Below are 72,089 nucleotides of genomic sequence, written 5' to 3' on the forward strand. Positions count from 1 at the left end.
TTGGAATGAATAGAGACATTCAACATAGCTTTGTGTTACAGAAGCAGTTCAAGATTTGCATATCTCACTTGTTGGCACAAGAACCAACATTTTGACAAATTTGAAAGTTGGCATTAAACTAGAAAGTGTGAAGACTAAGCATCCTCAGCTATTGTATGAGTCCAAAGTGTATAGAATGCTGCAAGGTGAAGCAGTAGAGGGTGAAGTACCAAATATAAGATGGTTTGGTGTTGAAGGTGATTAAAATTTTATGGTACTTGATCTACTTGGGCCAATCCTTGAAGACTTACTTAATTACTATAATAGAAAGCCCTCACTAAAAATTGTATTAATATTGCTTGTTGATCAGCTAATTAAAAGGATTGAATATGTCCATAGCAAGAATTTCCTTCATCGAGACATAAAGCCCGACAATTTTCTCATGGGTCTTGGATGGAAGGAAAATCAAGTTTACATGATTGATTTTGGACTTGCAAAAAAGTATCATGAATCTATAGCTCATAAGCACATCCCATACAGGGAAAGCAAAAATCTCACTGGGACTGCAAGGTATGCTAGTATCAATACAAATCTTGGGATTGAACAAGGTAGGAGAGATGATCTATAGTCCTTGGGATACGTGCTAATGTACTTCTTAAGAGGGAGCCTTCCATGGCAGGGATTGAAGGCTAGGACTAAAAAGAAAAAGTATGAGAAAATAAGTGAGAAAAAGATGTTGACTCCAATATAACTATTCAAATCTTAGATTAGACCAACTCCATAAAAGAACATCAAGTTTTCCACAATCTCAAAGTTTCTGCAAATAAAGGGATTAACAACAATATCCCACTCTCGGGTCACACAAATTGATTTTGTAGTAGATCTATTGATTGACATAGGGGAGACTGTTGACACAAAGAACTTGAGTTAGGCAGGGATTAGGGTCAGCAAAAGCTGTGCCTGAGACATTGTGCAAATCGTATCCCAAGGAATTTGCATCATATTTCCATTATTGTTGGTCACTGTGATTTGATGACAAGTTAGATTATGCCTATTGAAAAGTTTTTCTTTGTGAACTCTTCATTTGTCAAGGTTTTTAGTTTGATAATGTATTTGACTGGACTATTTTGAAGTATCAACAAACCCTCAATACCCAAATAACATAAGCAAAAGAAGCCTGGGAAAACATATTGTATATAAAGTAGTGAGAACTAATACAATAAATGTGAGGATAAAACTAACATGGAAACTAATAGATGGGGTTTGTTGAAAGAGCCTTGTATTTTAAACAGACACCATGATGGACCCAATTAAAAGTTTGTTATTTTATTAACAAAGAAATTAGTGAAACAAATGCTCATAGCTTATACAGGAGAAAACAAAAAAATTGAGCTTTATCTCTAACAGTAGCAAATAACACAATGGCGGTAGAAAAAAACCAACAAACCCTACCTCTAAAGTAGAGAAAACTACAAGTAATCGAAGACCAATATGTTGGTAGTGGCGACCATCATCGAAAACCAACAAACCCTATTTCTTCCTTTACTGTGGAATGTTCATGATGAAAATGCAAAATGAAAATTATTTTAGGGTTATCAAAATTTATCTTGCCCTCATTCCTTTTTCATATATTTTGAAATCGGCATGCCTTTTCGTGGGATTCATTTCCTTTTTGTAGTGTTCAACATTTGTATCGTTGTGGAGGGGGGGGGGGGGGGGGGGGTGGTTTCTTCTTTTGCCTAAGATTCTGTTTTCAATGTTTCCACTAAGTCTATTATATTTTGTATTTTTTAAGCCTTGTAAAATGATATATGCTAAAATGACATTTATATAAGTTGTTTTATGCAATATCATTATTATAAGAATACAAATATATATAGTCTTTTCCTCATAGTTCTATGCTTATTTATGAAAAGTGACATTTTTTATAAGATGGAGTTGTCATTATGAGCATTTAGATTAGTTTGGAAACATGTGGAGGGAATATAGGACTGATGAGTTGAATCTGACTCTATTATGGCAGTTGAGAGATCACTATTGACTGTTAGAGCATTTTATGGGTAGTTTTGACTAAGTTATAGGGTCTATAATGATTTAGTGGAGCTTGTGATGTAGTTAATGATCATTTTTGGTGGTTTTGACTCCTATCTTTAAGGCTATTTTTTGGCATCTGACCCAAGAGCTGGAAATTATATTTAGTGAGTTTTGAACTCATTAGTTGGGAGTTCTGATTATGTAGAGAGGTTTTTGTGACTTTTGAGTCCCTAGCTTTTTGTTTTGGAAAAAATTGTAATTCACTTTGGAAGTTAAATATAGGTGACAATAGTTGAGTTTATGGTATTTGAGTCCATTTTTGAACCTTCTTTTCTTTCTTCAATTATGTGTGTATTGTCAGAGTGATTTGATAAGAACAATTAGTGAATTGTTATTATTCCTTGTTATTTTGTCTCACTCAAACACCTAGTTGTAGAGGAGTAAGTTTATTTGCAAGTTGTAATCTATGTTCTAAAAGGTGAAACTAATAGCAGAGAGGCATTTGTATTCCTCCTTTTACAATTCATTCTTCAGACTTTATTACAAATTATTTATGCAAGTCTTTATAGGAAGGGAGTGTTTTGTATCTACTCAAGCAACTGAATAATCCTTCTTTGTCATTTATGTTAAAAATTTCATATCACTTTTGGTGTATCACCTGTCTCTTCAGTTTAGATTATAGGTTTTTAGGATTATTTTTAGTAATCTCTGTCCTTTTTCCCACAAGTTTAGATTAGATTAATGGAAAATTTACTAATTATTCAATAGGAGCCGACCTAGAAATTGGAGGTTTCACTTCAACCGCATGTCTCACCAAGAAGTGATTCCCATGTTATGCCAGAATTACTAAACTCTTTCAGTTCAGTATAGGGTGCAAATTCTAGTACTTAACAATTTTGGCATGCTCGGTGGGACATGAGTACAGTTTTCAAAAAATATCAGCTGTACTTATGTAGCAGATAGCCTTGTTTCAACCAGCCAAAAAATTTCAATAAATTTATGAGAAAGATTCAGACAAGAAGTTCTACTTCTTTCGAATATTTACAACTAGAAACTCCAAAAAGGCATGAAAGAACTCTTGGAAAAACTAAGCCAGTATCAAGAAGGCATCTTTTAGGCCCTAATATTCATGTGTATGGTAGAAGAAATCAATTACATCAAAGAAAAGTTAGGTGTTCAAAAAGTCTGACATTGAGAACTAAATCATTTGAAACTTATATTTCTTCTACTTCAACTGTAACTACAACAAGTACTAGCTTCATACTAGCAACTATAGAAAATACAAGTTTTTTGTTGAAACAGAGTGTATTAAATACAAAACTTGTTCCTATCCAAATTTTAACATCATAGTAACAAGTACCATTACCTCCTCCAATGGAAAGAGTATTTTCTTTTGTGCCATTTGATCAGGGGAGCCCTTTAAATTTTGCCCAACATCATGATATACCTCTAGTTGCCTTAAAAAGTTTACTAGATTTCACTAGAGAGACTCAAACTACAACACGTGAACATATCAGAGATGTTGCTACATTGTGTAGTGTTCATCATCACTACCAAGTTACTTGCAACATCTCTTAAAGGAAAGGTGCTTCAATGGTTTAGAAGTTTGGTTGTTGGTTCAATCAATTCATGGTATGCTTTGGGTGATGTTTTAACAAGGCATTTTGAAGATAAGCCAGATTATTTATCTCTAGTAGAGCAACTCACAACTATAAAGCGTGCTCCCTAAGAGAAAATGATGGATTTCAACAATTGATTTCAAAGGACTTAGACTAGAATACCTGTCTCGATAAGACCTTCAACAAACCATGCTTTTCTATATTTCTTGAAAAGCTTAAATAGTGATATTTCTATAATGATTCAATCAATGGGAGGTGTTTCATTGCCTCAAGCATAAGATATTGCTATTAGAGCAGAAAATAGCCTTATCCAAGCAAGAAAAATAGCCCTTAGGCATCCAATGCCTATTTTTCTCGATATTTATCCAAATATGCCATTAACAATCCCACCTTTTAATCCTTTACTTGCTATTCCTAGTCAAGAAATTACTGTAGTAGGCCCTTCAAAAGAGCTATAGGAGATAAAAAATAGTCAACTAAAAATTGAGAATATGATGCAAATGTTTAGCAATGAGCTGGTAAATTTGAAAAAAATAACAATTTCAGGCTAGACCACCTTATCAACATCAAATCAAGCTGTAAATCCATCTTACCAGTAGCAAAACCAAGGCGAAGCCCAAGAAAATAGACAACCATATTAGGGTAATGCAATGGGTTATAGGAAAAACATCAATCAAAGACCTTTTTGGCCTTATAACCCGACCCCTCTTAATGCTGTTAATTAATCCAGTGAAAAACATTGTGCCTATGCAAAATAACCTTGCAGCCAACTTCGAATGATGTTATCCCTACAATGAACCACACAATCAAGCTACTTGCACCAATGGGGTGATTAATTAGGCATTGATGGTACAAAATATAGTTGTAGGATAGTAGAATGCAATGAATGATGCACCTGAATAGCAGCATGATTCACATGCTCCTGAAACTACTTTCCTTAATTGGCAAAGAGATGAATTTTGTGTAGTAAATAATGATTCACCAATATCAACCAATGCTCGAGCTAAGAAAAGGGCTCTTGAAATAGAGCGGATGGAAAATAAAAGTAAATCAATTGATATAGTTGAACCATTATGTTCCACAAATACTATGGAAGATACTCATGTCCCTATCACCAAGGAGAATTTTCATAAGCAAGTAGAACATGTTGCTACTAAAGCACATCAAAAGTCACATGTTACTATACCTTTTAATATTCTGGAGAATATGAAGAAGATGAATGTGTCCACGTCAATGTGGGAGACATTGGCTATTCTAGGCCAAACTAATATTTTGAAGAAAGCTTTATCTGATGAGGTAGATCCTAAGGGAGTTGTGGATGAACCAACAAAGGCTGCATTGATGAATGCTGATGAGAAGCAAGAGGATGATAAAATTGCCAATGAATCAAGTAATATGGTTAAACTTCCTCCTTTCTATCTTTCATTAATTATTGGTGATAAATTAGTTCATAACTGTATGGTTGATAGTGGGGCTACATGCTCGGTCATGCCCAAAAAGGTAGCTGACTAGTTAGGATTAAAATATCATCCCATTGAAAGAGGTGTTGTTCAGCTTGATGGAACATCTATTGTTACTATAGGTATGATCAAGGAATCAAGTATTACTCTTCATGCATATCCTAATTTTTCTATTCAACAAGATATCTGTTGGTGCTCAAAATTGTAGCCCAAATTTTGAGCACTTTTGAGAAAATTAAGCCCTATGAGCGCTTTTAATGAGATTGTGCCTGGCTGTACCTTTGAGCCCCAAGAGGTGTTTAATGTTTCTAACACCTTCCATTTAGCTCATCCACATGTTCCATGAAGTTAAATCATCATTCTGAGTCATTTCGTGAAGTCCCATTTTGAGAAATTGCCAAATCTGCATTTTCACCTAAGTGTCAAACAACGACAGCAGGCTGTGTTTGCAAGTGAATATCTCACACCCAGAAACATGTCATGACCCGCTGCTTTGGGAGTGTTTAGTGTCCATATTGAAAAAACCTATGTTTCATATTTTGAGTCATTTCAAATCCGTTTGACTAGGTTTTGATTCCCTCAAAGTTGGTCAGTTACTATTTTCATGTTTTTGCAATTAATTCTGAATTCTGGGAAGCCCTGTTTGACGATTAATAATTTTGACCCAGTTGACCCAAATGTGAAAATCCTAGTTGCATTGCATTTTAGACATCAGAGACTTGTTATGTGTCAAGTTTTAGCTTATGACGAATTCGTTTGATCAGTTTTCAAATGTGATTCCAAACGCAATTTCTAAAGTTTTACTGGTGTTAGCAAGTGTAGATTGTTTGGTACCCCTATTCAGGACATCATAACTTGAGATCTATAATTGGTAAGATTGAATGGATTGTATCACCATATTATCCTCTAAAAATACTCCAATTGTGTCAATTTTTAAGTCTTGATGAATCCATATGCACACTTTTCTAGGTCCATTCCATTTGCAAAAATTGATTTCCTACCATTGTTTAAATCTGCAAAATCCAAGTAACCCACTTTAAATGCTCACCATTTGCGCCCTGTTATTTTTCATGAGTCTAAATTGCAGATCCATACTCTCCTCGTGACAAAGAACCAATGCCCAAAGTTTCGTTTCCCCAAGTGTTCATTTGCCCAATTTTCCAGGCCAAATCCGAACCCAGTTTATTGCTTTTTGACATGTTTACTTGCAGGTAATTCTAATAGGTCAACTTTGACAAAAAATATCTTTTGACCCTAAATTCATCATGAGATGAAATTCCACAGGATGCAAGAGTGTAGAATAGAGATTCAATGGGTCAGTTTTCAGAGCTTAGTTATCTGTTCAGGTCAATTTTTAAGGCCAGTCAACGGACCTCCTGGCGCAAAAGTGACAAGTTGCAAAAAAGGATAAAATGAGTTTTTAATGACAGATTATTGATCGAATTTGATTCTAGTCAGTTCAAAATGATCAATAGATCAATTCAAGAATCAATTTCCCAAAAATGAATTTTTTTTTTAGCCGAACCCACTTGGTGGCCCGACTAATTCCACCAAGTTGATTCTGCTTTGGTCTTAAAAGTAGTAGTGAAATGATTTTTACTCAGTTTGATTCTTTTATATGCACACTTGCATTTAATGATTGAATGGGAGAGTACAATGAGCCAATAATGCATGATAGGTGTTCCTACAAAGTCCATGACATGTGCTTGTGTTAGGTGCTTCTATTTTATGTTGAAGATGGCTAAATTTTCTTGCATGCCCAGTAGCCTTCTGCAATTCTACATAAGCTTACCTCATATAAAAAGGTGGATGTAAAATAGGAATTGAAATTATTTATCTTTGACATGGTTAAAGATAAATGTTCCCTTGATGAAGATATCCTAATATGCAAAGAAGCTCCCAAAAGCAATATGATTTTTTCTCTCTGAATACACAAGCTATGCTAACATATCAATTATCCCAGGTCATTATGTTTCCTATTGAGAATTAGTTACAAGGGAGATAAATTCTCAGGTTATTTTGACATCAATACTCTCCAAGAATATTAGAAGATTGGGGACATGTCTAGCCCGAGTCGTGTGTCTATCAAAGGAATTGAAGATGCTAAGAAGCCCTCCGTTGCTGCTATTCAAGGGCTTGCACTTGGTGGAGAGTTAGAATTAGAAATATCTTTTCATGCTCATATTTCAACACCAAAAGTGCAAATTGGGTTGCTTGAGCTTTCTCTTGAAATTATTTTGGATTTTGATGGCATCCAGTGTCTACCTCATTTTATATGGGTTCAAAAGGTAGTAAAAAGATGTTTCTAACAAAATCAATAACATTAGATGAGGGGGAGCAACTTGGAATCATTGTTGCATTTGCACATGAAGAACTAAAGTGGAAGTTTCTCGGCAATATATGAAATGCCAAAGCCATAGCTATAACAAGAGTAACTCAAGCATTAAACAAGAGAAGGACCAAGCTACATGATAGTAAGATGAAAGGAACTAGATCATGCCTTCTATAAGGAAGTCACGCCATAGCAAGAGCTTTAAGCAAGAAAAAAAAGTATGCAGAGTAGTTGCTAACAAAGGAGGAGTTCAAAGCATATAAAGGTAGAAGCCATAGGCAACAAAAAGAAATAGAGCTCACGTCATTAAAAAAGCCACTCACGTAGCCAAAGAGTATGGTAGCCATCACATAAAAAATGAAGCTGCAACATTGAAAAAAGGAGGAATCATGCAGAGTTAAAGGAGCCCCATGCCATAGAATAGGGAAGACATGTCTAAAAAGGGCCCATGCAATGAAAGGAGTTGGCTTAGAAACCGCAGTCCTCTTCAAAGCAACAGGAAGGCGTTAAAAGAGAAGGTTCTAACCAAATAAGGCACACACACATTTTAAAAGGTACCCACACATCAAGCAGGCAATGTTAGAAGAAAGCGTTCACAACTTTTAAATGGAGCAGAAAGGCATCATCAGAACAAAGAAAGCCCACCACAGCTTTCAAGTCCCACATGCATCAATGTAGAAGCCATTTGAAAGGAAGGTGCTAGATCTGGAAGAAACATGCATAAGACAGAGTGAAGCCATAGTGTTTTAAACAAAGGGAAGACATATTGCATTGTCCCACATTGTTTAACTAATGGGATTTTTAGTTCTTTAAATGCTAAAGCGTTCAGTAGAGATGTTGTTTGTAAGACTGAGGCTTTTTGAACGCCAAGCCCACATGTGGTGGATGCCAACACTTGGCCGGCCAGCTGGTGATAGATAATAAGTTTTGACGTAAAATGCAAGATAAGGTTGCCAGAGATAGAGCTGCCAGAAAAGTCAAAAATCTGGCTAGTTGCTACTTCGCTAGCCAGAAAATCCAAGGTTTCTAGCTAGCGACATAGCGAGTCATCAAAAAACTTCCAAAACCCAGCTAAGGTCAGATAGGAAGATGTGGGTCTTGCCTGAATGCGTTAGCATGAACCAAAGAATGACAAGTGGCAACTGGGAAGTGATGTGGCGATCAAGTTTCAATGATGCACCAGATCATGTCACATGGCAGATCTAATAGTGGTCGTTATGTCGCTAAGGAAAAGATGCTTGAACGTTAACATAGCGATCAGCCAGCTTGCAATGTGGTGGACAGATGGCATGGCAAAAAATTGGGCCAATCACGAAGTGACACATGGCACTTAGTCAAACTAAGTTTGACCCCGAATTTGAAGGATAAGGAAAAATTCAAGACTGATAAAAATAATTTTAAAAATATCTTCTCAAAGTAAAATGCATGTACATAAGTCTTTTAAATTCAAGAGGCACTTTTCTAAAGTCTATACTTTAGAATTTTTTAAATTTTTTGAAAATTTAGTTGTAGACCATATAGTATGAACAGAGACCTGATTTTCAAATGAGTATAACTAGAACAATTTTTATCCAAAATAGACATTCCAATATACCACCGAAACTAGAAAGAGCTTAATTTTTTAAATATGAAGTCAGTTTGTGCACAATTATTCACTAATTTGTGCTATAGGCCAGTTTGTGTTTCCCAGGGCATTGGCAATAGAACAAGCAAATTTGATCATTGAGCATCAAAGCTTGTTAGAGGGTAGATTTGAAGACCTTTTGAAACCTAAATGTGGAGAAAAAAATCTAGAAAAGGTTATATTGGCTTTTTGAGGTTATTTGTAACTAGTTTTTTACTTTTACCATGAATTCACTTTGGCACCAAAATCAATTATGATGATAAATAAAATATCTCAGATATTTATGCCTTGTAGAGACCAAATGATGAGATTTTGGTATTTAGTTATAGAGAGAAGGTAGAGAGAGGCTTTTCATTTTCTTGGGAAGGAATTTTGAGGGTACACTTGTCAATTGCAGATTCAATCCAAGAATTGCTTCTTTTCTATATCTTTCTTTCTTCTTCTCTTTTGCAAGGTTGTTGGTAGTTTGCTCTAGGTAATACCAACAGGGTTCCAATTCTACTATTGAAACTAGGGTTGTTGATGGTTTTGCTTCCTGTTTATTGAGCTGAGCTCTAGTAGTGAAGGCCACACACCTGTTTATGTGCAGATTTTCATTTCATGTCATGTATTGTCATTATGAGATACTGGAAATTGATGCTAGATTATGCGAAGTATCTTGAGTTTCATTTAGTTTTACTAGTCTAATATATTCAATCTTTCCATGGATGAATATAAAAGGGGATTTACATGAATTATCCGAGTTCTCTAATTCTATCTCCTAATTCTTAATGTGCTATTAACTCTAAGATTAAATGGATAAGGTTGATTTGATTTAAGGCAACTTGGATGAGTTGTATGTCAGATCTATTGTTGCTTTTGACTCAAGGAGTTAAGTAAATGCTTTAGTGTTCTAATAGGGTTTCTGGGTGTATGAAGGGGATATTGCATAAGAATGGGATTTGGGAATTTCAGTTGATAAACTTGATTGTAACGCAAATAAGTTAGGTCATCCTACTGGTAATGACTCTACGTTTCAATGGATAAGGCACTAATCACTAAATCAGATGCAAGTTGATATGAATGTCATTTGCACAAAATCATTATTAATCAAAATCATTTCAGTATTTCATGTTTTGAATTGGGCTGGAAAGGTTTAACCCTCACTCAACTTATGATATTCATAGATTTGCATTCAGCTACTGTAAATATGTGTCATTTCATGAGTTATTAGGAGATATACGGGTTTTCATCTATAGTAAATAGGTTTAGATTTATGTTTTAAATGCACTGGTACCATATCTCAGAACCTCAAGGTTAACCCACCTAGGTCTTGCAGAGCCTAAAGTGAAGAAGGGTCAAGCCTTATAGTTGGCCCAAGACTGCAGTCAGGTGCATTCATCATAGGAATTTGCTAGCCTTAGATGCATTTGTCTAGTTTCTTGGTTGTTTGTAAAACTGTTAAATCAAGAGCCAACAATATCTATGTAATAAACTTACCTCCATATTTTTCCATCTATTTGTCTAGAGATTTTACTACGAAAATTGGGGGCTATTTATCATCTGACTAGTCTCACATGCTTTTTAGGACTAGATATGGTACTAAGGTAACAATTAAGTCTGAATTACTTGCAAGAAATCAGATAGAGCCATACGTACCTAGTGCCTTGAATGCAAATTTGCTTTCATTTGATGAAGAAGATCATGATATAATTGTTGAAGCTAGAACCCAACTAGGTGATGTTCTAGATATCATCCTTGATGAATGGGCATTAAGTAAAACTTCTAAAAATCATTTTTATGATTTGAAACATGCTGATTTGGGGACTTACATCATACATGAGCAAGATGCAGTTATTCCCAATTTATTAAAACCAGAAAATCAGTTGGAAGAATCACAAAATCAGTTATGGAGTATGTTTATTGATGGTTCAAGGGGTAAACAAGGTGTTGGTAGGGGTTTTCTATTAGTTTCACCTAAAAATGAAAAGTATTATGCCACTTTCAGATTCAATTTTTCATGTGCAAATAATACAACTGAGTATGAGGGTTTGATTCATAGATTGGAATGGGCACGAAAGTGTGGCATCAAATGTTTAAAGGTACATGGTGATAGTGAATTAATAGTAAACCAAGTAAGAGGCCTAAATGCTATTAAAAATGATGCTCTCAAATCTTATAGGTATAGAGTGTGGGATCTTCTTGAGAATTTTGATGTTTTTAACATACTTGCTAGTTATAGAAGTAAAAATCAACATGCTCATATGTTAGAAGCTGTAGGCACTTGGTATGATATTATAAATAAAATTAAAGCACAATCCAATTAGCAACATATAAAATTTATTACCAGGCCTTCAATAACTGATAATAATGTTAATTGACAAGTTTTTGAAAGTGATGAACATATTTTGCAATTCTTGTTTGAAGAGGATAATTTTGCTAATTCAAACCAACAGAGGTATAAAGATCAATATGGAGATCAAGTGTTTTAGCTAAAGAATAATAAGTTTCCTAAAGGATTAGTAAGACCAGAAAGCATTTTTAATTCTAATGACCAAGTAAAAGCTGGCAAGGCAAACTTGTTGGTAAAACAAAATCAGTATGAAGACTTGGAAGTTGCACCTCAAAAATGTCTTAAATTTGGCAAAGTGAATTCTATTGAAGAAAAATAGTGCTTTATTCATTTATTTTAGGAATTTAGTGATGTTTTTGCATGGGAATACAATGATTTGAAAGGTTTTTATCCACAGTTTGCACAACACACTATAGAGCTGGAATCAACAGCTAAACCTGTCTGACAGAAACAAAGGCCAATTAATCCTAGATTGGAGCCTTTAATGCAAAAGGAAGTTTTCAGACTGATTGAAAGAAAAATAATTTTTTCCATTAAGCATACAAGCTAGGTTACTAGTTTTGTCCTTGTAAGTAAAAAGAATGAAGAAACTAAGATTGTGTGTGGATTTCAGAGACTTTAATAGAGTTTCGTTAAAATATAGACATCCACTTCCATCAATGGAGAAAATATTATAATATGTGTCAGGAGCTAAATGGTTTTCCTCGTTGGATGGATATTTAGGCTATAATTAGATTTTGGTGAAGAAAGAAGACCAATTCAAAATAATATTTACTATGAAGTGGGGAACAATGGCATATAAAAGAATGCCATTTGGACTATCCAACACTGGAGCAAGCTTTTAGAAAGCAATGAAGATGGCTTTCAACAATCTGACGTATAAGTTTGTTTTAGTATATCTTGATGACATTACTATTTATTCTCAAAAAGTGGCAGATCACATTAATCATTTAAAGTAGAACTTTGAGCATTGTAGGGAATTTGGTATTTCATTGAATCCAAAAAAGTGTATTTTTTCTGTCCATCAAGGTACATTGCTTGGATATGTTGTATCAAAAGAAGGTATTACAGTAGATCCTAAGTGAGTTGTAGAAATTTTGGATCTACCTTCACCTCAACATAAAAAGGGTCTTCAAAGTTTCATTGGCCGTATAAATTTTGTGAGAAGGTTTTTGCCTGATATTGTAGCATTTCTTAAGCCACTAACAACTATGCTAAAGAAAAACACTATTTTTGCATGGACTAAAGAGGCAAAAGAAATTTTTAAGGAAATTAAAGATTCTTTAACAACAACCCTAGTGCTGATAAATCCTAATTTAGTAAAGATTTTATTCTTTATGCATATGGTGGCTTTGACATTATTTCAGCTATGCTAGTACAAAATAATTTGGAAGAATTGGAACAACCAATCACTTTTTTTAGCAAAGGACTTGAAGACTATGAGAAAATGTATATTTTTGTTGAGAAACATGTACTTTATATTTTTAAGAGCCTTAAAAAATTCAGGCACTTGTTGACACGTAATAAAGTAATTTTGCCCTTGGCTCATCCATGTGTTAAGAAATCTCTTTTGAGTAAAGATTTGAATGAAAAGTGAGCTAGTTGGATAACACGGGTCATGGAGTATGAAGTGAATATTCAGATAACCAAGTTGGTTAGAGGAAAAGGCTTGTGTGAACAGATTGCTGATAAAGAGGTTTCAAAACTTCAAGGGCAAGCAAACACCATTTTGCTGATTGGTATCACAAAACAATGATAGACCAGCAAGTTGGTTATAGGATATGGTTCATTTCTTGAAGACTAGTGAGTGTCCAACCAATTTGGATAAGGAAAAATGGAGGTATTATTGGTTACAATCTATTCCCTTTGTCCTAGTTAATGATGTTTTGTATAGAAAAGACCACAATGGTGTCCTTTTTAGATGTATTGATTCAGATCAAGTTACAAATATCTTGTATGAGTTCCATGATGGTCATTTAGGAGGAAATTTTCCCCCTATAAAAAAAACATATAAGATTATTTGAGGTGGATATTATTGGCCTAGTATTTTTAAAGACATCCATGCATATGTTAGAAAATGTATCAAGTGTGCCATGTTTGCAGGAAAAGAAAGGCTGCCAACTTTGACTTTACAACCAATTAAAATAAAACAACCTTTTCAAAAATTGGGTGTTGAATTTATAGGGCCTATCAACCCTCCATCAAGTGCAAGACACAAATGGATAATGAGACAACAATCCTTAATTTTTATGATGATATTGTGAATAGATTTGGGGTACTTGATTCTATCATTTTTGATAATGCTCTTGCTTTCATTGGATTAAAAGTGACTGATTGGGCATTCAAGCATGGAAGTTATCTCAGTACTAGTTCCAATTATTATCCACAAGGTAATGGGTTAGCATAATCCTCCAATAAGAATCTGATAAGGACTATTAAAAGAAATCTATAGGAGAATCAATGAGATTGGCACTCTAAATTGAAGGTTGCCTTATGGGTAGATAGGATCACTCAAAAATAGATTATTGGAAATTCACCCTATTAGTTAGTCTATGGAAAAGAAGCTTGGTTATCTATTGCAACATAGTTGCCAATGCTTGATCTTACCACTCAATTGGTTCTTTTTGAAGAAGGTGATCCTATTCTAGTGCGATGTGCATAGTTAATGGAGTTGGAATAAAGTAGAAGAAAAGCTATGCAAACTATGGATTTTCAACAGATGCAAGTCAAGTGAATCTTTGACAAGAAGGAAAGAGCTAGAGAATTCAGCGTGGGTGATATTGTGCTGAAATGGGATGTTCTTAAAAGTAGGCCAGGCCATCATACTAAGTTTGATCACATGTGGGTTGGCCTATTTCTGATTACTAAATGCAAGGAGCATAATGCTTTCTAGCTGGCCACAGTGGAAGGAGATGTTTTACCAATCCCTATAAATGGGATTCACCTCAAACCCTATTTCAAGGTATGAGTTTTAGTCCTATCTTGTATATACTAGGTTAGTTTCCTTGTTTTCAATAAGTGTGTCTGCATTTTAGTTAAGTTTTCAAGTGCTATCCAAGCACTTGTCTTTTTTTGTTTTCTATCCTCAGTTAGTTTCTTGTTTCTTGTTTTAGGTTAGTCAAGTTGCTGGTTTATGTTGTTAAGCTATCATATTCCACCCATCTCATTTATGCATGCATCAATGTATGTGTTTGAATGTCTACTTGTACCTAGTACATACATACATATGCATATACATACCATTGTAGCTGTATAGGTCCAGTTGCTAACCATACATATATGCATATCCATATATCTACCATCTACATGCATCCATTCAAATTCATGCATTCATCCACACATAACCAAAATGGTTGACTATGAAGGTTTTGACTTCTAAAGTTGATACTTGAGTTTGATCATGCATATCTGCCAACCTAATAAGAGTTTTGAGTCCAATTAAGCTCATGTGCATGCATTCAAAACTAAACCATCCACTTTAGAAGTTGCTTTGTGTCAGGTCTAGGTGCTAGGGATGCATAATTTTAGAATCTATGCCCAATGAATAAAGCAAACTAGTCAAATGTCTAGCAAGCAAACATACAATAGAGATCACCAAAAATGTTACTAAAATTCTAAACATGTTGGAATTTTACCTTAATAGTAACATTGTAGAAGAAAACATTCAAATCATTTATTTTCTATTCATCTACATTTCATAATTTTTCAATCATATAGAAATCATGAGCAAAACAAAGTACAATGTTTATTGTATAAATCATCAATTGATATGTACAATTTTTAGTTTTACAAAGTATGAAATGAATAGAAAATGTTGGAAGTGAAAAATCTTACACAAGCCATGAGTCTAACTACTGCCTTTCATACATATGGAGAATGGAGAAAAATATAACACAGGAAGGTAGAGTTAGAAGTAACCAGTCATTACCTTTTTAGCTTTTGATTGGTTATATGATCTTCAAAGTTGCTCCTGGTCCAACTCTTGATCTGACAGTTCTCGGTCTTCATTTTCCTGCATAGGAAAAAGTGGGGTTAGATCTTGAAAGATCTAAGAAATGACTGAATACCTACAACTATGTACCCAAACGTGCAATATTTTTCCTATTTTGAATACATGTCAAAAATAGTAAAGTGTATTCTAAGTGTTTAAGTGAGAAAAAAAACAAAAAATATAATGTTAAAGGGACATATTAATTTTGATATGAAACCTTTCATTATAATTAAGAACAAGCATGTTGATTTCACAAGGAATAGTTGCAAATCATAGAAGAATAGTTTATGAGTATCACAAGCCCATGCTCGAACCTCATAAATTACTCTTTCAAATATCATGAAGATGGAGGGTAATACAACAATAACAGTAAAAATAATAAAGAGCTTTTAGTTCTATAACAAAAGAGCAAGATGTCTTCCCTGTGGACATTTATTCGATTGATCATGTATAAGGAAATGTTTTCAATAGGGTGGTAAGAGTATTAGGAAGTTCCCACATTGTAATAAGAAGCATAAGGTTTCTGAGATAAGAATACTCTATGTACCACAAATGGCTGTAGCTGATGGGAAAATGCAATAGGAATTGATTTTGCTTCAAGCAGATAATGAAAAGCTAAAATTGGAGAACAAGAATCTGATTGAAGAAAATCATCAAATAAAGATATAATCTAGGAGGAACATGCACAACATATGGACATCAAATCTCTTAGGTTAGAGAAGAAAAATTTGTTTGCTACTACTGTGTCAGAATCATATGGATCTTTAAGTGGGTATTACATGATGTGATTTGATGTTTGTGATGAATGGAAGGGATATGAGTTGTATGAGCTATCACTTAAGAAAAGATATACACTTTTAAATGATGTAATTAATTTACCAAAATAGGTGTCTATGTCATCTTTTTTTGGAATGAATAGAGACATTCAACATAGCTTTGTGTTATAGGAGCAATTTGAGATTTGCATATCTCACCTATTGGCATAAGAACCAACATTTTGATGAATGAGGAAGTTGGAATTAAATTAGCAAGTGTGAAGACTAAGCATCCTCAACTATTGAATGAGTCCAAAGTGTACAAAATGCTACAAGGTGGAGGAGTAGAGGGTGGAGTACCAAATATAAGATGGTTTGGTGTTGAAGGTGACAACAATTTTATGGTACTTGATTTTATATTAGACAACTATTCAAATCTTATATTAGACCAACTCTATAAAAGCACATCATTTTTTCCACAATCTCATAGTTTCTTCAAATAAAGGGATTAACAACAATATCCCACTCTCGAGCCACACAAGTTGATTGCACAATAGATCTATTGATCGATATATGGGAGACTATCAATGAAGAAAACTTGAGTTAGGCATGGATTAGGGTTAGCTATAGCTGTGCCTGAGACATTGTGCAAATTGTACCCCAAGGAATTTGCATCATATTTCCATTATTGCCGGTCACTATGATTTGATGACAAGCCAAATTATGCTTATCTGAAAATTTTGTTTTGTGAACTCTTCATTCGTGAAGGTTTTTAGTTTGAAAATGTATTTGACTAGAATTTTGAAGTATCAATAAACCCTCAATACCCAGATAACATAAGCAAAAGAAGCTTGCCAAAACATATTATATATAAAGCAGTGAGAACTAATACAATAAATGTGAGGATAAATCCAACATGGAAACTGATAGATGGGGTTTGTCGAAAGATCCTTGCATTTTAAACAACTGCCATAATGGACCCAGTTAAACATTTTTTATTTCATTAAGAAGGAAATTAGTGAAACAAATGCTCACAACTTATATAGGAGAAAATAAAAAATTTGAGCTTTATCTCTAACAGTAGCAATTAACACAATGGGGGCAGAAAAAAACCAATAAAACCTACCTTCGAAGCAAAGAAAATTGAAAGTAATTGAAGGCCAATGTGTTGACAGTGGCGACCATCATTGAAAACCAGAAAACCCTATTTCTTCCTTCACTGTAGAATGTTCACAATGAAAATGCAAAATGAAAATTGTTTTAGGGTTATCAAACTTTATCTTGCCCTCATTCCTTTTTCATATATTTTGAAATCCCCATGCCTTTTCAAGGGATTCATTTCCTTTTTGTAGTGTTTAGCATTTGTATTGTGGTGGTGGTGGGGGGGTGTGGGGTTCTCTTCTTTTGCCTAAGATTGTGTTTTCAATGTTTCCACTTAGTCTATTATATTTTGTATTTTTTAAGCCTTGTAAAATGATATATGCTAAAATGACATTTATATAAGTTGTTTTATGCAATATTATTATTATAAGAATATAAATATTTATAGTCTTTTCCTCATAATTCCATGCTTATTTGTGAAAATTGACATTTTTCATAAGATGGAGTTGTCATTATGAGCATTTAGATTAGTTTGGAAACATGTGGAGGGAATATAGGACTAATGAGTCAAATCTAACTTTGTTATGGCAGTTGAGCGATCACTATTGACTGCTAGAGCATTTCATGGGTAGTTTTGATTGAGTCATAGGGTCTATAACAATTTAGTGGAGTTTGTGATGCCATTAATCATCATTTTTGGTGGTTTGACTCCTATCTTTGAGGCTATTTTTTGGCATTCGACCCAAGAGCTGGATATTGTATTTAGTGAGTTTTGAATTCATTATTTGTGAGTTCTGATTATGCAGAGAGAGGTTTTTGTGACTTTTGAGTCCCTAGCTTTTTGTTTTGAAATTTTTAAAAATTCACTTTGGAAGTTAAATACAGGTGACAACAGCTGAGTTTATGCTATTTGAGTCCATTTTTGAACCTTCTTTTCTTTCTGCAATTTTGTGTGTATTGTTAAAGTGATTTGATAAGAATAATTAGTGAACTGTTATTATTCCTTGTTGTTTTGTCTCACTCAAACACCTGGTTGTAGAGGAGTAAGTTTATTTGTAGGTTGTAATCTATGTTCTGAAAGGTGAAGCTGATAGGAGAGAGGCATTTGTATTCCTCCTTTTGCAAGTCCATTCTTCAGACTTTATTGAAAATTATTTATGCTCGTCTTTACAGGAAGGGAGTGTTTTGTATCTACTCAAGCAATTGAATAATCCTTCTTTTTCATTTATGTTCAAACTTTCATATCACTTTTGGTGTAGCACCCATCTCTTTAGGTTAGAATATAGGTATTTAGGATTCTTTTTAGTAATCTCTATCCTTTTTCCCACAAGTTTAGATTAGATTCATGGAAATTTCACTGATTATTCAATAGGATCTGGCCTAGAAACTAGAGGTTTCACTTCAATTGCATGTCTCACCATTAAGTGATTCCCATGTTATGCCAAAATTACTAAACTCTTTCAATTCAGTACAGGGTGCAAATTCTGGTACTTAAAAATTATCCAAATTTGACCTTATCAATTCTAAACTCTTTTTTTCAATCTTCAACTTGGCCGCAAGAACAATCATATGATTAATAATTGAAATAGTCATGGTGGCTAGGAAAGATTTTGCATCTTTGATATATGTTTGCATAACCTCCATATGAGGTAGTGGAAAAGCTTGAAACTCATTAATTTCCACTCGTAGAGTGCTCTCCTCTTGTAGAAATTCATGTTTAAGTCCTATGAGGAATCTTACTTGAGTATAGTGTAATGAAGATGTACTCAAGTCTTTGATCAATTCATCTAGACTAGACCTTATATCTTCATCAATTTTCCTTAGCTTATCTTTGACCAATCTTGTGATAAATGAAATATCACAAATTTTTGAATAATGATTTTATTTTTATATAATAGTATCCAATGTTGTAGCAATAGTGGATAAACCCACTTTCTCAATAGAAATATCAATAGAGACTTTCTCTAACACCCTATTTTTTAAATTTATTTTTACTCCTCTACATCAATAGTTAATGTGTATCGAAATTTCAATCATTAATTTTATCAACAATTTGAACAAGTAGACTCAAAATTGGGATTTTCTCATTTAAATATATTCTAGGTGCTACCTCAAGCAATATATCCTTTACATCATGAAGGACTTGCTTCTTCTTTCTCTCTTCTTAGCCTTTCTTTCTCTTTATTTCTTTCACATAGCTCTAAATAAATAGTTGTTGTGATGTGGAGCCTAGTTAGAATTTATTTGGTGTGGTTTCCCCCCATATTATTTCTATGAGAGTTTTGAGGCAGCATCCCTTGTGAGGTCTTGGAGCAGTGCCTCAAGTGTGCTTCCTATTGCAGTACAGGGTGGGGTCGAGGGGAAATGCCCTTTCGGGGTTTTTTGGGGGTAGTGCCCCCAAGCCAAAAATGACTCACTATTATAAAAGGAGTCAATTTTTTTGTTTTGTTGGATGACTTATTCTAGCCCTATTTTTTTAAAGCGAAAAAAGCTTGTATGAAATGGCTTAGGGTTAGGGATTTCATGATGTATGATGATATTGTAGCTTCTTGCTATAGTATTGAGCTATAAGGGATTGCAGATTGTAATCACTGGATAATAATAATATTGGACTTGTTGTTGGTGGAAGTAGCCTAGGGATTATGTGAATCACATTAAATCCTTGTGTCATGTGTTCTCTTTTGTGTGATTTATTAGTTTTAGATATTGGTTATATTTGCATGTAATTGTTATTTCTATCCATGGTTGATCCCAACATCCATTTGGTCATCATCCAAGGTATTTTGATCCCAACTTGGTATAATGATCTTTTCATCTAAAGTTATCAGGTTTGAGTGAAATTAATGTGATTACTTACTCTCCCTCTTTAACTTCTTCCCTTTGTTGGTGCTTGGTGAGACTGTTTGGGGGCAATATAGCTTGGATTTCCAAATTTGGCAATGTGATTCCTTCTTCTTCCTCTTTAACTTCTTCCCTTTGCTGGTGCATGGTGAGACTATTTGGGGGCAATTTAACTTGGATTTCCAAATTTGGCAATGTACTGATTCTTATTTATGAAACTTCATCTTGTTTGACTTGTTCATTAATAGATAGATGTGGCACAAAATATACAAGTTCCATGGTTAGTGTGGTGTCTTTTCCTCCATTTTTCTTGTCCTCTGCACTCGATATCTCCTCTACTTTGACTTTAGGAAGTTTCAAACATGATATCTATAAGCATATAGGATCAATATAAAAATTTGACAAATTACTTAGGAATGTGGATCCTCTAGTGTTTGGTTGATTTGCAATAATTAGTTGGGGATGCCCAATTATCCCCTCAATCCAAGGTTTGTGTGTTGGTGCTAGATCACATGTAACAAAAATGTCTCCATTGTTCTCCATGGAGTCTCCTCCAATTTGAGAATGTTTAGTTCCAATGTTCTCATTTCAAGTATTACTTGTATTTCCTTGTGCCCATTTCTTGATATTCTCATGTAGTTGTCATCCCTCAGTTTTCATTGTGGTATCTACAAGCTTATGTAAGGAATTGAATGGTATATTATTAACAACATATTCTTCCTTTATCTTGGGAAAATCTTTGATTTGGTGAATGATTGGCTGAAATCTTGGTATTTATATGTCCATGGGCTTAGTTATTACTATTACAATTATATCTTCATCTTTCTTTTATGGCTTAGTTGACTCTATATCTGCTAGATCTTTAATTGTTACACTACCTTTATTTCCAGTAACGTCTACCACCATTTGATCTACAAAATTAGAAAAATCTTCTGTGGTGATTGTGTCAAACTCATTCTCTTTACTTTCATGTTCAAAAACTTTCTCAATTTATGTGTCATCCACATCAATTATTTTGTTGGGGTCCTTAATATTGTAAATATATCTCCATATAATTTCAAACTCTTCACAACAAGGTTAAAATTATTAGATAAAACATGAATAACTCTACATTTCTATACAAATCTATTCTTGTGTTTCTCTAAAGCTTCAATAATCTCCTCCAAACTAAATTTAGGCATAAGATTTGCTAAAGTTCTACACCTTATCTCTTTCTTGGTTCTCAAAGCATATTGCTGGACCGACTGTGAATCCACTGATAGAGTTCATCAAAAATTTGGTCACCAATTTCAAGTGGTACATATTAAAAAAAATTCATCATGACAATCATTGCATCTTCTATTCTCTTCTTATCTACCTTACTCATTGTTTCATATTTGTAATACTTAAATGTCCCTAGCCCACTATTGTCATGAAGTGCTTGAACAATCTCATCTATAGTTTTAGGCCTTTTATAAGCAACAACTTGAGTAAGAATTACCTCATTAGACTATGTTCTCTCACCGTCATCTACATAATTATCATATTTAACTATGAGCCTCCTTCTCTAATTTGTGTATGTCTTGACTCAATAGCTTTCTTTCCTTTTTTATATGTTTTTACTTGAGGTGCTGCAGGTTTTGATATTTTAACAACATCCTTCCTCACTAGTGTAGGTTCTTGTGCTACTTGAGTTTGTGACCTTGTAGCCTTGGGGCTTGCAGGGGTAGCATCTATCCTGTTATTTCCTTTCTATGATTGTGGCTCAATAGTAATTATTACTTTTTCTTTCCCTTCTTCTTTTCCCTCAATGATCATTAAGGGTTTTTCAATTTCATCACCACTGAATGTACTCTCTAGTGTGCTCAACATTTTCTTAGATTTCTTCTCAATTTTAGTAACAAAAATATCACTTTTTATCTTCTCCTTAGCTTCCTCATATGTACCAAATCTTGGAGCATCTTTAGTCATAGGTTCTTTTAATAATGATTCAATGGTATTTATTTCCTTATCTATATTTACTTCATAGTCTAATGGTTCTAACCATGTAACTCTTGGTAAGACAACTTTAACAAGGATATTATCTATGTAAAAAATAATCATACATCATCATGGTACTTCTCAACTAGAGTTGGTGGAATCCTAAACCTTTGGTTCATTCTCATTTTGAAAATATCAAAATACTTATCCACAACACTTTCAAAGTTATCTCCTAATACCTAAATACATTTATTGATTTAATAAATGACTGGAGTATCTAATTTCTAGTTGACTTGACTGACTAGTGGGGAATAGTTTTTCATGTAAAATAAAATAAATACCAAGAGTGATCCAAACTTGCAACTATTTGTTCTTGCAACTTGGATGATATTCAAATTATCTTCTAGTTGCTCGAGATGAAGCTCAATAATACCATATTTGTGACCTTTCTTAACATTTTTGTAACTAATATCAATAGCCATACACCAAATACTATTCAACCTATTAGATTGAAATATCTTGTATGCTACTACATACACATAAAATTTAATTTCCAAGTTTATAATAGTATCCACTCTTAAACCTCTTCTATCTCATTGAGCCTTTATATTTTCCTCAATTTCGCTCTTGGGATCCATCTGGATGGTTTTGAATTTTTCTATGATAGGATATCTAGTTACCATATGTATAACATCCTTTGTGATTTTCACTAGTGCATCTAACCACATGTGCATATCATGCACTCAGCTTAGAACTACGTTAATCTAGTTTTCTTAAAACTCCTTCAGGAAATGTAGGGAGTGTATGAGATCTATTACCTCCAAATGTATGAGCTCATCTTTTAACTTACCATCAACACATATTTGACCATATACCTCATGAAGTTCATGATCTCTAGTTTCTCCAACTTTATAGTGGTAAATGAATGAATATCATTGACTAGCAAAACCTTATGTGGAATTGCAGAATGGGCACCCACCTTGTTCATAGGCATCATTTTGAATCAATTTCATTGGGTTCACCTTATCCTTGGTCTATCTCTTTATGCTAATAGAGCTTGAAGCCATTTTCCTTGCTAAGGTTTTAGAAAATATTTGATTGATAGCTCGGTTGGCTTGTAACTCACTTCGTTCTCAAATTTTCTCATAAAAGCTCACTTCAAAATCTTTGATAAATATTCTTCACTTAAATTTCTCAACTTCACTCTTAGCTCTTTGAAATACATGGTGAACAAATATACATTGAAAATCCAATATGTATGTATATATAAGTGATAAAGTTATCTTTTCAACCATTAAGGTGTATTAAATGAACTATACTCCATGTTCTCTCTTCTTCAATCAAATTAGTTACCATTAGTTACTTGAGATCATCACACTTCCATTATTGCATAAGTAACATGGTAAAAAAGTAAACTTGACTCATGCTCAAGTAAAACATGATCATGCCTTAGCTCGATTGTCTCTGATGGAAAGTAGTTACTAGCATACTTGGTAAGGATAACTAATTTCAATATTTCTAGACTGCATATGTTTTCCTTGAGCATCCAATATTATGCAGATATGGTCTATCTTCCATTTCACTCTAGGAACTAGTGTAAGATTAAAGTTCAGTCATGCAATTCCTTGCCTTATCATCAGGCTTAGTTAGAGTCAGTGGTTACACCTAATCCATTAGATTATATGTTCCCATTAGTAGCACTTGATGTATCATTTTCTGTCGATTTCCTTCTCCATGTGTTGTTCATCTTCTCATGAATATAATTTATACTTACCTTTTCCTTTTGGATCTCCTTTGTTTGGTACTAAAACTTAGCTTCTATAGTTCTTTCTTAGATGACTAACATTTTGATAATTATAACATACCATGCGAGTGTTTCTCCAGTTACCAGATCTTCCTCCAAAGTGTAATCTCATGAAATTTTTAGTAATATGACCATATTTCACAAATTTAGTACTTGAATACCATGTGTTATAATCCCAATTGGTTTTATTGCCTTTATTTCTTGGTTTCTAGTTGCATTTTATTAATGATATACATGCTTGTGAGTTGTGTCCAAACTTATTGCAAGCATAGTAATAACCATTAAATGCATAGTTTTAGGTGATTGGTTAAACTTGGATCTACACTTAAATTCTTGATGTCTATACTTGTTGTAATGATAACAATAACCATAAAATTTTGAAGTAACATTGCTCTTATCATTTTTTTCTCCTACATACATTTGTTGTGTGTCCAATCTTTCCATAATGATAACATGTTGGTTTCCTGGGCTTTGGAATGGTGTACACATTTATTTATTTTTATTTCTTTGATGATTTACCTTATTTTGTTGTAGAGTAGTTGGTATACCCTAAGCCAAATGTGTGCCTTGGTTGGATTTGTCTTCTGAGTTGTTCATCAAGTAATTTGATACATTCTTGTAATCTATTCATTCTCTTAATCAGTTGTTTCTTAGACTTTAGTTCAATTTTCATTCTTTTATTTCTAGTCCTTAACTCAACAATATCTTCCATCTTCCTACCAATTTCATGGTTCACACTGAGTAAATGGTTTATCCTATCAAAGTGATTTTGTGTCAATCTTGAGATCTCTTTATCTTTTGCATCTAGTCTTGTAGCAATTTGTCTCTTGTCTTCTTCCACCATTTGTTTGTCATCCTCAAATTTTTTTTTTCGTTTCATCACTTCACACATCCTTATAGATTTCACTTGTTGTTCACTTTTCAACAAATTGACCTTCTGAATTAGACTATTGTTTGTCTCTAGTAGATCCATTATAGCAGCATCAGATTCATAAGATATGTTTCCATCAGATAATTCCTTAATTAATTTCTCTTGGTAGGTTATCTAATTGGTTTTATAGGAAATTTATTTTCTCCTATTCAAGGATTGATTCAAATTATTCTTTAGTTCATTGATTTTATTCACAACCATCCTTAACTCCAGTATATGATTCTCAATAGTCCTATCCAGCCTATAGTTCTCCATGATTCTTATCTTTTACTCTCAAATGGTGAAACCTTAAATCAAGAGAATTTAGATCTCATACCGATTATTAAAATAGTAAAGATAGATAGGACACTAAGAGGGGGGAGGGGTGAATCATTATTTTCTAAAACTTTTCACACTTACACAAATCTGGTCCTTTCCCTTATCACCTAATGTAACTCAATAATCACTGATCTTTCATCACATTATTTTTAAAATGAAAATAACATAACTAATTTAAAATTAAAAATTAAAAAACATATAAGCTCATGAAGAACAATACATAATACAAATATTTGGTATCACAAAAACCCTCGGTTAGAGGGAAAATTGTGGTGGGGATGCGTTGAGCATTCATTTGGCACGATGCTAACGATAAAAATTCTCTCAAATATCTCTCTTGAAAAGATGATTAATGAGAAAATCTAAGGTTCTAGATGGCTATTTTTCAACCTACTAGGTAGCTCAATCGAAGATAAATGTGAATGTTCACAAGAAGGCCTTTGCTCGTATCTACCAATTCTGCACAACTTTGCTAATATGTAACCAAAAAAACCAATATGTATTTGTATTTTCTATTCTTTGATGAATGAAATTTATTATCAATGCAAATAGATGAATTCCTATTTTAACCACACATTTGAAAAAAAATAATGAAGATAGAGTAACAAGATATTTAAGAAAATTATTGAAGGGAAATTCCTTACGGACATAAGCCAAAGAAACAAAATTTCTATGAATTAAATTATCAAAAGGACCTATTAGAAAATGGATGAAATTAGGATCAGTGCTTCCTCAACTCCACTGATACAATCATCAATAGAAACTTTAATGATGTAATGCCCCGCCAAAGGATCCAAAGAATTTAACCTAGAATTTCACTAGTTTGGTAACATTTTTTTTTTATATGAAAGTAATTACCACATATAACTTATGCACAATAACGGAAGCAATAGCAATGTCCATCCAAAGAGTAAACATAACATACATAACAGATTACATTCTTTAAGATCCCCTTAACGTGAATTACTTACATGAATCCATCTAGTACAACATCCACATGAAATAATAATGATAAGTCCAATGTTCAAATATTACATATCCAAATGCTCATTCATCCTCTGTACATGTCACAGGGTATGAAGGCTTAAATGAATATACATATGTAGAATAAGGTACATCATCCTATCCTAATCCATGATACATCAAAGTAAAGATAATCACATGATACACATGGTACATCATCATAGAATTCATATACATCCATCATAAAGATCAACAAAATAAACTAAGTGCACAATTCCTCCCAACCGTTAATAGCATCATTAGACCATCGTGGGCCCTAGCCATCCCTCCGTGCGTAACATTCCAATTCACCGAGAAGATCATCGGTATTAACATAGTAGGAATGTCACTCCTAATAAATACAACATCATATGTAGAAGTAATCTAACATGCAAACATAAGCATAAGCTAACATCATCTAACATATGCTAATCATCAATGAAAGGATACATATCCACCGTCACGAAGGACGCATCAACCACGATGTCTCAATGAATCTCAAATGATAAGAGTGAAAAATACACTACCACCCGACCGCGTGGTACCTAAGTGGTCCACTCCCACCGTGCTGAGGAGATAATCTCAAGTCCCAAATAGGCTATCAAAACTACATAGCACAAATCTCTAAAGTCTAGGAATCCTAAAAGTATACTAACTCAAGGGTTCCAATCGCAGAACAGACATCTACTTCCCAAAGGCACACAATGACATGTAGGAACCTACTATGCAAGTGGGAAAGTGTCATCGCATTTATCTCGTACAAGTTACCCTGGCAGTTAGCTAAACTCCACGGGTCCATACAGATCTCATGCGGCCACTAGTATCCTTTCATACAGACAAGGCATACTATGGAATGCAAGGTCGCAACCATGCGTTCTCTCTACTCCCATCCTAGCCTATACAAGCACTCAAGGCATGGGCAAGAACCAAAAACTCTTATCTTTTTAGGTTCATTCAGTTAGTATTAAGTGTGTGAATGTTATCACTTATTAATCCAACTCACAATGAGTTACCCTGGCAGCCTCTTAGGGCCCCGGTCCCCATTGTAAGCCACTTCTCGACACTACATGCAGATATCCTACCCTAATGCTCATGGTATCCTAATCATAAAGAGAGTCCATAAAATCATCAAATGAGAATCATCAATTATCCATGATAAAATCATCAAATATGCATAAAAGCATCAAATCACCATGAGCAAACATCCATAGAAAATCATGAACACAACAACTCTCTATTGGCAACTGAAGTATCACTGATAATCAAAATATCCATTGGTTCTCAATAACCAAAATATATCTCAAAATCATACTGATCGAAGACTCCAAAATGGTTGAGTCAAACATGTCACAACATGACATCATCAATAATAAATCCACATTTCAGTCCCATCATGGCGACTGGAATATAACCAAGGATAACTGATCGATGACCAAAAATAATGGTTAAGTCAAGGGTCTCAAACATAAGAATCTCAACTTTAACAATCAGTAATCACAACCAATACATAGAGCATTCCATCACATAATCATGGTTGGGTTTATAAAGATCGAGAATAGAACATCATCATGACATCACATTCACATAACCCCCAAGCCTCTGGTAGACGTCCTATATCGGTCAACACTAGTCAACCCAAAACCCAAAACATAAGCATAATAAATACACAATGTAAACACATGTTTTGGTTTTGCCAAGTTTTCAAATTTGAATTCATATGCAAAATCTCAGTTTTTGGTTTCCAAGTTTTAGAAAGAGAATTTGAAGGAACATTTGTACGTTTTTCCAAATATTGGTTTTGGATGGATAAAAGTTTTCCTTTAAAAATCTAAAATCCAATTTCCAATTAATAATAATATTTTATTAAAATTGTTCCCCACCAACTTTCAATTAGATTCATATACTTTATTTATTAATTTAAAACCATTAATTTAAATCTTAATAGTTAAATTTCAATATTATTAACTAATTCATCCTTATAAAAGATGAAACTTTAATACAAATCATTTATCAAATAATAATATTAATTTAGTATTAACATTTTACATACTTACATATATACATATATACATACATATATATATATATATATATATATATATATACATATATATATATATACATACATATATACATATATATATATACATACATATATACATATATATATATACATACATATATACATATATATATATATATACATACATATATACATATATATATACATACATATATACATATATATATACATACATATATATATATATATATATATATAGACATACATATATAACTATTGTATTTAATAAAATGAAATATATATATAATCGAATTATACAAATTCGATTGATAACATAAAATATGCGTGTCACATATTACAACCGCGGTGACCATATTCAATGTTTAAAACGCTATTGCCACACATAAGCCGTGCGGTGATCTTAATTACATTGCCGTGCGTGGGTTTTAAATACCGCGCGACCTCATACCTGACGTCACAGGCCTGCGACTGCAGGTGTATCGTCATACGGCGTACAGAGGGTGTGGGGTGGGTATAACCCGCCCCTCCCTTAATTAACATTTTTAAAAATTATTTATTATTATTATTATTTTTTTTCCCAAATACGATTTCAATAACATTTTTTAATTAAAACGTATGCAGTTTGCGGTTCGAAATCTTTATTAAGGTTCTCGACATTGTGACTATTCAATACGATATTTCAATATATAAAAGAACCCAATATAATATATATATATATATATGCACACACACACATATACATATATATATATGTGTGTGTGTGTGTGTGTGTGTGTGTGTGTGTGTGTGTGTGTGTGTGTGTGTGTGTGTGTGTGTGTGTGTGTGTGTGTGTGTGTGTGTGTGTGTGTGTGTGTGTGTGTGTGTGTGTGTATGTATGCGAAAATTATAAACATGTATAATTTACAATGAGCAAATACACAATTTATTTAAGAATTTCAATTTTCAAAATTTTTCTATAAACTATTTGGTCTCAAAATTTATCCATTAAATCATCTAATGTTTTTTTTTGGCTATGAATTTAAAACCCTAGCGCCGTATTCTTTTCAGATCCATGCATACAAAATTCTCAAATAAATTTAATTGCCCCAATAAAAATGCATAATAAAATATGAGATTCCTCAGAAGACATATGGAAGACACGAAGAAGACAGGGAAAGCAAGATGCGGAAATAGCATAAGTAAAATCACAAGAATCTACCCGGATTCTGCTGCTAATTCGCTCTTCCTCAAAAAAACCCGCAGAACAAGCTCCCTTCTTCAGAATTCTCGAATCCTCCAATGCTCTAATTGCTCTCCACGCTATCCACACTATCCATGCTATGTCCAAGCTATGTCCAAGCTATTAAGGAATGCCTGTATATAAAGAGCTCCCAAGAAAATCCTAGAATGCTTTTGGAACCAGCTGGAAGATGTCACCAACTAAGCATGGTCTGTTTTCCAACCTTTTTGATAAAGCCCTAGGGTTGTAGACACCATGTGCTTAATTGATGCACTAACCCCCGTGTTGTTGACACATGAGAAATAGAGAACTGCATTATTTCCCATGCAAACTTATAACTCCAATAACTTTTTAAATTAATTTTCATTTAAATATTTATAACTCCCACTTTAATCTTCATAAATTTTATTTTTAATTTTTTATAACTTTTATTATTAATATTTTTTTATTAATTTATTAATATTTTATAATTATTATTTATTTTAATTTCTAATTTTCTTTTAATTTAATTCCTTTATTTCTCAATTAATTCACCTTTAAATTAATTATAATCAAAATATCAAAAATCATGATATTTAATTTTCTCAAATAATTAATTTATTAATTAAATCTATTTGTTAAGACTTAATTAATAGAAAATTCACCATAGACCTTCATGATAAAATATGAACACCCATCATAGGACAATTCATACAAAATCAGTCTAAAGGATTAAAAAATCACAAAATATGTCATCCGACACATTCAGTGAGTACTCAACTCAGATACTTGTCCTAACTCACTAGGACAAATGGTTTTAGGGTTTGGGATTTGGACTTGAGAATTTATCTCCCCTCTCTTATCATTGAGATAGTGTAATAGGGTACGCTCATCCTAGCAATTCAGGGAAGTCGATACCCGGTACCTGCAACCTGCAAAAAAACCATGCATGTACATACAATATATATAGTGCTAAGCTAAATAGGCAATGGCAGGAAGTGGTGCATCGTGTAGATCCCGACTAAGCAGGTGACTATGACTCCCTTCCTTAACCACATCATAAACGCCATACAATAAGAAAACACACACACCATACACATGCAAGTATGGGGTAAGTATCCATAATAAAACTCATGAAATAATAACCATCTAGCTAATCATCAACAATAACTAAAAGCAATATAATGATCATCATACATACATGAAATGTAAAGTCTAGATGATCTCATCATATAATAACTGAATCCATAACATAATGTCTGATAGTGTCAAAACAATACCACTAATCCATCTACATAGTACTAGTCCATCAAAGTCTGATAATAATAGCAATAATATGTCCAGAGAAGATGTGAACGAGGGTAGGCACTACAAATGAAAACCAAAATATTTTTCATAAGTCATCAAATTGTGTAGCCACAAAAAGTGTGCGCACATGAGACAAAATGTTATGCAAGAACAATAATGATCCTTTCTCCAATTCATCAAAAAAAAAAAAAAATTGTTAGCATAAGGAAAACATCAAAACTAAAATATTGCACAATTATAAAAATGTAATAATACCATTAGCTCCATTACCATTTATGAACATAAATTCACAAAAACAACGCACTGGCAATATCTACTACACTCAGAATGAGAGTACTAATAGCATCTTTTATTGCATCAAAAAATTGGTCTAGAGCAAATATTACATCCATGTATTTATAAGAAATCATCTCATTAATTTTTGTTAAGAGCGAGAGAAAGAGATATTCTAATGCAAGAACTATGTTAAAAACTAATAAAATAAAACTAATTATATACAAACTAACTCTCTAAATGGTGCTAAGTAGGTCTCCACCCTTGTTTATATCAATTATTGGGTGCATGAGCCTTTACATGACTTAAAAAAATAAAATAAGAAGATAAGAAGATAGAAGCCATGAGATGATTTAGGAGTCAAAGATACTTTTAAAAATGCAATCTTGGCCTTCTCTAGGTGTTTCTAGGAGTTGAACTACCATGAAAATGTGTTTCTAGTGCATGGAATGATTAAAAATAGAAATTGATAGTTAATTGTTAGAGGACTACTTCATCTTCAAAATTGTTGGCATACCTCTTTTTTTTTTGTACCTTGTGAAAAGTGTACCTTATAAAAAGTAGACCTCTGGGTGAAATAACCAAATTGTTAGATTTTTTTTGAAGTGTCAAAACTCAATTTCTAGCATCTGGGTTTTCATGCTTCTGGACCAAAATGATGTTTAGATGTGCTATTATAAGCTTTTGGATTATGACCATGATTTCTTTAGTTCCCTGCAAATCTAGTGACTCATATTTACTATGCACCACTTGGTGGTAATTACTAATCTCTAACCTAATATCTGCAAAATCTTCCAACCTAGAATCTAACTCAAGTAGTGCTTCTTTAGTTTTGAAGATCTATCTAATATCATATTCGAAGGAAGTTACCTCAAATAGTGCTCTAAGCTGTTGTACTAGTCTTTATAATGAAAAAAGATAAGATCTTGACTCATCCCCAAAAATCTCTAGACCGGTGGCATTATAGTACTTATCTACCCCCAAAAATTGCCTTTGAGCTTTATTCTTCATTTTTTGAATATTCTAATATAACCCTACCATAACTCTAATGCTAATTGATACATTCTCTATCCAATCATCTATTTTATCTAATTCTTCTACTATATATACCTCTATTAACATTTGATACTTTTGACCTTTGATAGTCTTAAATGCTTCCAAATCATTAGCCTAGGTATGTACTTCATCCATTAGCCCAAAATATTGGTTTATTACTATGAACAATTTATCGACATTATTTTGGATGTTGTGTAGAATGTCCAAATTACCCTTAATTATCTATACCCCTCTATCTTCAAAATTGTAACACCAAATTTTGCAAGTGTCCAAAAATGAATCACTTTCTTCTATAACTCATCCCCACTATTTCTTCTCTAGACCAGCCCCTAGAGGAACCTTTGGATGGTCAGGGTAAATCAGGCCTACTATTTCATTAACATATCCTCTTAGTAGTTCATTTTGTTTTCTTAATACCAAAATCGTTGACTCACCTCGATCCAAATGTATAAACACTTGCTTGATGCCTGTAGTGATCAAAACCTTTCCCACATCAATTGTAGGCCTTCCTAGCACTATCTCGTTCATCTAATAGTCTTTTGGAGACACATCTTCAGTATTAGCATGGGGTAGTGGGATGGAATGTGTGCCAATAGATCTTCATTCTGGTTTGTCATGATAAAGGCCAATGTCTTAGCATCACCTTTAATAGGTTCTAGTACATTGAATTTCTTTATCAATTCTATCATACCCTCCTCTGCATATTCCATATATCTCCTTTGATGAGCTAAAACATCTTTTTAAAACCATGATAGAGTAGTTCCCATGGGGGACATGTACTAAGTGGATGCTGTAGGTTCTAAAGCTAGCCCTTTCCCTTTATCACCTCATTCTAAAATCTTTTCTTATCTTGGAAGGACTACTGGTTGAGCCTATATTTCTACCTAATGTGATGATCTAGTATCTACTCTGGGAGGAATCTATTCCCCTTCCTTATAAATTCATTCTTCTTTTGACACTTCATTAGTGTATAACTAGACATACTCATCTTCCTCCACGGTTTGGATCTCTAGCTTTGTTACTAGAGGAGATATTGCAACTACTTTTGGTTCTTGCTAAAGAGTAGGTAAAAATGCAAGGTTCTTTGATGGTGGATGAGTTATAGAAAGTGGCTCTTTAAATAAGGGAGGTAACTACTCCCAATCCTCTCTAATTAATTCATTTCAAGGGGTATCCTGTATAATTTCCCCTACCATCTGTGTGCCCACAAGAATGAAGTCAAAGTCTAAGATGTTGATGAAATCAATCCTATTTCCTTCCATCTCTTTAGTCCATCCTTATTTTTCTTGATCTGAGACTTCTATTTGAATTGGGTGTTCGGGGAGGAAAGTCGATGTTTGGGTTTAATGCTTCCTCCTTTCTTCTTTTGTGGTTCTTCCTAATTGAGTTCTCCTATTGAGTGAGATATAATCATTTTCCTTCCCTACTTCCTTATTTTGAGCCTTAAGTATGGTCTCCAAAATCTAAGGGTATGAAATACTTTTGTTCTTCAACTTTCTCCTTTTCTCTACCACCACCATTAACTTATTTTGAGCTTTCTTTGGTACTAATGGGTTTCCCTCTACTTGGGCTATTAGGGCTTCTATTGCTAGAACCTTTTCTTGCTCAAGTTGAACCTCTTCTTTTTGGTCCAATTAAATCTATTCTTATTAGTCTTCTTCCTACTAGGTTCTTTCTTAAGTAACCCTTTTAATATTTTTACTCTTTACCCTCTCAGTCTAGAAATACTCAACTTCTTGTTCATGTTGATGTATTATCTTGGGCCTTACTAGTGACTTCAAATGATATCTAGGATCTGTGACCTTTGTTCCTTTACCCTTCTTTGGTCAGTTGGTTTCTTGAAAAGTTGGAGCTTAGAGAACTACATCTAATCAATTCCTTAACTCGATCTATGGTTATTTGTATAACAAGTCAGGCCCTGTGATGGATTTCATCATTTTTCTCTCAATTGATCTATGCATTCATAATGGGTTGCTCATAGATCATGTCCCTATTGTCTAATGGGTCCATCACATTAGGAGTATCCTTTTTCCACACATTTAGGGGTACCTCCAAATTAAGTACCTTTTTTGCTAGCTATAGAATCATGCTACAATAGTCCCTTATCTAGACATCATAGTCATCTAGACAGTTCATCTAGTGATCTTCAATTTCCATAGCTAGTATGAAATTTTTTCCTACAAGATATTGTACCATCCAAATACTATCTAAGTAGGGTTGAGGTGCTAGATAATCTTCTAAGGAGTATGGATCCCATTTAGAATCAAAAGTTTCTATATCCTATTTCTATTTGACCTTGAAGGATCCAATGGTGATCAACCAAACCCAAGTCTTCTTTTTCTATTTCTACACTCTGTCATAAGCTAAGGCCAGTTGCCTTGCAATCTACAATAATGATGATCTATATAATGGATAACAGGGGAGATTTTTTGGGTAGAGAAAGGTACCAACTACTTGGATATGAGTGAATGTGTTGAACTTTATGAAATAAGCTCCTAATTGTGATATTTGGGCTCCCCCTTCTACTAACTTTCTCAAAGCATAGTGCCCTTTGACAAATTAAATAATAGAAAAGACGAATCCATAATTCACCAATCTATATTTGGGGATTTAAAAAGGAATCTTCCTTTTGATGAGTTGATGGTAGACTATGTATAACCATGCATTTGCATCTTACATACTCCTTGTCTTAACCAAACTAGGATAATCTATTGATCTTGTGGCTAAGAGGCACACAACATAGGAGATCATGTAGAATTGTGGGCCATTTTTCACCAAGATGAGCTTCTCATCTAAGTTTTTACTAAGGATAATATCTTAATCAATTGGCATCCTTTATGTCTTGATGGTTTCTATGAAATTTAGCATATAGGTCTCTAGGTGACTTGTTGATAGGAGGCCCATGGCTCTACTAAAGAAGACTATATAGTCTAACCAATATCATTGATCATGTATCCTTAGGTCATGTTGATCTTTCCACCTCTTCTATTCAATGGTGACCTAGTGAAGAGGTACTTCCTCTATCCCAACTCCCTTGCCTTTGACACATTCTCCCTATACCATTGATCTATCATGTCATAAGTGATCTATAAATATTGATCTAAACTTAGTAGATGGAAGACATTCTCAATGTTTTGCAGTCTTTTGTCCAACACAATTTGTCTCATCACACTTAACTACCTTATTTTTTGGCATGTAGTGGTGTGATTGAGTCATTATTAGTTCAGATGAATGGATGGATACCAAATGCGAAGTCACATTCACTAGCATGGTTCTAATAAATGGTGACACCATTGCTGATTGTTCCTTGGGTTTGTTGCACAGTAGTAGAAATGCATTCCAATCCATATGCCCTAACTCAATATCTAAGATCTCTAACTATTTATCTAAGAATCTGGACTTCTTTGGTGCTCCTTGATGTTTGAAAGCCACCAATTTAGGTGTGATCTTTGTAGACATAGAAGATGAAGATGATGCCATTTTATTTAGAAAAAAGAAAAATGTTAGTATATAATGAGAAACCAAAATGCACTCTAATAGACTTGATTGAACTAGCAAAAACTGACCAAATTTTGAAGAATTTGACAAAAAACCTATAGTATCTAAAATGTAGACATGCACACCTTGTGCACAGGTGTACCTGTGCATGTGCACATTGTACACATCTTGTTTTCATGCCTTGGAACTTGAAAAGTGCACATTTAATCACATTGTGCATGTTGTGTACATAGTGCATGTGTACAACATGCATAGTTTGATATATGTGCACATTTATTTTATGTATTTTTTAGTTTTATTTTGCATAATGTGCACCATATAGGGGTGCACACATGCACAAATACACTTGTGCACATCAATGATTCACCTTAGAAAGTTTTAAAGTTTGGAAAGCTTCAAGGTATGATGATGCAAATGTGTGGATGTGAGAAAGTGTGTAGGCGCAACTTCTAAAGTTGATCAAAATGCAAAGTGATTTTTGAAGAGGAGGTTTCTTTCTATAATAAGCATAGGGAGATAGTGGGTGTGCATAGTGCACCTCTGAAGGTGCACATATGTGCATTTTGGGGATTCAAGCATTGTGAGCATACATTACACACCTTTGATGGGTGCACATGTGTGTAAGGTGCACATATACCACTTTTTGATTTACTTAAGGAAATTTAGCCTCCTAACCAAGTGGACTTGCTTGAGACCAACTGACCAGACATCCTAGACTAACTTAGACATGAAGGGAGACCTTATTCACCAAGGTACCCAAATAGGTTCCTTGTTATGTAGAATAGGATCCCTCACCCTAAAAGAAAAGAGGGGTCCCCATTTTGGACTCAAAATGGATCATGTGTTGTGAAGGCATAACAAATAGAGTTGACAAAAAAGGAAGCAATGAAAAAGGCATTTCTTGATCAACAATCACTCTTCAAACTTTTGTTGAGTTTGTATCTTGATTTTAGGTGTCACAAGTGGTTTCTATGTACTTGGAAACTAGAAAATTAGAATTTCCAAAAATTTCATGCTCAATGCATGTTTAGTTTCTTAATTCCTTTGGTGCTCCCAAGTGCTAACCATCGTGAGTGTCTAGCAATATAGAAATAGTCTTTTTCTAAGTGGACCAGGCATAAAAAATCAGCCTAAACCTACTATCACTCATTTTTTTAGAGGGATCTTAATGATTCATCAATTTCTTATCTTTGAGTGCTTGGTAATCCATTAGCTTGTTTCACAGAGCTCACATATTTCTACTTGATTCTTCCTTGAAGTATTTTGTTTGTGTAAATTGGGCTATCAATTATAACATGCTAGCTTGATTAGATTAACCTAGCCATTTATACTAAGCTCTAGAATCTATTTGTGTGAAACCCTTCTAATTTTATTTCTTTTCTCTTTTATCTTGACCATGTTTATATTGTGTGGCCAAGGCATTGGTGTCTTCCTTTCTGGATCTATTCCAGTATGATAACTCTTGTTTTCATCTTTTAATGAACTTTGGAAACTCACATACCAAACAATAATCTTCATAGGTCTCTAAGGAGATCCTCTGTTTGAACCAATAACTTTTGAATTTTCCTTTGCAACCATCTACTTAGATTTAAAGACAACTTGGATGGTCAATTCTTTAAATTTGTAAACTATTGAGAGAGATCAATCTAGAATTTTATTTTAAGGCTAGAAGTCCTCTTTTGCCAATGAATAACACTTTTATTTAGTTTGTACAAGAAACTAAGTTATCCAAATGCTTTGACAAAGAAATACCTCTTCCAAAAATTGAGACTAGATGGGATAGTTTACTTTTTGAGAGAAATCCCAATTACACACTAACCAATGACTCAAAATTTAAAAAACTAAACCAAACACACAACTTGAAGAAAATAGACAAGTTAAACCCAAATGCTTTTATTCATGCTTCAAAATAATGTTTCAAAAATTGGCCATTAATTGGTAATAGAACCAATTCTCCTTCTAAAGTAATTATCCTAAAAGTATTTTTCTCCAATAATCCACAAGCATTGAAATTTGGTATGGATGCATGTCTTTTCTTTTTCTTTGTCCCATATGAGAACATAGTTTGAGATTATGAAAGATTTGATCGTGGCCCTCTTGTTGAACCAACATTTTGATTATAGCTTGATGTTTTGACATATGTTCTAGTCCCACTATCCTTTTATTGTCCAATTCCAAAAGATTCATTAATATGATTTGGACCCTATCCATATCTTCAATGTATCCCCTCATAAATTTTAGCACTGTGATCTTGAGGTTGAGGGGAAATACGAGTTCCTAGCTATAGACTAGTAAATATAGGGATGTCCCAAAGGAATTCTCTATTCTCATCCTATCTATCCATAACAAAAATTTTAATTGGGTGTGCCAATCCCTTGGATTCTTTGTGAGCAAGAATTTTATGACCATTATCAAGTTCTTGTTGGTAGATTCAACTACTCCATTCCCTTGTGGATAATAATTGGATGATAATTTGACTATGAAATAATTCTCTAATGCCCATTGGGTTACGAAAATTGATACAAAATATGACCCATTATCTAAAATAAAAAAGAATGACATTCCAAACCTAGTTGCAATATGTTCATCTAAGAAACTGCTGACCACTTTTGTTGTAAAACTCCTTAATGTACATGATTTATTGAAGCTAAAAAATTAAGGAATTGTACAAAAAAAATGGTCAACAATTTCTTATAGATGATGGTAGATTTGTGTGTCTGATGAAGTATATCCACCATTTGGTGAAAAGGTGAGCCTAAATAACTAGTTGCAATGGCATAGTCGGGTTCCTTTCCTTATTGGCACTTGTTTGGAAAAAGTGAAAAGAATATATGTATTCACATGTGTCATTGAAATTGATAGGGAAAATTTATCTTGAGCTTAGAATTAGATGGTTGTGGCCTCTACTGATCTATGTCTAGTACTGTACTTATCATGGTATTGCTTTAGTACTTCTCTTTCTTCTTCATGACTTAAACATTTCAAGTAAATTCCCTCATAGTTTTTTTTGTAGAGTTTTTTAATTTTTTTGAAGCATATAGGATTCAAAATTCATCTTTAGTCATCTACATTGGGAATTGTTCATCCATTGAGGGTATTGATTTTGCAAGAGATAAAATACAATGTCTTGATACTAGATGTTTGTGATTATCCCTTCATTGGTGTCCACCTCAAAAACCATACTTTGTTCTTCATTATCTATTATCATCTTGATTATCCCATGTCCTCTTACTAGATTCATTGGTTTCATTTATAAATCAATTTTTTGTAGAACGATCATCCATTTCCCTCTTCTTTCCCCTAGCTCATTCTGCATTAGCAATGATTTGACTACAGGGTCTAGTATAATAGCATATACCTTATTCTAGAATATGTAATGGTGAAACTTCTTGATCAATTTTACTATGGAAAACAATTTTTTATCTAGATTTGGATAATTTAACTTGACATTTTTAGTGGGAAACTCATAAACGAGATGGATCTTTTGTCTTCTTTTTCTTTCTTTTGTGTGAGGATACTTGCATATGAATATTCTAAAGTGAAAGAATAGACTTTGCAAGTCAATTTATTATTAGGACTCACAAGTACTAGGGTAGTAGAAATACCCATTTTGATGTCTTCAAAATATTTCTTAATTTTAGGAACCTAGTCAATGTTTGCTCCTTTCTTTAGTAAATTCTTGAGGGGTTGAACTATTTTGGTGAACCCTTTGATGAATTCTTTTACAAAGTTAATCTTCCCTAAGAAAGACTTAAGCTATTTGTGACTATAATGGGGCAACAATTTCAAGATTTCTTTTATCATTTCAAGATCAATTGAAATACCTACTTTAGAAATGATTTGGCCTAGGAGATTCCCTTTTGTAACTGTGAATGAACATTTTTTTGGGTTAAGAGATATGCCATATTTTCTACATTAGTTGAAAACTTTCTTTAGGTCAGAAACATGGGTTCTCATCTCTTTTGAAAATACTATGAGGTTGTCCATGTAAAATTGTATGTATTTTTTAACCAACCCCTTAAATATTTTATCCATTACTCTTTAAAATGTAGCCCCTGCATTAATTAAACCAAAGGGAATCCTTCTATTTGAAAATGTTCCCCATTTGGTGGTGAATGTTGTTTTAAATATTTCCTCCTCATCTACTATTACTTGGTTATATCCTAAGTATCCATCTAGAAAATAAATAATCTTAGATGCATTTACAATCATGAATACTTCATCAAGTGAAAGCAATGGGTAGTTATCTTTCTGAGATACTTGGTTTAAATTTGAGAAGTTGATGTAGAGGAAAATACCTTTAGTCTTTTTTCATAGAGGTACTAGATTGGTGACCTAGATAGAGTTCCAAATTCAGAAAATAATCTTGGCATCTAGCAACTTTTGGACTTCCCTCATTATTAAGGGTTTGATAATGGGATTTACTAGCTAGAAAAAAGGCTTGGTGTTAGGATTTGGAGGAATATCATGGGTAATAATGATGGGATCATATGCCTCGAGATCCTTATAACTCCATGCAATGATATCTCTATATTTTGTAAGTAGATGTAGCATATCTACCTTCTCATGGCAGTAACAAGATTTTCCAATTTTTACCATCTTAGGGTCATCCTCAGTGCCTAGGTTATACAAGTCACATTCTTTAATTACCTTCTATTTAGAGGCTCTCTTATGGAGTGGTAATTCATATTGATCAAAGATGTATTCCAACTCTACCATCCCCTTAGGAATGGTATTAATTTTTAGATTTATGATCACATCTTCATCTTCTAGTTCACCATTTTGGTTCTCTTGTCAGGTGTGTCATTAATTTATTTTCCTTTGAACACATAATTACACATGATTAATTCTATAATGTGTTGGTAATCTTGGAAAACTTTGAATAGTAATATTATTAGGAATAGATGGGATAACCATGAGTTCTACTGATAACCTATTGAGTTTTGCTCTTTCATGAACTGTAGTGTGCTAGTAGAGATTGCAAGTACATCAACTACTACATTTCTTATTCTTAGGATAGTTTTGACATTTAGTGCTTCAAAATATTACATTAAGTCCCAAACTATTTTACAATAAGCCATCAACCTTTTATCATTGCAGGATAAATTGATTTGACTTGTCAAATCACCATCTAGGAGTCTTCTTCAACTATGAGAGCTCTTGCCATTATTTCTTAGTATGAAGAGGAGTTTGTGTATTAAGGATTTGTATTTTGTGACATTTTTAGTACACATGAATTCTAAATGCTATGCAACATAGAAAGACTTACCTTTGGGATTAACCAACTTGATACTTGCTTCAGCTCCTAGTTTGCATTTGGAACCGTCAAATGTAAGTGTCCAGAGTGGTTCTTCTTTCATTTTCTTTGACTTTGCCTATTTTTTATAACCTTTATTTCATTTGGTATTTGAAAGACTATTTCTTGGGGATCCATTGCATCATTGTTATGTCGAGCTTTATGAGCCACTAGTAGTTGTATTTGATTCAAGGATTTTTTTTCCTTTTGTTTATTCTCAATCTCTTCAACCAAGTCCATGATTTTAGTAGTTTGGGGTTTATTACGGATGAAAACCAAGGTCCAACCCCAATCTTTCACAAAGAATCTCCTTATAATAACTTTTACCATTTATGCAAGAGGAGATGATAAAGCATCCACATCCAAGGAAGTGTCACCAAATGAGGCATTTAGATCTTCTTCAATTTCCTCCCCAAGGACATTGTTCATGGTTTCAAGCATGCCTACATGAGATAAAAAATCTTAGGGTATGTCACTTGTAGTTTTTTAGGTTGTGGAGTGCATTATTTGAGTCAAAACTTGAGCAATCACCTCTTGGAATCTTGAGCATTTAGATAATTAGTGACTCATAAAGTGAAACCTACAAAATCCTAGGAATAAGATTTTTGGATCTGCATATTCTCTTAAATACTATGCAACCATGCCTTCTATGAATTGAGTAATGATTTCTTCTAGTAAAAAGGGTTCTTGTAATCCTATAGTAGCTTTGTCATTGGATTTTTTAGTCTGAGATATACCAAAAGAAATGACTCTATAGGAACCCAAGTCTAGTTAAGCAAATGACACTTCATTTGGAGCATTATATTCAATAATCATTCTCTTTAATTTCAGCTCATAATTTATTTTAATCTATTTTTTCAATCCCTTCCAAGGTAGCCATACTAAGTAAAATCAATTGAGAGCCAAACTCTCAAACACCTAGTCAATTCTTTGCTAATAGTAGACTGTATGTCTCTTGAATTTCTACATGTATGTCAATGATATCTTGGATCTTGGGATATGTATAAGTTAGTTGTATGTGAACATCCAAGTCAACAATCCTATGAATTTTACCTCCATTTTTGCAAGTTGGATTACAATTTGATTTGTAGGTTGTGGAGCAATCCCTAACCTTTGAGATATCGAAAGTGGCATGATGTCACATGAAGTGCTTGAATCAATGAGGCAATTGTGAATTTTTTTCTAAAATATATGAGACTCAACAAAAAGGGGGGTAATTTTGTTTTGTCTTTAGACATGGTGAGCATAGCCTCAGATGTATTAATCTGTGGCAAAAATTTCTTCTAAGTGTTAGCATCAGGTGTTGCTTTTGTGTGACCAAGGGTTTTTAACAATGCTTCCCTTTGGCTAATACAACTCAGTAGTATATCGTACATTGAGATATTGGCCTTATTTCTTTTCAATTCTTCAATTACATTGTACTTCTTAGTTGACCAAGTAATATTCTTTAGTATAGTTAGTACATCCTAGTATAGTCAATATATTTAGTATGGACGAGTGGTGTTTATTGTAATTCTAGGGGAATTCCATAATTCATGGTTTCCCTTTGATTGTAGAGGTTGTAAGTATTTTGATTATCATTTGGAAAGCAAACATTTGAACTATTTTAGGATCTAATTCTTGATTAAATGGGAATACAAATTATTCATAGACTGGGTTTCCCAATTCAATTTTATGTAGAGAATCATAAGATTCTAATAACATGGTGTTGAACTAAATAGAGCACTTATTATTATCATTTTACAAGTTTTGGTTCATCTCTTGATTTCTACCAAAGAACATGCTGCCATCATTTGGTACATTCTAGTTTGCATCAAGTTGATTGATATCGACAAACTAACCATTATTATTAGTGTCTTCAAGGATACTTCCATCATTTGGATGGGTGTTCCATTGTCCATTCTGCCTTTAAAAACCATTTTTTCAATTTGGTATATTAAAAAAATTTCCCAGAGCATTATTTCCACTAAAACTCTTGTTGTAATTTTGACTATAACTATTATTGCTTGGGGATGCATTAGCTCTTTGGAAATAATTATTTATCCCTTGTGAAAATCGAAGATGGGTTAACTCATTGGTTATCTAAGACATGGTCTTTTTCATTTTGTATAGCACAATCATAACATTGTTCTCTACCTTAGAGATAGTGTAAACTTTTGCTCAAAAAAGGTAGCCTTTAGAGGTTCATATCCCAAGTAGGTTATAGCTAGAGATGAGGTAGCTAATGCTTATTGTAATGGGACCAAATTTAATGGAATGAATTTATTAGGCATCACTTGTGCTCTTGTAGGGTACAATGGTACTATCATATCAGGATTAGCTGGAACCATCATGCCTCCTCCATTGGGATTTTCCTGTTTGGTGAAGGGCACCACTTCTTTGAAAACCTTCTCTAGATGATCAATGCCTATAATAGAAAATCTCCTTAAGAAGATAGCAGTGAGTTGATCCAAATTTTTTAGATAAATTTGAATTATAGCCCTCAGTAGTATGGTATAAGGGGTTTCCAACTTGTGATATTCTATGTGAAAATGATGATTGAAGCATGAGATAAAGTCTTTTGGATCTTTCTTGATAGATATGAACTGGTGGTGTATTGTGGGTAGATTGATAAATATTTTGAACTAATCCAAGAATAACTTCTCAAAAGTTGTCCAGTTTGGAATAGATCCTAATGACATATTTACATACTAGTTAAATACAACCTCTCCCAATGTGTATGAGAATAGATGGAGGACCACATTTTCTTCTTGAATATGTTATCGATTGCATATTTCTTTAAAAACCTTGATGTGATCTTCAACTATTTATATCTCTCTATAGATGAACCTTGGGAAAAAATTCTTAGGGTTATTGGCAAGGTCATGAGTGGACCTTGTAGGTTGATTGGTGAATCTACCATATTTGCAAAGAAAGCTATAGGTGGAGGATTCAGTGTAATGGTAGGTGGGGATAAGTCAACATGTGAAATAGATGAAGATGATGGAATTTGAAATATGAGTGGCTAGAGCCTAGGTATCCCTTTTTCACTGTGAGGCTTGAGAAGGTGACTGAGTTCTAAGAACTCATGTCTATCAAGAGAAGACCTTATTGCTCACTAAAATAGAGATGGTGGATCAAGATCTTCCAGTTTTCAAACCTACTGAAAAGAAAACCATCTAAAAAATGCACCTTCTGACTATGAATAGACTTAGAAAAATTGGAACCTTGAAAATTATAAAACTATCAATCAACAACATCTTTTCTATTGAGTGGTCATTTGGCATGATGCTAATGAAAAAAATATCTCTCAAACCTCTCTCTTGAAAAGATGATTAATGAAAAGCTCCAAGGTTTTAGATGGCTATTTTTCAACCTACTGGGTAGCTCAATTGAAGATAAATGTGAATGTTCACAAGGAGGCCTTTTCTGGTATCTACCAACTCTACACAATTTTTTCTAAAAGGTAACCAAAAAATGAATATATTTTGTAAATTATATTTTATGATGAATACAATTTATTATCAATACAAATATATGAATTCCTATTCTAACCACACATTTGAAAATAAAATAATGAAGATAGAGTAATGAGAGATTTAAGAAAATTATACAAGGGAATTCCTTACATAAGCTAAAGAAACAACACAATCTAAAAATAAATTATCAAAAGGATATGTAAGAAAAAAATGAAATTAGGAGTAGAGCTTCCTTAACTCCACTAATGCAATCATCGATAGAAACTTTAATGAGAAGAGAAAGATGTTTCATGATTCATCAAATCATGTAACCACAAAAAGTGTGCACACATGAGACAAAATATTATAAAAGAACAATAATGATCCCTTCTCCAATTCATGACAATTGAAAAATTTGTTAACACAAGGAAAATACTAGAACTAAAATATCACACAATTATAACAAAAAATAAAAGATTAGTTGCATTATCATTTATGAACATAAATTCACAAAAATAACACACTTTGACAAGATTTACTACATTCAGAATGAGAGAACCAATAGAATTTATTATTTCATCAAAATATTGGCTTGGAGTACATATTACATCCATGTATTTATAAGAAACCCTCTCCTTATTTTGTGTTAGGAATGATATGTCTTCTAATGCAAACACAAAAACTAATAAAACAAAGCTAATTATATACAAACTGGCTCTATAAATGGTGCTAAGTAGGTATCCACCCTTGTTTATATCAATTAATGGGTGCATGAGCCTTTAAATGACTTAAAATAATAAAATAAGAAGAAGAAACAAATATTGAAACCATGTGATGATCTGGGAGTCACTTAAACTTCTAAAGATGCAAGCTTGACCTTCTCTAGGTGTTTCTAGGAGTTGAACTACCACCAGAATATGTTGTTGGAGCATGGAATAATTAAAAATAAAATTGGTAGTTAACTGTCAATGCACTAGATCTTTAAAAATTTTGGTGCACCTTGTGAAAAGTGCACCTATGGGTGAAAGAACCAAAATTGTCAGAATTTTTCTAAGTGTCAAAACTCAATTTCTAGCATGCGGGTTTTCTTCCTTCTAGACCAAAATGATGTCTAGATGTGCTATTCTAGACTTTTGGATTATGGCCATGATTTCTTGAGTTCTCAAAAAATCTAGGGACTCATACTTACTATGCTCTACTTGCAGTAATTAGTAATTTCCAACCTAGTATCTACAAAATCTTCCAACTTGTAATCTAACTCCAATAGTTGTTCTTTAGTTTAGAAGGTCTATCTAATATCATCTTCAAAGGAAGATGCCTCAAACAATGCTTTGAACTATTGTACTTCTATTTCTATCAAATAAATTTGAGTTCTTGACTCATCCTAAAAAATCTCTAGGCTAGTGGCATTATAGTAGTTATCTTCCTCCAGAAATTGCTTCTTCATTTCTTGAATATCCTTATATAACCCTACCATAACCCTATTTCTGACTAATACCTTCTATATCCAATCATCTATTTTATCTAATTATTTAGCCTTATATACCTCCATCAATATCCAATACCTTTGATGTTTGATGGTCTTCAATACTTCCAAATAGTTAGCCTAGGTATGTACTTCATCCATCAACCCAAAATCTTGGTTTATTACTATGACCAATTTGTTGGCATTATTTTGGATACTGTGTAGAAGCTTCAAATTAATCTCAATTATCTATACTCCTCTATCTTCAAAACTATGACACCATCTTTTGCAAGCACCAAAAAGTGAATCACTTTCTTCCTTAACTTGTCCTCACTCTTTCATCTCCAGAGTAGCCCCTAGAGAAACCTTTGGATGGTCAGGGTCAATCAGGCCTACTATTTCTTTAACATGTCCCTTTAGTAACTCATTTTTCTTTCTTAATACCAAAATATTTGACTCACCTTGATCCAAATGTGTAAACACTTTCTTGAGGCCCATGGTGATCATAACCTTTGCCACATCAATTATCCCAACACTATCTCCTTCATCTAATAGTATTTTGGAGACATATCTTTAGTATCAATGTGGAGAGGTAAGATCATTCTGGTTGTTCATGATAAAGGCCAGTGTCATAGCATCACCTCTAATAGGTTTTGGTACTTTGACTTGCTTTATCAACTTCATCATACCCTGCTCATCCATGTATTCCATATATCTCCTTTGATGAGTTAAAACTTCCTTTTCTAACAATACTAGAGTAGTTCCCATGGGGGACATGTACTGAACTGATGATGTAGGTTTTGAAGATGGCCCTTTCCCTTTATCACCTCATTCTAGAGTCTTCTCTTGTCATGGACTACTCATTGAGCCTCTATTCTACATACTATAAGGATCTAGTCTCTAGTCTAGGAGGAATATGTTCCCCTTCCTCGACAATTTTTCCTTCTTCTAATACTTTATCGATATGTAACTAGACATACTTATCTCCCTCCATGGTTTGGCTCTTTGGCTCTTTTATTGGAGGAAGTATTACAACTGCTTCTTATTCTTGCTGAGTAGGAGGTACATATGGAAGGTTCTTTGATGGTGGAGGAGGTATGCCAAGTGGTCATTTAGGTAAGGAGGCAACTACTCCCAAACCTCTCCTAGAAATTCATTCTAAGGGATATCATGTATCATTTTTCCTACCCTATATATGCCATTGGCATGAAGTCAAAGTTTTAAATTTTGAAGACATTAGTCCCATCTCCTTCCATCTCTTTAGGCCATCCTTCTTTTCCTTGATCTAAGACTTCTATTTGAATTGGGTGTTCTGGGATGGAAGGTGGTGTTTGGGTTAAAATATTCCTCCTTTCTACTTCTATGGATCTCCTGATTGGGTTCTCTTATAGAGTGGGATATACTTAATTTCCTCCTGTTCACCATTTTGAGCCTCAAATATGGTCTTTGGAACCTCAGGGGCTAGAGTAATTTTCTTCTTCATCTTTCTTCTTTTCTCTCCCACCACTACTATCTTAGTTCAAGCTCTCTTTGGTACTAAAAGGGTGGCCTTCACTTGGGCTATTGGGGCTTCTTCTTCTAGAATCTCTTCTTTCTCAAATTAAGCCTCTTCTTTTTGGGCTGGTTGAGCCTAGTCTTGTTGGGATTCTTCCTATTGGGTTCTTTCTCTAGTAACTCTTTTCCTCTTTTTCCCCTTTACCCTCTCAGTCTAGAAATACTCAAATTTCCATTCATGTTGATGTACTATATCAACCCTTACTAGTGACTTCATGAGATATGTAGGAATTGTGACCTTTATTTCTTTACCCTTATTTGGTTGGGTAGTTTCTTACAAAGTTGGAAATTGGGGAATTGCATCCAAGATGAAAGGTTTCCTCATGAACTCCTTGACTAATTATATAACATATTAGGCCCTATGATGTATATTATCATTCTCCTCTCAACCAATCTTTGAATTCATAATGTGTTTCTTATAGATCATGTCCCTATTGTATAATGGGCCCATCACGTCAAGAGTATCCTTGTTCCAAAACTTTAGGGGTACCTAAAAATTAAGTATCTCTTCTACTAGCAATAGAATCATCCTACAATAGTCCCTTATCTAGAAATTATAGTCATCTACATAGTTCATCTTGTTATAATTATTTAGAATAACTGGGGGGGGGGCGCAGGGGTGAATCAGTTATTCAAGGTCCAATGCAACTTTTTCTACAAATCCTTAATGGCACATAACTGAAATTATCATGCATGCAATTGAACATTTAAACAACTATGAAAAGTAAATATGCATCACGTCATAATACTGAGAATTTGATAACCCAAAAACCCTCGAGGAATAAGAAGGTAAAACTAGAGTGGGGATGATACCTACAAAATAACTGTGCAATTTGGTTTCAACCACTTTTGATGGTCTTCCCTGTTAAAGGCTACAACACATTGTTAAATGTGACCTTGTTAGAGGATTTCACCATACTGTTAGGAATGGGCCTGGTTAAAGGACTTTGGAACATTCAATTGGAATGTCACCCTGTTAAAGGATTTACAACATGGCTATTAAACCAACCTAAGTCCATAGGATTTATTTTAACTATTACAATTGCTAGAGAGTAAAAATAATGGCTTTTGATCTGATACAAATTATAACATATCTTGTAGATTACAGATCACACTTTAGTTCAATCCTTTGCTTGGATTTAATCACTACAACTTTGTAAGCTTGTCATCTCAAGCTTCATCACCTTGAGTCTTCTTACTCATCATACCAATGCAATCATATCTATAGTCACCTATCGAAGTAGAGTATCTTTTCTCTCTTCCACCTTAACATCTTCTTCAGCAGTCCATGCTTTCATGCTTTTCCCTTTTTTTTTTGCTTCGTGACCTTATGACTCCTTAAATAGAAATTTGGAATACCTTTCCTACTCGATTCTCCCTCTCCAACTTTAGGGTTTCAATAGATTAGGTAATATACAATGTATCTATCCTATATCTTGCTCTTATCTATAAACTTCATCTAGAATCCAATTATATTTGTCAAAAACATTTTACATGGTGTTCTATGTCACCAGCTCATCATACTTATCTTCTATCTAATTCATAGAATTCTAAATAACTACCATGTCGGCTCAGATCTGGCGAGTCTTTGATTTTCAAAATAATGCAGCAACTTAGCATTATTGATTTAATGATGCTCAACATCTGAAGAAATTCTGTAAAACTCGGCTCTTGTAATTCACTCAGCACTTTAATATCACTTAGCACTTATATCCTACTCAGCACTTGAAAACTTACTCGGCACCTATTATCTTTTTTGCTACTCAGCACCTAATCTTCACTCGACACCTGAAGACTACTCGACACCTAAAGATCACTCGGCACACACTAAGTTGAACTTTACTTGGCTTCAACTAAGAATCTATTTGGCACTAACTAGCTTGCTCGACTCTTTTTAATGAACTTAGTTAGGCTTTACAAATGACTTAGCTAGACCTTACATCTTTGATGTGTTTTAGTATGCCCATTTTCTGTGTCTAACATCAATGCACTATTTCATCAATGGCTTAGTTGATCCTTATACTTCATTACAATATCATAATTTCAACCTTTCTCTAGGTACTCTAGTTACATCTTATTGATTGCCACCTCCTTGTCAATCAAACATCTTATAGTATTTGGATCACTAAAGCAATTGTCATTCCTGAAAGTAGAAAGTTTGACATCAATGAAAAATCAATGATTGAAAACATTCTTTACCAGTTCCATTACTCTTCATTCATGAGATTTTCAATCATTTCCAACACATCTATGATCTTCAATTGCCATATTTGGAACAAATGATTTTCCTACAAGATGTAGTACTATCCAAATATTTTTGAAGAAGAGGAAAGGTGCTAGATAATATTCTATGGGGTATGGATCCCATTAAGAATCAAAATTTGTTGTGTTCTTTTTTTGTTTGACCTTGAAGGCTCCAATGGTGATCAACTAGACCCAAGTATTCTTGTGTTGTTTCTACACTCTATCATAAGTTGAGGCAAGTTGCCCTGCTATGTCCAATAGTAATAGTCTATCTAATGGATAATGAGGGAGCACTTATGGGCACATAAGGGTACCAACTACCAAAATATAAGTGAATATGTTGAACTTTATGAAATAAGCTCCTAATTTAGATATTCAGATTGTCTCTTATACTAACATTCTCATTGCATTGTCCCCTTCAATAAACTAGATAATAGCAAAAGTAAATCCATCATTCACCAATCTTTATTCAAGGATTTTAAAAGGAAGCTTCTTTTTTATGAGTTGAGGGTATACTATGTATAGTAATGTGCTTGCATCTTTCATACTCGCTCTCTTAATCAAACTAGGATAATTTGTTGGTCTTGCAACTAAGAAGTACATGAGATAGGAGGTTATATATAATTGTGGGCCATTCTTAACTAAATGAGCTACTTATCTAAGTTATCACTAAGGATCATAGCCCAATCGATTGTCATCATTTCTATTCTGATGGTTTTTATGAAATGTACCATTCGGGTCTCTAAGTGACTTGCTACTAGGATGCCTATGGCTCTACTCAAAAGGATTATAGAGCAGCCAACATCTTTGACAATGTATCCTTGGGTTATATTGACCTTTCCACCTCTTCTATTCAATGGTGACCTAGTGATGAGGTACTTCACCTATACAAACTCCTTTTCCTTTGACTTATTCTCCCTATACCATTGGTCTTCCATATCATAAGTGACCTGAAAATATTTAAATACTTTTAGTAGATGGAAGAACTTCTCAATGTTTTGTGGTCTTATGTCCAGCATAATTTCTCCCATCAAAATCTTATCTACCTTCCCTGCTAGTATGTAGTGGTGTGCTCGATTCATTATCAATTCAGATGACTAGACCAATACCAGATGGTAAGCTGGACCCATGAGCCCACTATTGATTAATTCTAAGACCATTGCTAATCATTCCTTGGGTTTGTTTCATAGTAGTAGAAATACATTCCAATTGATGTGCTTTACCTTGGTATCTTAGATCTCTAAGTGTTTATCTCTAAATCTGGACTTCTTTAGTACACCTTGATATTTTAAAGCCACACATTTGGGTACAACCTTTGCAATGATGAAAATGAAGATGATGCCATTTTATCTACATAAAAGACAAATGTTAGTAGATTATTAATGAGAAACAAAAATACACTCTAATAGGCTTGACTAAACTGGAAAAACTTGACCAAACCATAAGAATTTGAAAGAAAACCTAAAGTGTCTAAAATGCACACCTAACACACCATTTGTACCTATGTATGTGTGCAAGGTGTGCATTGTGTGCATTGTGTGCATCTTGTTTTCATGCCTTGGCACTTCAAAAGTACACATTTAAGCACATTGTGCATGCCACACACATAATGCGTATGTACATGTGTGCAACATGCATAGTTTTATGTGTGCATAGCTTCATTTAAGCATTTGTTGTTTCTTTTTGCACAATGCACACCATATAGAGGTGCACATGTGTGCAAATATGCTTGTGCCCAATAGGGATTCACATTAAAAAGTTTTGAAGTTCAAAAAGATTCAAGGTGCAATGATGTGGATGTGTAGATGTGAGACATTGTACATGTATGACCTCTTGAGTTGATCAAAATGAAAAGTGATTTGAGAAGTGAGGATTTCTTTCTTTATAGGTGTGGGGAGCTAGTAGGTGCACATAAAGAACCTTTGAAGGCTTAAATATGTGCATTTGTGCACTTTGGAGGTTCAAGAGCCATGAGTGCACACATTGTGTACCTTTGATGGGTACACATGTGTGCAAGGTGTGCATATGCACACTTCTTGACTTAGAAAAATTTCCTTCTTGACCAACTTTTCTTTCTTGGGATTGTTAGTTTGTGGTGACTAATTAGCAAAGTATTGTACATCACTAGATCGTAATAATATCAAACTTTCTGTTTAGTGGATGTAGCCTAGGGATTGGGTGAACCACATTAAATCTTGGTGTCTTGTGTTCTTTTCTATGCAATCTATTATTTTTTGATATTGGTTATATTTGCATGTAATTGTTATTTCTATCAATGGTTTAATCCTAACAAGTGGTGTTAGAGCCTAGTTGTTTTTTAATTATCCTCTACAAGAAAGTCTTATGGTTGAGTGGGAGTCTCATGGTTGAGTGGAAGCGATGGAAAATGAGGGTAAGCTGAGGGTTGTCAGGTTTAATGGGAAAAAATTTCAATTATGGAAGATGCAAATGGAAGACTATCTTTATCAAAAAGATTTATGGAACCTGTTGGAAGGAAAAACCAAGAATCAAGGATCTATGTCAAATGACAACTGGGATCTTTTAGACAGAAAGGCACTTGGCAGCATTTTATTATGCCTAGCACCATTGGTGGCATTTAATATTACAAAAGCAAAGACAACAAAAGAGTTGATGCAAACCCTAGGGAAACTATATGAAAAGCCCTCCACTTCAAACAAGGTATTTCTCACGAAGCATTTATTTAATATGAAAATGATAGAAGGTGGATCTATTGTAGATCATTTAAATGAGTTTAATGCTATTACTAGTGAGTTATCATCTGTGGGTATCAATTTTTATGAAGAAATTAATGCTCTCTTGATTTTTTATTCTTTTCCTAGAAGACGGAATGGCTTGGTAATGGTTGTGAGTAATTCTATTTCTAGATCTAGTACCCTAAAATATGATGATGTGATCGGTGTTATTTTTAGTGATAAAATTTGTAAAAAAACCTCAGGTGGATCTACATTAGGAAGTGCGTTGAACACACAAAGTTGATTTAGAACAAGTGAGAGAGGAAGTAATTCCAAAAATCATGGGAAATCAAGAGGAAAGTCAAAGGAGAGGAGGTCTGAATCAAGAGGACCAAATGACTACTAGTACTGTGGGAAACTAGGGCATAAAAAGAAAGATTGTTGGACTCAAAAGAAAAATGAAGGAGATAAACCAGATGGAGACAAGGAGGTAAATGTGGTAAGTAAAAAATCTAAAGAGGATGCTTTTCTTTTGTCTTTAGAAAGTGTTGATGATTCATGGGTTTTAGATTCTAGTGCTTCATTTCATGCTACACCTTATAGAAGCTATTTCATTAATTATGTCCAAGGGGATTTTGGACTTTTTAATTTGGGGGATAATAAACCCTATCAGATTTTTGGAAAGGGAAAAGTTTAGATTAAGTTGTAGAATGGGAATCATTGGCTACTACATGAGGTAAGACATGTTCCAAGGCCAAGTAGGAATTTAATTTTAGCAAGGCAACTCGGTGATGAAGGTTGTATAGTTACTTTTAATGATAAAAATTATAAGGTTTCAAAAGTTTCCCTTGTAGTAGTCAAAGGTGTGAAAGTAGGCACTTTATATCTTTGTATAGGTCATATTGTTCCTTCTACTTTAATTATTTTAAAGAAAAATGAATGTTCAAGAACAATTGCTATAATTGAGCAGGGAGAACAAATAGCTTCTGTAAATTCTGATACAACACTATGGCTCAAAAGATTTGGGCACATGAGTGAGAAAGGTATGAAATTACTTCATTCAAAGAAAATTTTACCAAGTCTGAAATGTGTTAATATGGATTTCTTTGAAAGTTGCATGTATGGAAAACAAAAGAGAGTGAGTTTTGTGAAGACTAGGAAGGAAAATAAAAAGGAGAAATTAGAGCTTGTGCATGCCAATTTCCCTTGGTGGTTCTCATTATTATGTTACCTTTATTGATGATGCAACTAGAAAAGTGTGGATTTATTTCCTTAGATAGAAATCTGATGTATTTCAAACTCTCAAGAAATGGAAATGCTTGGTTGAAAATGAAACTGGTAAGAAATTAAAATGTCTCAGATATGATAATGGTGGTGAGTATTGTAGTCATGAATTTGAAGATTATTCCTCCACTAATGGTATTTGTAGACAAAAAATTGTTCCAAGGACTCCACATGAAAATGGAGTGGTGGAATGCATGAATAGGACTATAATGGAGCATACAAGGAGCATGAGGTTGCATGCTGGCTTGCCCTTAGATATGTGGGTGAAGGCTATCAATAGCATTGTATATTTGATTAATAGAGGCCCCCCTACTCCTTTGGGTTGTGGTATTATAGAGGAAGCATGGACTAGTAAGAAGGTGAGTTATTGTTTTCTCAAAACCTTTGGTTGTGAAGCCTTTGCTCATATAGATTCTGAAAATAGAACCAAGCTGGAAGCTAAGTCAAAGAAATGTGTACGTTGGATATGGAATTAATGAATTTGGTTATAGGCTTTGGGATTTTGAAAATCATAATTAAGAATTAGGGATGTCATATTCAATGAGAAAGTATTGTACAAAGATCTGTTGCAGCAACATGAGAAGAAATAAGATGATTATGTAGTGCTGGATGATACTCCAAAAGATGATGTGCTAGCCATTCCTCATGATGTGCAACAATTGCAACAAAAAATATTAGACACACCAATGAATGTTAGATTCTATTTTACTTACTGGTGCTGGTGAACTTGAATGTTATGATGAAGTTGTGCAGGTGGATACTAAGATTCAATCAGAGTCTGCAATGAAAGAAGAAATGAACTCTTTGTTGAAAAATAAGACTTGGGATTTATGAAAATTGCCTATAGGTAAAAGGGATTTATAGAATAAGTGGGTTTATAGGTTAAAAGAAGAGGATGGAGGTAAGAAAATATTTAAAGCTAGGTTAGTTGTAAAAGGATTTTCACAGAAAAAGGGCATTGATTTTGATGAGATATTTTCTTCTATTGTTAAGATGACTTCTATCCGTACTATTTTAAGTATTGTGGCTATTGAAGATTTGCATTTATAGTAGCTTGATGTTAAAACAACCTTCCTTCATGGTGATTTGGATGAAGAGATATATATAGCTTAGCCATAGGGATTTGAGGTCAAAGGTAAGGAGAAATTTGTGTGCAAATTGAAGAAAAGTTTATATGGCTTGAAGCAAGCACCTCAGTAATGGTATCTAAAATTTGACAATTTTATGCATGAGAATGGATATAATAGGTGTTATTTAGATCATTGTGTTTACTTTAAGAGGTTGGATGATGATAGCTACATTGTTTTACGTTTATATGTTGATGATATGCTTGTAGCTAGGTCTAACATGGATCAGATTAAGGGGCTAAAACACTAGTTAGCACATGCATTTTCTATGAAGGATTTGGAGGTAGCAAAACAAATCTTTGGTATGAAGATTTTTGGAGATAGGAAGAACATGAAATTTATGCTATCTTAGGCTGATTATGTTGAGAAGGTGTTGCAACATTTCTCTATGGAGAATGCTAAAGTTGTCAGCACACCTTTACCTGGTCATTTGAAGTTGACTAAGGAGATGTGTCCAAAGACACAAGAAGAGGAGGATAAGATGTCCAAGGCACCCTATGCTTCCACTGTAGGAAGCTTCATGTATACTATGGTATATACAAGGCCAAATATTGCACATGTGGTGGGAGTCATTAGTAGATATATGAGTCATCCCAAAATTGAGCATTGGAATGCAGTCAAATGGATTCTTAGTTATTTAAGAGGAACATCCAATAAATGTTTACACTTTGGGGGCTCTACTACTGATTTATAGGGCTATGTTGACTTAGATTTGGTAGGGGATATTAATACTAGGTGGAGTACTACAGGTTATGTCTTTACTATTGGTGGGGCAGCTGTGAACTGGGTTTCTAGGTTACAGAAGATTAATGCTTTATCCACTATAGAGGTAGAGTATGTTGTTGCTATAGAGGTAACTAAGGAGATGATATGGCTTTAGTTCTTCTTGGAAGAATTGGGACACCCTTAGAAGGATAATTATTTGTTTACAGATAGTTAGAGTGCCCTTCATCTTGCAAAGAATTCAACTCTGCATTGAAAGAAAAAACACATAAAGTTACGGTACCATTTTATTCAGTTAGTTTTGGAGGATGGATAGTTAAAACTAGACAATATACATATAGATGACAATCAAACATATATGTTTAAAAAGGTAGTAACAAGGGAGAAGCTAAACTCCTCTTCAACTTTGGTTGGTCTTCTAGACTAAACTTGAATAAAAGAACAACAACATCCAGGGTGGTTTGATCCAATGGGAGTCCCATATGGTAGCAATATTGCTATAGGATCAATCTCTAAGTGTGAGATTATTGTCTAGTGTGGAGTCTGATTAGTCCCCAAGTGGGAGATTGTTAGTTTGTGGTGACTGATCAGAAAAATATTGTACATATTTCATAAATTCTTTGATAATTTTTTTGGGCTACTATTTGCCAATTGGTTATTGTTTATATTCGCTAATGTATGGCTGACATGTTGTAACTAATTTTAACCCTAAAGTGGGAAAATACATGTATAAAATGACTTAGGGTTAGGGATTGTTTCATTTCTATGATGAGAAGATTAGTTCTTGTGGTGGTATTGAGCTATAAGGGATTACAAATTGTAATCAGGTTGTTATTATTGGATCATAATAATATCAAACTTTCTATTTGGTGGAGATAGCCCAAGGATTGGGTGAACCACATTAAATCTTGGTGTCTTGTATTCTTTTCTATGTGATCTATTCTTTTATGACATTGGTTATATTTTCATGTAATTGTTATTTCTGTCTATGGTTTAATCCTAATAGGGATCGACCAACCAGATATTCTAGACTAACCTAGACCTAAAGGGAGACCTTATTCACTAAGATGCCCAACTAGGCAACCTATTCTAGAGAATGAGATCCCTCACCATAAAAGAAAAGAGGGGGGTCCCCATTTTAGACTCAAAATGGGGCCTATATTGTGAAGGCACAACATGATGGTACCCACAAATATATTACTATTGCAATAAGAGGTTTCCTTTTTAGGGATATAATGTTAGTCACTTCTAAGTCATAGGAGTATACAATGAGACTTGTTTAGATCTACCTTTTTCAAGGAGTTTACAACACTCTTCAAGTGTGTACTTATTTGAGAGTTTACATATAAGACTATTAAGTCCACCTTTTTAAAGGATTTAGGAAACTACTACAATGACTAAACAATAGCTAAAATGATCTTTACAATATAAACTTGCTTTCTTTATTAGATCTCTCTTCTTCTCTATAATTATCACCTTGCTATGATAGATATAAAATTTATTCCAACTCTATCTTTGTCTTTGATCTCTTGGACCTTTTTTCTTGAACTTGATCTCTTTCTCACTTCAACAATATTTTTTTGACAAAACTATTACCATTAAAACATTCAAAAACTAATATAAACAATTTTGTATATCATTGTATAGTTTTTTTCATAGCTTGACCTAATTAGGATTTTAGAATTTTCTAGAGTCATTCTTTGATCATGATCAAAGGTTCTAAAAACATCCATCTTTTCCTTCCTTAACATATTTATTTTTATTGGTTATTCTACCCTTATAACCATGTACGATAAATTCACATTCTTCAATAAAATATTTTCAAAACTTTACCTCAATTAATGTAAATTGTTTCCCTCACATAGTAAAATTGTGTTGCATTAGAATCTATTCCAATTCAAAATATGATGTAATCTCTATGTTTCTTGGTAAATGCAATATTCTTCCTCATTGATATTCAGTAAACATTTTCTTGGTGTCCTCTATGTATCTTGGTAAACTCTTTCTCGATATACACTTCTCCTCAACTCAGTGTAAGTAGAGTTACTCGATTAATACTTGAGATCGAGTACACATAATAATATTCACTCATATTGTCCTTCATATCTTAAGAAATATGATAACTTGGTTGCTATGCACATGTTGACACTAATATGAAATATGATTCTTTCTAGAAGTAAAAGTTATGTAAGATATTTGTTGATCAAATGAGTACAAAATTTGAGATGTCAATGTTTGGTGAGATCAAAATTTTTATTGGTTTACAATTTCATCAAACAAGGAAACGTATACATGTTACTTAGTCTAAGTATGTGAAAAAAATATTGAAGACTGTTGTGATGGATGAGTCTAAGCCATTCGGTACACCTATGGTGCGTGGAGTGAAATTATCAAAGGAAGACACTACTAGAGAGGTAGATGAAACACAATATAGGTCCATGATTGGAAAACTATAGTATGTTTTTCTTAGCAGCCAATATATTGCACATGTTTTTGGTATAGTTGTAAGGTTTTCCTTGTTGACATTTAGGTCAATTTGTCAATTAGTGACTTAACACTTAGTCAAATGGTTGCATTGTTACCAATCTCTATAGTTTCTACTGAGCTTATCATTCATCCTATAGTGTTAACCAAGTGTTTTAGTTTCTCTTGAGCTAAGTAGTTAGAATTTAGTGTTTATGAAGCACCTAAGTCAATTTACAATGTTTTCCAAGCCACACAATGTTTACCAAGCTTCAAAGACTATGTACAGTGCAAATTGAGTGTAGCAAAGGCTATCAAGCTATTCAACAGAAGTGAAGAAGATCATCATGTTAATTGAGATCTAGTATGTTAAAAATGTGAATCTAGAGTTGACTGATTCATGTAGTGTCAACCAAGTGATTCAACAACTTTTGGGTTTCTCAGTGTTCACTGCGTCACATAGTGTTGACCAAGTTTGAACTACTTGGAAGTGATTATTATGGATTGAGCTTCAAGTTCAATCGAGTGCCAAATTTTTCCAAGCATTAATAGTATTTTTCATGTATCAAAACATCACCAAGTTTGTCTTCAGAACTCAAGTTATAATTGTTGGGCCGACTTTGTGAATTATGATGAAATTGGTATTGTAGCTAACAACATTAAGTTTTTATTTGGATTGGTATATATGTAGTGCATTTTATCATATCCAAAAATTTCATTGAAAAATATTATGAAGTGCATGTGTGGAAATTTAAGAAGGCTACAAGTAGTATAAGGGATGAAAAAGATTCATCTATTACAGTCAGGTGATTGTTGTAATACAAGGAATCTCATTCAACAAATAAGACTTGCAGATCAGAGATCAACCACTAGTTCATCCTAATAGATGCATTAGAAAAATCCTTTAATAGGGTAGACTGAATAGTCTTTTGCTAAATCTCCTAATTGAGTGTATACTTCACTGTATATTTGTAAAATACTCTAACAAGGTGGACCTCACAGTCCTTATTGCTCCTATCAAGGGAGATCATTAGAAGTGGTAAATTATAAGACTTAATAGGTTAACTTTATACTATAGCACTAAATCTTGTAGGTATCATCCCCACCCTAGTTTTTCTTTCTAATTGGAAGATTTTTGGGTTACCATATCTTGTGTAAAATTGTTATGAATGTTTTATTGCCTTTATTCTTTCATGCATGCAATTAGATCAACATATTATATGAAGGATCAATTGGTGAAGTAAGATAAAGTCTTATTGGTTCCTAATCCACCCCTCCCCTCTCAGTTAACCTTGCCTACCTTATATTTCCAACATTCCTCTAATCCAAAGGAAACACACATGATTTTTATGAAGATGATATTCATATATCTAAAATGAATTTGAATATTATGGCTATGTTATAAACAAGACGATGATTTTAATCTTAAAGTATACACAAATGTTGATTGGGATAGTAATGTGGATGATAGAAAAAGCACAAGTGGTGGAGCTTTATTTTTAAGAGAAAGATTGATAAAATAGATAAGCAAGAAACAAAGTTGTATTTCAAAATCTATTGTTGAAGCTGAATTGTTTTTATTGCAATCAATTGTTCAAATATTTTATGGATTAAGAAACTATTGAAAGGTATGCAAGAAGAAATAACCAATCCTATTACTATTTATTGTGATAACACTAGTGTAGTAAATATATCAAAGAATTTGGTAATGCATGCAAAAAAAAGTATATATCAATAAAGTATCATTACTTGAGGAAGAAAGTACAAGAGAAACAAGTGAGGCTTGCATATATGAAATCTAAAGAAAGAATTCCAAACATATTTACTCTAAGGATGATTTTGAGTATCTAAGAAGTAAACTGGGGGTCTTGGCCCTATCCAAAATTTACTAGGTGAGGATACATGTTGCATCAATTAGTGGATGAACATAAATATCTTTATGGAGTTGATGCAAGAGTTCACACTTTAGGAACATTTTTGAAGTTGTGAAGAAGACTGTGATCAAAATGATGTATACTATACATGAAAGGTACAAGGATAACTACAAGATTTTATAAGTTTCATATTTAAATTTATAATGAAATTTCACATTACTGTCAAAGGGGGAGACATATACCTAAGGGAGTGAATGATTAAGTTAACAAAGTGGAGATGAGATCATCAAAATAATACAAAGGAGAAAATAATATAAAGTGTCACTATTTTTTTTTATCTGTAAATGACCGAAGCCTTTTAATTATATCTTATTAATAATAAAAAATATACATTTTTTTTTATCTCTATTCAAATGGGCACTGTTAGGAAAGAACAAATAAAGAAAACCTCTAGTATAGCCAAAGACAAAGTCCAACATTTTACACATTTTAAAAGGGGCATACCCTAGTTAGTTAGACTACAACTTTGTAGAATTCAAACATAATACATAGTTTTGTCAATGTAATATTTTAGTATAGTGATAGATTACATTTGCATTTGTAGGAGAAATTCTGATATTGGAAGATAATCTGGTATAGGAACACAATTCTTCTTCCAATAATGTATCATTGGTACACATCTTGTCTATTTCATCATAGACAAAGTCCATAGAAAATAAGATACTACCTTCTATATAAACCTTAATCTATTGATAACTGGTTAGAAAGAAAGATTAAGAAACATGGTTATTTATAAAAGAATCTAATAAACTAATTATAAAACTAGAGGTGCTAAAATAAGATTAGTAACCACAAAGGTGAGACAAGATAAGATAAATATCTAATACATAGACAAGGAAAAGGGAACTAGTCCCATAATACCATCGATGGAGTAAATGGTTTTGATGGATGATGCAAACGCTAATTCAATTTTTTGACTTCCAATTGGTGGTTTGGTTCATACTAGGCAGTTTGCAATTTTGAGTTTCCTACATCGATATTGTGATGTGGTCTTGTTCTCGTAATTTCTAAAAGCTAAGCATTCTTAGATAGTGAGAAGGTTGTCCATTAGGGATTGCCCCTGAGATGATAGATCAAAGTGTCAGAGCCATATGCTCCTTTGTTGGTTAGGTTGTTTGCAATGGAATTACCTACTCTATATATGTTTGATGGTTACATTTTCAAGTTTAGAGATGAGATCTAAACCTTGGTTAAGAAGCCTAGTAAAATTCTAATTAGGGGTGAATCAATTTTGTAGGGCATTAATAATGATAGCTGAGTCACCTTCAATGGTGACATTTTTGAATTTTAGTTAGGAGCAAAGCCATAGGCCCAAGTGTCATTGTTATCAAAGGGATGAAGATGAAGAAAACCAAAGAATGCTATGAAAAGGGGATAAATTCTAAAAGAATCAAACCAAAGCTAAGTAGAAAAAGATAATATCATAAGAGGGAGAAATGTTGAAGAGAAATTTTGATGATGATTTTTGTTACCAAAGATACAAACTGAGTTACAAAGAACCTGATGAAGTCAAAGAATTAAGAAGTTGTATTATTGTCAATGCATACATTTGATTATCTTATGTAATGTTTTATAATGTAAAATCACATGTTATATGTTGACATCAATGCCAAAGGGGAGATTGTTAACCCCAATTGATAATGTAATTGATGATGCTATGAATGTATGTAAAAAAATCATATCAGTTGTTATGTTGTTATTGATGTCAAATTATTAATTTGGCAAGACATTATGCTAACTTAGTAGAGTGCTATATAATTTGATTGATGAAGGGGATTTGAAGAAAGTATGATGAGCATAGAGTTGATAAATATGGTATTCACTGGGAAATTGAATGAGTTGGATAATGCTAATGTAATGTTGATTTCATTGTTTTACAATCATATAATATTATAATGTATTGAAATAAAAAGGATAAATTGAGTTACAAGGTTAAAAATAAATGCCTTATTCATTGAGTGATTACAATGTTCACCAAGTAGTTGAAAAAGTAAAGTTGGAAGTTCAATATACCCAAGAAAGTTTAATATTTACTAAGTGCTATATTCCCCAAGTGAAATGTTATGTTCATTGAGTAACAAAATGAAGAATAAATTTGTAAAGATGGAATCTAAGGCACAATTTTGATGAAATTCAAGAATGTTCAAGAATTTCAATGGTACAAATCAAAGTTTTTTATAAGATAAATGTCTAGGAAAATGCAAGGAAGATCTAATGATGGAGATCAAAGAAGGATAAGGATGGACACAAATTTCTATGAAATTTCTATTTTCTAAGTGTCTAGATTCATTATATTTGGTATAAATTTGAGATCAATAATTATGACTAAATTGTTGGAAACTTACAATTGGAATAACTATTGTTTTGTCATTGATGTAAAATCTATGCATGAAACATATTGCTACCTAATCTAAATGTCATATCAATTTTATTGATAAAGAGGATTTGAGAGTTACTCATAACTATAGCACCTAAAGGAAAGGTTGAAGTTATGAAAATGAGTTACAATGGATATTTGATTAGGTAGACTTTTATAAAGCAACGTAATAGTTTATGTCAATGAAGATAAGCCTAGTTGAGAAATAGAGTAAAATACTAAGGAGTGTCGAGTAATTTTAGTGTCAACCAAGCCACAGTTAGTACCAAGAAAATCTAGTGTTGGCCAAGCATTAGCATCAACCAATCAAGTTAGTTGATGTCAATCCAGAAAGCTTAAACAATGATTGAGTATTTCAGTATTGACTGAGTGTCAAAATTTAGTGATTGCCAAGTGAAAGTAAAAGATCAAATTCAAAGAAATCTTAAGATCAAGCCAACTCAGTTGATTTCTTAGGAGATATAAAACATGTTGAAGATAATATTGATGAGTTGGATCATTAAATTCAAGGTGATCATTGGGTAAAGACCTAACAAAAAAATTCTAGAGAATGATCAAGATGTATAGATACATTGAATTGAGTTGAATCTGATTGTAAACCCCAAGATCTATGGTGAATATAGAAAATGGTAAATCACAAATTTCCTATTTAAGGTGATACAAAATTGAACATTTGGTGCTAGTCCAACCCCCACTAATGTGTGTGTGGGTTTGTATTTAAAGGGAGTCATATAAAGAAAGGTTTATCAAAACAAAACAAGTGAGTGGATATGAAGATAAAAGAGAAAAGCTTGTAGATGCGATGTTGTTGTTGATAAGTGAATTTGAGCAGAAGGCTTAAGTGTTGATGAGAAGAGTGGACTAATTGATTGAAGGGTGTCCAAGAAAATCAAGATCAAAGATGACAATGAAAGGTTTATCAATGAACCAACATAAGAATCAACCAGAGATTTGAACCAACAAAAGTGAGTTGTAATCACACTGATAAATACCTACTATTTTCTTTCTTATCATTGTAAATAGTTTGTATTGAAATATTTTTAAAAGAGGTTGACCTAATAGTCATTTGAAGACTTAACAATTTGTGTAAATCCTTTAACCAGATGACATTCTAAATGGAATGATCAAAGTCCTCTTACAAGGACATTCCTAATAGGGTGATTAAATCCTCTAAATAGGTCACATTTGATATTTTGTATTGTAACATTTAATAGGGTTGTCTCCTAATAGAGCTCACCTTGAAAGAGTGAAAAAGAGTGACATGTTGCTGGTGGTTTTCCCAAATTGGGTTTACATGTAAAATTCTAGTGTCAAACTGTGATGAATGTCTTATGAATCTGTTACATGTGATGATGTTTTCATTATGTAATGCAAGTTAAGTTTATGACAATTTTATAGTAGAGATTAAGAAACAACAAGATATGCAAGATAAGTAGAATAATGATGTGTTTAATGTTTAATTATTCAAGTGGTACATGTAGACCTTGAGTAACTGATTCACACCCCCCCTCTCAGTTATTCTAAACATTTCTATCAATTGGTATTAGAGCTTAGTGCTTACAGAGAACATTTTGAAGGTACTTAAAGCTAAAGATCATGCAAAATAAGAGAGATGTACCTAAGTTGAATAAGGAGAACTTTCTTGCATGATAGACCCTAATGAAGCCGCATATATCTAGTATTAGTGATGTTGCTATCAATTTTATGAATAATGAATATGTAGAGGTAACAACTACTCCTCTGACTATTGAAGAATTGAGACAAAAGTTAGATCACAACCAAGCAATGTTGAAGATTACCTTAGCCCTAAGCTATGCTGAGTTTGATGACCTAAAATATTGCAATACTACCAAGAAGATGTGGGACAGATTGAAGATAATATATGGAGGTGAAAAAATATACTAAGAGCCAAAGCAAAAAATTTTGAGAGGTAAATTTGATGATATGAGAATGATGGAAGGTAAAAACATAGTACAATACTACAAATGAGTTAAAGAGGTTGTTAATGCTATTCGAGGAGAAAATGGAACAATTGAAGATGAAATAGTGATAAGCAAGGTATTGAGGACTCTACTCCCTATCTATGTCATTAGAGTCTCTACAATTTAGGAATTGAGATGCACACCAGGTAAAAATTTGACTAAAGAAAGTGTAGTTGGTAGACTTATTGCTTTTGAGATGTCTAATTTTGGTAACTACACACTTGTTACTATTGAATCTACTTTCAAGTCACAACTGATTCTTAATAAGAAGAAAGGAAAAAATGTGAAGAGTGAAAGTGACAGTTCTGATGATGAGATTGATGAACTTGAATCCCTCATTGCAAAAAGGTTTGGAAGAGGAAGATGTAAATACAAAGGTAAATTACCTATCATTTTATTTTCATGCAAAAAAGTTGGTCATAGTACTGCTAGATGTCCTAACAGAGAAGAAAATGATGAAAAGAAGGAAAGAGTGTATACAGGAAGAAGATATAGCAAAGACTACAGAAGAACCAAGGATGAAAAAGGTAATAAATCTTGTTATATTATTGAAGAAAAGATTGGTAATGAATTTGAGTATAATGATGATGAAGTTTTCTATGTTGCTATGAAAGAAGAGTCTGATGAAGATGAGAAAATTACATTAATTTCTTACGTGAATAAAAGTGATAGATGAATAATTGATAGTGGATGTTCCAATCATATGACTAGTGATAAAGAGAAATTTGAAGATATTGGTCCATACAATGGTGGATGTGTTAAATTTTGTAATGATATATCCCATGTGTTATAAAAGGTAAAGGCACTATTCAACTTCTTGACAAGATAACATATGAAAATGTTTGCTGGGTTAAGGGACTTAACTATAATTTGCTAAGTGTTTCACAACTTAAAAAATTAGGTTACAGAGTTGAATTTCATAGTAGAAAGGAAAAGATACATGATGGTGATGGTAAGCTAATTGAAACTTGTGAGAAAACAAGAGGTAACTTATTCTATCTAGACCTATCAGGGGAAACATGTATGTTTACACAACAAGAAGATGTTTGGTTATGGCACAAAAGATTATGTCATTTGAATTTTGATAATTTGGTGAATATTAGTAAGATGACAAAAGTGAGAGGATTGCCTAAATTGAAGAAGCCCAACAATGCAATGTGTAAACAAGGTCAATTAGGAAAGATGACCAAGTCTAATTTTAAGAGTAAGACATATATTGCTAATGATATTTTGGAATTGGTTTATATTGACCTATGTGGACCCATTGGTGTTAAAAGTTAGTGTGGAGATCAGTATTTCATTCTATTTGTTGATGAATACTCTAGAATGATGATTATGATGTTTCTTAAAGTTAAATATGATGCTTTTTAGTTATTCAAGTGGTATTTAACCATAGTTGAAAAAGAAATAGGGAAGAGTTTGAATTGTTTAAGATCTAACAGAGGTGGTGAATTCATTGCACATGAGTTCAATACATTCTGAAATGACAAAGGAATTAAAAGATAGATGTCAACAGCAAGAACCCCTCCTCAGAATGGGATAACTAAAAGAAGAAACATATCAATAATGGACTATGCAAGAACACTAATGATGGAGAAAGGTGTATCAAATATTGGAGAGAAGCGGCTACTACTGGTGTCTATACCCTCAATAGAGTTCAAGTTAAGAAAGGTACATATGCTACATCTTTTGAAGTATGGTATGATTATGTTCATAATGTTAAATATTTCAAAATATTTGGAAATAGATGCTATATACTGAAAGATAATAAGAATGGAAAACTTGTGCAAAGAGTGATGAAGGCATATTCCTAGTTTATTTCAAAAAAAAGTAAAGCATATAAGTGTTTAAATTCTAACACTAACAAAGTTGTGGAAAGTGAAAATGTGAGAGTTGATGAGTTTACAAAAAAAGACAATGCTCCATGTAATGAAGAAATTGAAGACTATAATAAATTCACCTATGTGGATGATGATGCTCCCATAACTCAAAATGAAGAGACAAGTCAAGTTGCAAGTTCCCATTAAACATGAAATGATGGAATGCAAATACAAATTGTCAAACCATAGAGAGTGGGTGCAGAGAAATAGACTGGAGATGCTAAGTCACGGACATGAAATGTTGACCATTAGAAAATGAATGTCAAGCATTCAAAACCTAAACCAAAACCAGAATAAGAAAGATGAAATGAGCCAGAGATTGATTTTCCAGATGAACTTGAAGAAGAACCAAGAAGAAAGCTACTTGTATTAGAAAAATATGTGAGAAGACATCATAAACCTAATCAAATTATTGGGGATGCTGAATCAAGTGTGATAACAAGGAGGAAACTCAAAGGTGGCACATACTTATTATATGATTTTGATCCTATAACAATAAAGATACTTTAGACAATGAAGATTGGATACAAGATATGAGTGAAAACATTGACTAGATTGAGAAGAACAATACTTGGACCTTAGTGCCAAGACCTAAATACAAAAATATCATTGGGACAAAGTGGTTTTTTAGGAACAAGCTCAATGAAAATGGTGAAGTAACAAGAAAAAAAGAAAGATTGGTATGCAAGGGTTATGCACAAGAAAAAGGAGTAGACTATGGAGAAAATTTTGCTCTTATGGCCAAACTTGAAGGAGTCAAAATTCTTCTTGCATACTTACCTTACAAGAATTTCAAGTTATATCAAATGGATGTCAAATCTACATTTTTAAATAGTATACTGGAGGAAGAAGTATACATTGAACAAATTGAATGATTTGTAGATGTAGAAAAGAGGAACATGGTATGTAAACTGAACAAATCTCTTTATGGATTAAAGCAAGCACCGAGAGCATGGTATGAAAGGTTACATAACTATTTAGTGAAAATTAGTTTTGAGAGGACAAATGATAACAAAAATATATATTTGAAGAATGGTAAGAACAATGATGTACTATTATTTGAGATATTTGTTGATGATATCATATTTGAAGGAAGAGAAACATTATGTAAATCATTTGCTACTGAAATGAAAAAGGAATTCGAAATGTCTATATTTAGTGAAATCAAATTCTTTGTTGGATTACAAGTATGTCAAATGAAGTTTGGTATTTTTATTTCACAAATCAAATACATTAAGGAAATATTGAAGACTTTTGATATGGAAGATTCAAGGCTAGTGAGCACACCTATGTCTACAAGACATAAGCTATCTAAGAATGATGATTCCACTTATGTGAACTAGACCCTATACAGAAAAATTGCAATATGTTGTTCACAACAAATAAGATATTGCATTGTTAGTCAGGATAGTTGGTATATTTTCATAAATTCCTTAAGAGAATCACATGATGGCTATAAAAAGGATAATGAAGTATCTGAAAGGTGGAGAAGACTATGGATTATAGTACAAGAGAAGTGATAGATTTGAATTGAAGGTTTTTACTAACTAAAATTGGGAAGGAAATATTGATGATAGGAAAAGCACTAGTGGAGGTGCATTCTTTCAAGGAAAGAGATTGGTGTCATGGACAAGCAAGAACAAAATTGTATTTGCCAATCAACAACTAAAGTCGAGTATGTGGTAACTACAATGAATTGTTCAAATATAATGTGGATTAAGAAATTGCTGAAAGACATGCAAGAGATTATAGATTTAGTAGTTATCTATTGTATTAATACAAGTGCTATTAACATTTCAAAGAATCCAATGATGCACACTAAGACAAAGCACATTGCTATCAAGTATCACTACTTGAGAGAATGAGTTCAAGACAAAGAAGTGAAGTTAGAATATGTGAATGTAGAGGAAAAAATTGTTGACATATTCAAAAAACCATTACTCAAAGATGCTCATGAATATCTTAGAGGTAAATTAGGGGTTATTCCCCTAACTAAGTCTAATTAAGAAGCCACAGTGCATTACATCACATTAGCTAGACAAAACATTCTACATAGTGGTGCAATACAACTCTACTCTAGAACATGCCTAAGGTAGAATACTTTAGTACATCATAAAAGATCAATCATAGATAGATGAAAAGTATCAACTAGACATGCAATATATATATATATATATATATATATATATATATATATATATATATATATATATATATATATATATATATATATATATATATATATATATATATATATATATATATATATATATATATAATTTAGATGTATGGAGAATTTGAAGCTAAGACAACTACACATATTTTGTATTGTTTTCAAAGAGGGAGATATTACTAAGAAGTTATAAGATTATTGAGAAAAGAAAGATAAACCTTAGAGGGAGTCTAAAAATTTGAATGGATGAGAATCAGAATGAAACTAAGGATAGTGGTCACTCATGGAAGTAAATTTTTGTGATTGTATGGTAACTAAGTTATTGTTTAGTATTTAAGATATTTGAGATGTTTCCATCAATGAAAAAGAGGGAGATTGTTGGAAACTCACAATTGGAACAATTTTTATTTTGTTATTGATGTCAAATTTATGGATGAGACGTATTTATAGCTAATCTAAATGTCATATCTATTTGATTGATGAAGAGGATTTAAGAGTCACTCAACTATAACACCTAGAGGAAAGGTTGAAGTTATGAAAAGTAGTTAAAATGGATATTTGATTAGATAGAATTTGATAAAGAAAAGTAATTGTTTATGTCAAGGAAGCTAAGTCTAGTTGAGAAAAATAGTAAAATACCAAGGAGTGTTGAGTAATGCTAGTGTTAACCAAGTCACAGTTAGTGCAAAGAAAACCTAATGTTGATCAAGAATTAGTGTCGACTGAGAAAGTTAGTTGGTGTCGAGCCAAAAAGCTTAAACAATGATCGAGTATTTCAATATTGACCATGTGTCAGAATTTAGTGATTGCTGAGTGACAGTAAAAGATCAAATTAAAAAAAATTGTAAGATTAACCTGACTCAATTGATTTCTTGGGAGATGTAGAATGTGTTGAAGGTAAGATTGATTAGTTAGATCATTAAATTCAAGGTGATGATTAGTAAATACCTAATAGACAGATTCTAGAGAATTTCCTAGAGAATGATCAAGAAGATGTACAAATACATTGAATTGAGTTGAATCTGATCGTAAACCCTAAGATCTACGGTGGATGTAGAAAATGGTAAAGTATAGATAGGCTATTTAAGGTGATACACAACCAAACACTTGATGCCCAATCTAGCTCCAACCAATGTGTGCGTGTGAGAGAGAGTTTGTATGTGGAGGAGAAAGGTTGATAAGAAACACACAAGTGAATGGATGCAAAGCTAAAAGAGAAAAAAATGTAGATGTGATGTTGTTGATAAGTGAATTTGAGAAGAAGGCTTAAGTGTTTATGAGAAGAGTGGATTAATTTCTTGAAGGTTGTCCAAGTAGATCAAGATCAAAGATGACAATTAAAGTCTTATCAGTAAACCAACATAAAGACCAAACATAGATTTGAACCAGAAAAAGTGAGTTGTAATCATATAGATCAAAACCTACTATTTTCTTTCTTATCATTATAAACAATTTGTATTAAAATCCTTTTAAGAGAGGTTGACCTAAAAATCATTTGAAGACTTAACAATCTGTGTAAATCCTTTAGCTAGGTGACATTCTAAATGGAATGATCAAAGTCCTCTTACAAGGCCACTCCTCACAAGGTGATTAAATCCTCTAACCAAATCACATTTAACAATTTGTATGGGGTTTCAGGGCCCTTTTAAAGCTTGTTTTCCTTAATATAAAAAATGTGTATTGTAACCTTTAACAGGGTTGGCTCCTAATAGAGCTCACTTCGAAAGAGTGATATGTTGTTGGGTGGTTTTTCTCAAAATGGGTTTCCACATAAAATCCTAGTGTCAAATTGTGATGAATGTCTTATGAATGTTTTACATGGGATGATTTTATCGTTATGCAATGCTAGTTAAGTTTATAAAAATTTTATAGTAGAGGCTGAGCAATAACATGATATGCAGGATAAATAGAACAATGATGCATTTAATGTTTAATTGTTCAAGTGGTACATATAGACCTTGAGTAACTAATTGAGTCACCCCTCTCACTTATCCTAAACATTTCTAACATAAATGAAATTAATTGGAAGAATCTAGAAGTACATAGACTACTATATATTTGAGGGGAAGTTGAGAAAGATTTTTGGTTGCTAATGAGGTTGCTGATCGTTGGAGGAATTATTGGAGAAAAGAGTTAAAATTGCAGAGTTGCTGAAGAGAAAAGAAGAGCCAGGTGAATTGAGAAGAGTTGAAGGAAAGAGAAAGAAAGGAGTGAATCAATTAGTCAAGAGAATAGAGTAAAGAGATTAGGGGATAAAGATTAGACCAAGTAGAAAGGAGATTTAAACAAGAGAGGTAGTGATATACCTAATAGACCATTTATAATGTTACTTTCTAATCATTGTAGAAAAAATATCTTAACTGAGTGGACCTAATAAGTATGTGAAATAATATATGGTATCATTGATTAATGGTGTTTATAAGTCCTCTACAGTAGGCCACCCTTTAGACAAGATCAAGGAGTGATAAGGTCTAGATGATATTTTGGTATAAATCCTCTAAGAAGGTCATATTAACAATGTTATGTAAACCTTTAACAAGGTTGGATCCTAGAAGAGCTCACTTTAGCAGAGTGAAAGTTTTGGGTTATCAGTCCTAGGTGGTTTTTCCCTTTACAAAGTTTCCATGTTAAAATTTTTACTATCAAATGTGTGAATGTTGTTATGTTGCAAGTTGATTTATATTTTATTTTCATTTTACTACAACTTGGTAACAATTAAGTTAATGGTCAGTAATAACTAAGTTTTATTATTGTCAATCGCTTATAACACAACAATGAATGAACAATTTGGAGTAAAGTGATCGAGTAAGTATATTAATAAGTTGAATAAGTATACCAAGTGAATGCTTATGATAATTACAATTTTTTTTTGGTACTAAAATTAGTTGAAGGGACTGTAGGATAGTTGAACATAACTGATTCACCCCTCAATTATATAACAATAGTGATGCAAGGTTGAAGGAATGTTCTTTACATAAAGCTATAAATGAGTATTGCACCATGCATGGTTTCCAATCACCACATAGACCACAAACTAAATTTAGCATTTATAATTGATAGAAAATATGATATGGTAGCTAGAGTTTAAGAACTAGTTCAATGAGGTATGCATAATTCTACCAAAGTCCCAAATATTTTGTATAATTTTAGAGATTTTATGAGATATTAATTGATGGAAAAAAGCTTCTTAAGCATGTTGATACTAGATGGATATCCTCTTGTTGACCAACATGATGAGTTTTCTCATAATATAAAATCCCTTATTGACTATTGTACAAAAAGGACACTCTTTAGAAAAAGTCACTAAGATTTTGCAAAAGTTTAGTGATTTAGAAATACTAGTAGCCTTGGATAGTGTTTACCCCGTTTTGGACCAAATGATATTTATGTTCAAGGAACTATTTATATTCAAGGATATTCTACTCTATGCTAAATGTTAGTGGTGTCCCTCTATAATCTATATCTAAGTCCACAACCATTTATAAATGAGAAATTTAGTAGTTGCAATTAGATAATTTTTTTGGGTAATCCCGATAATTCTATATAGTTTTAGTAATAGTGGAGAGTTATATGTCTTTATCTATGAATACAAGATCCTTTCATTTTACCGTGTATTTTATGACACACTTTAGTAGATTGAGAGATTCACTTTAATTAGAATATACTATTTTAATTACATTATGATTTTTGTAAAATTAAATTTAAAAAATATTCTGTAAGATGCTTCAACATAGATCTTAGGTTGATTCCCTCAAGAGAAACTATTAGTATCCATGTCTAATCTTTCTTTGATCAATAAATGACCAGATGGCCAAGCTTTTATTAAAATCATAAATTATGTTACATGTCCCAACTCAAAAGGGGCACCGACAGGAAAGAGCTAGAAGAAGAAAACCTCTAGCCTTGCCCCATTAAATTCAAAAAAGAATTTATAATCCATGTCTATTGTGTATCATAATTATCTTATATTTATAAATACAAAATATTTTCATAAGTGG

At 33.1% G+C, this 72,089-nt stretch overlaps 1 pseudogene; it reads left to right on the forward strand.

Moving 5' to 3' along the window:
* Window positions 1-1,145, forward strand: part of LOC149539267 (casein kinase 1-like protein 1) — a 1,706-nt pseudogene extending 561 nt beyond the window's left edge.
* Window positions 1,146-72,089: the final 70,944 nt, after the last annotated feature.

The sequence above is a fragment of the Cupressus sempervirens genome, chromosome 9 (assembly GCF_028749045.1).
Source record: "Cupressus sempervirens isolate cs-2001-9-10 chromosome 9, ASM2874904v1, whole genome shotgun sequence".
Classification (NCBI taxonomy): Eukaryota; Viridiplantae; Streptophyta; class Pinopsida; order Cupressales; family Cupressaceae; genus Cupressus; species Cupressus sempervirens.